The sequence below is a fragment of the Cibotium barometz genome, chromosome 2 (genome assembly GCF_041138505.1).
Source record: "Cibotium barometz isolate CiBa-2024 chromosome 2, ASM4113850v1, whole genome shotgun sequence".
In the NCBI taxonomy this organism is placed as follows: Eukaryota; Viridiplantae; Streptophyta; class Polypodiopsida; order Cyatheales; family Cibotiaceae; genus Cibotium; species Cibotium barometz.
The window spans coordinates 12,695,469-12,760,271 of record NC_141047.1 but is presented as its reverse complement, the minus strand read 5'-3'; the positions used below and the strand labels follow the sequence as shown (position 1 = coordinate 12,760,271).

Here is a 64,803-nt window from a genome sequence, read left to right as displayed (position 1 = left end):
GATAATTGATTTCCTTTGCTCGCACAAGAAAACACGCATTTGAGGTTAGTTGCTTATCCAAGAAAGAGGGATGCTACATAATGTCCATCCTTTAGTTGTATGGGGATGCCCGGACGCTAGTGTGCCAAATACTTATCCCTAGTGGTATTAGCATAGCTTGAGACCATGCTTGACGGGTGTATGTTGTTGAGGTGTAACAAGTAGTGCCATGCTTGATAACTTTATTATGGTCGAAGTGAAATAAGTGGACTATGCTAAACAACTGCACACGGGCATAGTGAAACAAGTGGTTTATGCAACTGATGCATCGTGCTCTTGGGGTGTAACAAATGGTAACTCACACCATGCTAGATGATGTGTATATAATGATACTCTCATCATAGTGAAACAAGTGGTGAATATATGTTATGTTTGTGCCTATATCAATGTTTCATATTGGAATTAATTGTAGAGAAGGACAATTAATTGGAATATGTTTACAGAAATAGGTGATGAACAGTGCGTGTGTTGCACATAAGGGATCTTGTCTATATCATATTATTATTTGTGATTTAATGATGAGTGTGAGGATCACCAATTTAGGTGTCGCATGAGTTTTGTTATTGCAGTCCATGTTCACTTGAGCCTCTGAGCCATATCCTTGTGCCTCTAAGCCATGTTCGAACAATGAACCTTTGAATCTATTTGTGGTATTCCATGTCCATAAGAACCTTTGAGCTATGCCTAATCAGCCTCTAAGCCATGTTTGTACCTCTGAGTTCACATTGCAGGTTATGACATTGATAGCTACGAGCATGATGATGTTGTTGTAGCATTTTCTTCTACACAACTGAGGACAGTTATTATAATCATCTTTTACATTTTTAGGTTTTCAAATTCTCCTACATCATGCCTTAGTATTTTGTAATGTTCTTGAGAGAGAGAGAGAGAGAGAGAGAGAGAGAGAGAGAGAGAGAGAGAGAGTACAATCCCCTAAGATAAGAAGTGCAACCCTAGTACCTAATGCTACACCCCAACACACGATACTCTAATGGATCCCAACAAAGGTGTTGAAAGCTCAAGGCTTCTAAGGGAACCCTTACATTTGGGTTTTAAGATAAAAGAAAATTGTGCCCCAAGTCTCTACAAACACACCCTCAAATATCAAATCCACATGGATGCGGAGGTCCAAAGCCATGCCTCTGACACCAACCCCAAAAGTTTGAGGAGTAGAGAGCAGTGGTTGGGCCCTTGACTCATGTGCTGACACCACCAGCTAAGGAGTCGAAAGAAATTGTGGGCATTTCACTAAGCCCATGCATGGTGATCGCACCTTCGTCAATCCAAATCAAAGAGAAGCCTCCCTTGGTGCCAAGCCTCTGAGAGAGCCATGTACACACTTCCTTGGTACCCCACAACACCCTTGTGTGCTACACCACAATATTAACTTATCTCGCTAGCTAGAAAGCAAAAATTTAAATAACCACACCAGCAAAGCTAATGCATCCAAGCTGCGTTCGTGGATGGGCAAGCCATTCTCTGCCTTTGCTCATTGAGCCCACCTGTTAAGCCCCGTAAGCCTTAAACCCCTGTGGTAGATATGTAATGTAATACCCCCACTCAAGTGTATAGTCACTTCTGCAGAGAATGATTAGCAACCTAAAAACTCAAAACAAAACTAAAAATGATTTAAAAAAACACCCACGACATGTATTCACAATTACATGCATGCAAACACACTTACTTATGAAACCACCCCCCCAATATTGCATACGCATCCAAACATGTACCCACACTAGCACTCGTATTATGCACACATGTAAACACTTGCACTTGCACACACATGGATAAACATGCACGCCACAAACCCAGCACGTACACACATTCACAAGAACACTCACATGTGCACCAAACACAATTCTAGTTTTCGTGCAGCAAATTTATTTTCCATTTTTTTAGATAGTTGCGTGGCCATATGGCCATATAGCCACATGGCCATAGGGGGAGAACCTTGCGGCTCACACCCTGGCAGCATGGCCGCCTCACTGCTCCCCGCTTTGCCGATCCGCCCTTGTGCGCTATCTGCTGCTGGCGGGCCGTTGTCGTGGCATTCTTGCCGCCCGCCATAGCCCTCACGTGCCACACTGAGCGGCCGACCTCCCAACACCGAGACTACTACCCATGCCACAACCCCCCTTCTTAGGCACACTTAGTGCCATTTGAAGCTCACATATGGCTCACATACGGCCTACACTAACCCGGCACTAACATGCTTTGAGTTGCCGTCGCAACCAGAAGACACCAAGGCAGCTTTGATAGTCGCGGCATCACGAGTATCCAGTCATCAAGATGCAGGATCCAAGAATAAGCAAGTTCTCAACATGACAGTCAAGCAACTTAGTAATGCCATCTTGGAGAAGTTAAAGGTCAGGGATGGGAGAAAAGCATCAAGGAATGCCCATCTCTACCCCTGGAGAGAGTTGATTTGGTTCTCTATTTGTAAAAAAAATCACACGAGCACTGAATGCCCTCACCTAAGACCAAGGTAATTACTTTATACAAAAGGTTAAAGATTTTCTTCAAGATCTCCAGGAGATGACGAAAATCGTCAAAGATAATGTTGAGAGCACATAACTGTGCTAAACATTATGTAGACAAAGATCATAGACAAATCATCTTTGAGGAAGGTTGTAAAGTGTTTTGAAAGGTTCTCGCATGCTCCGAATCTTTGAAAATGAAGAGAAGCCCAAGGTATTGTGGTCCATTTACAATACTTTAAAAAGTAGGTAGTGTTGCTTATAAGTTAGCTTTACCAGAAAGCTCTAAAGTTCATCTAGTTTTTCATGTCAATAGACTGAAAAAGAAGTTGGGTGATGAGACGATAATCTCGTTAGTCAAGAAATCCTAGTAGAACTTATTGAACCCCCATCCTTACCATATGAACCAGAAAAAGTCTTGGATTTCCAAGAGAAAAGAACTCGACACTCTGTACGATAGGAGTGTTTAGTTAAGTGGAAGAATAGACTAGAAGAAGGCTCTACCTGGGAAAAGGTAAGCACACTCAGAAAGAGGTTCCCGAATTTTATTTTCGAGGATGAAAACTCCTCTTAAGGGGAGAGTAATGTCATGACAATGGAATTAGTGGGAGCCTAGAGAGCTCGACCGTCCGGGCGAGGCACGGGTGGGGTTTAGGGGAGCCAGAAGGACCAAGTACGAACCCAAGAGTGTCTGGTCACGTGTGAAGAGAACTTTTGCTATTAAAAGAGTTTGGGTCTCGATATAGGAACTGGGGTGAGCTTTTGGCTATGGTTGGGTGGAGAAGAAGGAGCTTTCAGCACTCTAGTCTTGGAGAAGAAGTTGTGCAGCTGAGGTGGCCTCAATAGCACCCCTCTTACCTTGTTTTTATATTGTAATTCCTCTTGCTCTCTCTCACTGTATGACTATTCCATTTTTCTTCTTCGTGCGATTCAATGAGTGCACCCCTCTTTCCTCTTTTTAATATTATAATCGCTCTCACTCTCTATCTTTTTTCTCTTTTCTTCTTCATGTTGTCACCTCTTCTATCTCTCTTTCTTTTCATGTTCTCTCTCTCTTGTCCTTTGGATCATTTGAGCCTACAAACTTAGCATTAATTTATTTACACAGTACACACAATGTTATAACTTCATTTATCCTACAATTCAATTATCCCCTATAGATCCTTTGAGTCTATAAACTTAACACTACTTTATTCATCCACACAATACACACAATGTCATTACTTTATTTGTTTATTTGGCATGTTGAGCACAAACATAAAAGAAATTCTCATTCTCATTTTATTTTAAAACCCAACACACCTCTCTCTCTCTCTCTCTCTCTCTCTCTCTCTCTCTCTCTCTCTCTCTATTCATATGTAAAATAAGATCATGACATAATCATAAACAATTGTTAAACCCAATCACTTAAATATTTGTAAACACATATGTTCATTGAACTACAATGACATGTTCATCAAGATAGCCTTTACAACCTCTTCTCTCTCTCTATTCATATGTAAAATAAGTTCATGACATAATCATAAACATTTAAACCCACTCACTTGAATATTTGTAAACGCATATGTTCATTGAACTACAATGACATGCTCATGAAGACAGCCTTCATTGAACTACAATGACATGCTCATGATAGCCTTCACAACCTCCTCCTTGGGATCAATACAAACTATGTTCATGCCTAATTTGTGGGCTACCATAGTTCACAACCTCCTCTTCGGGATCATTACAAACTATGTTCATGTCTAATTTGTGGGCTACCATAGTATAATATCCACATCCTTCGTAAAGCTCCACATCACTTTCCCTTCTTTTGTATGGTGTTGCTTCAAGAGACTATCTCAAAACTCCTTTTGTCTGCACACAAGAGTGTTAAAAGATTTTTATAATAGAAAGTGTTGTTCAATGACAATCTTTATGAGAATCGTACCTGTATGCTTAGTGTTACTCACCTCTTGTCCAAATGCTTTTATAATCTTTGTTATATACACTACACATTCAATAGTATGTCCAATACAAAGCCATATTGCTTGGCCTTGCCTATCATGGTTGTCACTTGATACATTGTACCAATGACAATAAGGGAGCCATTGTCGTCAAGAATGGTCTCATAAATCTTGAGCAATAAAGTCTTGTCTCCATCTACATGACATTGATGTGAAAACATGAGAATTTGTGTCTTAGCTTACACTGTAACACGTAAGGTTTTATTGTTAAACAATTCCTCTTAATCACTCACATATACACAGATTGCATGGTAGGATTATGTCATCGGGGAAGCCATAAATGGAACCTCTTATGGGCAACCTCATTACAATACAATCATATCCTGTAGTGGGAAACCTCACTATAATACAATCACATCCTATGCTTGTATTTAATACCTTTAATATTGAAGGTCCGATTTACTACGCAAACACTTTGTAACATTTCTGGAAGACATGCTAGCTCCTATGGACTCTTCTCATTTTGAATTGCACATCCTATCTTGATAAGATCTCCTACAAATGCTCTCACCTTTGTAAAAGTATCTAATGTTGCACCATGTTGAGAAGAGAACGATACAAAAGACACACATAGGTACCATGTTATTATACATGTGATGCACAAATGGTTAGTATACCTGTAAGCATAGAGGTACCTACAATGGCAGATGAACTTGCACTTTGATGTTGCAACATGCTTAGAACATCGAGGACTAATATGTAACACATATTTTTATTAGTTAAAAAAAACCATCTTACGGATTAGAAAGTAATGCGATAAACCAGTAGTTATAGGTGCATTTTTTTAAGAGACTATAGATGATGAGTTTACCCAAAAACACCCCACTCTAGATTGTTAGATCAATGCTGTCTAACTCGCCCTTTATATTAAGGGGGTTGGATAATGACCTAAGTTGCATTATATGTTATTTGAGAAAACATTTATATGTGCATAATACACCCATATAATATGTTTGCTTGTATTATATAAGGGTCGAACGTATTATACACTGACATATCATGTATAATGGATAACGAGGATTGCTCTTGGTTGTGTAGACTTTGAGGAGGAGACCTAAAAGAAAAACATAACGTTTTTCGTAAAAATGAGTAAGAAAGTAAATTAAAAAGGATTATCAGTTAAAAATACTTATATTGCTAAATTTGAGATTAAGTCTCAATTATCAATTTTATGATTTTAGAGATAGAGTAAGTTGGCGTGTGTTGAACCCTCTTCACACTTGTCTAATTACTTACAATAGGTTACTTTATGATAGGTTACTTATGATAGGTTACTTTACGATAGGTTACTTATGATAGGTTACTTATGATAGGTTAGTAGTAAGTTTGCCTGCATTGAAACTCACTTCACACTTGCCAAATTACATAGGATAGATTAGTAGTAAGTTAAACCTGTGTTGAAGCTCGTGTTGCACTTATCAAATTACTTAGATAGGTTAGTAATAAGTTGGCATGTGTTGTTATTAAGGATGGGTTAGTAGTAAATTGTTTTTGAGGATGGGTTAGTAGTAAACTGGCCTGTGTTGAAGCAAATTCTTAGGATGAGTTTAGTGAATTGGTATGTGTTGAAGTCTTGCTTTGAACTTGACGGACTATTGCGAAAACTCGATAGTTGTGAGTTGGTGATGGACTATGTAAATTATGTCAAAAGTCATGAGCCTTTGGGACACTTGTTTTTTCATGCCCTAGATACCTTCAATTCATAAGAATCAAATCATACCTCTTACTTCTATCCACCACGTTAGATAGGTTGTGTGCTATAAGCTTCATGGGCAACTATTTGTTTACTTGTTTCTCTTTCTTCATGGTGGTTTTACGAGAAAAGATTTTATTCAGAACACATCAAGAGCTAGATGTGTAATAACCTTCCAAGATAAGAAATCATATATGCTTCAACCTTTGAGACATTTATCTCATCCACTTCGCTGATTAACCATGTTTTTCTTTATTAAAATTTATATTCTTTGAATTAGAGAAGTCTGCTCTTGTTTGTTTTAATAAGTGTGGGACTTATTGGACTATATTAAGATTCCTCCCCCCTTCCAAAAAACCCCTTTCAACACAGGTTGTATGCTATGATGCTCTTGTGTCTCATCCATATTGAACCCTCCATCCCACATCACACCATTTTAATTGAGTTTTACACAGGGATGCCCCGTTTTAGCCCGGTCCTTATCACAACATTGTGCTACACACAAATGCCTAATTTTAGCTATTGGTCATAAATAGAGTGTACACAATCTTGAAGACCTATGCCTCATTTTACTCTTGGCTTATATATAGAGAGGGTACAACACCTTGGAGACACAAGAGAGTGCACATAACAATTCCCATGGCTGGCCTTATCTTCATCAACACAATGAGCATAAAAAAACAATAGTGTTTTTTGGAGTGAATTTTATACTAATTTCAATATCCCTAACCAAGTAGTATGAGTATCTCTTTACAACCATAAGTGTATTTCAATCTCCCTAACCAATTAGTGTGAGTATCTCTTTACAACCATATGTGTATTTCTGTATCTCTAATTGACCATTATGAGTATCTTCTCGAAGGTAAAAAACATTGGGGGAAGTTGTTTACTTTTTGTGTTCATTATGGAAAGATTGCATAATTAGGCTTTATTTTTATACAAGTGGTTTGAGAAAAAAAGAGGAATAAAATGCCAAAGGGAGGATATGGATGACGATGTGATTTGAAAAAAAAAGAGGAATAAAATGCCAAAGGGAGGAGATGGATGACGGTGTGTGACTAACCCCGTGAACTATCGAGTTAGGAACTTAATAGAGCCACTTTGCATTTAACACATGCATTCATAGGACATAGATACATCTGAAGACCCTCTTCCTAAACAAGTTGGCATTATGAACGATACTTCCTCATAGTGATGGCATATGGGTTTATCTAGATGTAAAGATACTCGGGAATTCATGTGTCACATGCACTCAATATATCCATGGGCTAGATTAGAGTGTGGTCACACTCTAACTGAATCAATTAACGAGCATGAGAGAAAGAGCATCAAGAGCTATGGTTATGCATGTAGGAGATTGAGAGAGAGGAGTAGACTATCCTTCAATACCTAGTATACTATGAGATTGGGTGTAGCTTCATTATGGCCTTTCTCATAGTGATGGCATATGGGTTCATCTAGATGTAAAGATACTTGGGAATTCATGTGTCACATGCACTCAATATTTCCATGGGCTAGATTAGAGTGTGGTCACACTCTAACTGCCTTTGTAACTCTAGCTTGAGTTGGCCCTAAAAGAGTGTTGGCAACTGAATTATCTCCTCCTCCTAAAATACTTGTGTTGAAACACATAATCATGAAGGTCCACAACCCACCTCTACAATCTATGGGATGATGTAATTTATTGATCATTGCTAAAAATGGTGTGGGAAGCTTTGTAACGCTATTATCTTTACAAGAAAGATCCCCCTTCTTGGAGAGATCATGAAGCCCAAGAACTTGACTTTGTGTGAGTTGAAATTTCAAAGTTTGTAAGATCTCCTCCAAAACTTACAAGTGTTCCTATCAAAACCTTATGGTGAATTAAATTTGCAAACATGAAATTCACCAATATCATAGGTTTCATGAAGTGGCATTGTGAAGGCTTTTTTTGGAGAACTTGCAATCTTGTCAGTATCGTGAAGCTAAATCAAGTGAAGTGAGATACATAGAATTACCCAAGTGATCCAATAAAGCTTGTAAGCTTGTGAGTATCAACACATGAAGCTAAATTAAGTGAAGTGAAATACATAGAATTACCCGAGTGATCCGGAAACACATCTTGTGTGGTCACCTTGTTATTATGAGGGGTATAATTCACTCCCAAGTGCTAGAATTATGGGTCCACCAGATATTCAGAAATCAGGATAATAAATAAATTATTACATTCAACCTTGTTTGAAAGTCTCTTTTGTAGACATTAATATATTATTGTTCAAAAAAAGAGAGGTGTATAATATTATTCACATGGGATCTTGACCAATTATATAGTATAAATTTCATACCTCTCTCTTTGAAAGTGTGTGCTTCGTAAATCGAATTAAAATAAAGAAAAATGCACCTTTATATATCGAATCAAATCGGAATAAAGAAATTACGGCACCAAAATGTGTTTTTTTTAATGGGCTTGCATTTCCATTAAATATATTCTCAAAGTGAGGGAGAGGGGCAGGGACAATGGTCGGGCTATGCGTGCACACGACAGAATTCCGGCCATGATGATGCCCTCGAGGGAGCCTTACAGGTGCAGGCATGAAGAGCTATGGCGACGCCAGATTGGAGATATCTCGCCCAGCGCGTTCGCTCACAGAATCGGAGGTTGCCAGGTTGCTCATTTTTGGCGGTTTTTCCTTTGCTTTTCTTTCTCACTCTGCATAGACTAGGGAGGCTAATCGCGGTGTTTTGAGTAGGATTTGATACAGCGTTTAGAGCTGTATGCGAAGCTTGATGGACATGCTGGATGTGTTAACACTGTCCACTTCAACCCTAGCGGTGACCTGCTGGTGTCCGGTTCCGATGACCGGCGGATCGTTTTTTGGGACTGGGCTGCCACAACACACAGGCTGAGTTACAGCTCGGGCCACGAGAGTAACGTGTTTCAAGCCAAAGTGATGCCATTCTCTGAGGATCGGAGTGTGGTGAGCTGTGCTGCAGATGGGCAGGTGAGTGATCTTTTTTGACTGGTGAGTGGAGTTTTGCTTTGTATCCTGTGATTTTTAACTAGTGGATGGAGTTTTGCTTGTGTCCTGTGGCGGTGAACAATGAAAAAATGTTGCTGATGGTGGTCTCGACTCTCATCTATTGTTGTTACCAGGTCCATCACGCTCTAATCAGGGAGGATGGAAGAGCAGAAACTAAGAAACTAGCAAAGCACCAAGGGCGTGCACACAAGCTCGCAATAGAGCCAGGCAGTCCCCGTCTGTTTTATAGCTGTGGAGAAGATGGTGTAGTTCGGCACGTAAGACTCTCTCTCCCTCTCTCTGCTGATCTTTTCTTGACACAAAGGGAATAGTAACAAAAAAAGTGTTGTAAATCTGCTAATTGAACCCTAGCTAGCTTTAAGGATGTTCGAAACAGTTAGCGCTGTAAAGCTTTCACTTGACAACCGGAGTTCCCCACAATCTGACTCATTAGCAATGAAACAAATACTCTTGCTTGCATGAGGGGGCCCTTAAGTGGGTAGATTGGGACCCAATCTGGTGTTGACTTTACATATTCTCTTTTTATAGCTCTGATCTACTGTAATAAAGATCAAAGTGAATTGCTTCATGCTCACTAACATAAAGGTAAAAAGAAGGCCTTGCTCTGTAAGTTGCACGATTAAGTTGGTTGCATGTTACACTTATGGTGCCTGTTCTCCTTCCTTTGTTCCTTGCACATCCACGTGGAGAAAGTACTTGGCTTTCTTGCCAAAATTACCAGTAAAGGTACTATCTTGTGTACTTCCTGCACCAGCCCATCGCTCTCCACATCGTCCTTGCATTTGGCATTCCTCCAACTGTCATTAGTAAGTTTTCTGCATTGTAAAGAAGTCCTTCAAAGCAATAAAACAAATACTCTTGCTTGCACGAGGGGACCCTTAAGTGGGTAAATCCGGTGTCGACTCTACATATTCTCGCTCTATAGCTCTATCTCCTGTAATAAAGAGTGCATCATGCTCACTAACATAAAGGTATAAAGAAGCCCTTGGTTTGTGAGCTGCACAATTAAGTCGGTTGCATGTTACACTTGTGGTGCTTTTTCTCCTTCCTTTGTTCCTTTCACATCCATACATGGAATCTTTCTCTTCCTTGCCTCCCTCCCATGCACATTCATGTAGAGAAAGTACTTGGCTTTCTTGCCAAAATCAACCAGTAAAGGTACTATCTTGTGCACTTCCTTCGTCAGCCCATCACTCCCCAAATCCATGGGTTCTATCCTTGTGAGATCCAACTTGATACCAGTGTGAGGTCTCCCTAGACCTAACCAAGGATTAGTTGACATAGAACCACAGAGGGCTAGGGTTAGACCCACTATAGCTAGCGCCTTGCTATTATTTATTGACCCACGGCCAATCCAAACCTCATCTTGCTAGCCCAGGTGACCACACCTTGCAAATGTTAACCCTAATCTTGGGTTAGCACACATCCCTAGCCTTGGATTAACCTAACCCTAGGCCGGTCGGGACATAACAAATTCTCCTTTCTTGTGCTCCCCTCCAGCTCCTCTATGTAATCAAAGAATTGTCACATATCGTGACTCAAATTTAGCTCAAGTTTTGAGCTTCTCATACCAATGAAAAGTTTGACTTTCTCTTGATAAAGTTTAGCCACACTTTTCTAGATAAATCAGTAACAAATAAGAGCTTCCTGCCCCCCTTGTGGAGTATTTACTTCACTCAATAATCAGTGTGAAAGTACAAAGGAGATGAATGTTTGGTCATTGTGCGAAAGGGCTGGAAGCATCATAAGTTTCTTTGATCTTTTTTGATTGGATTTTCCATTGCACAATGGGCATTTTTACCGAGACAAAAAACTTAAAAGCGATCTCTCAGCCAAAGCCAGTAGAAAGTGGGGTTGCTTTCAAAAGGAAATGATGGGAGGTTGAGATGTGCTCTCTCTTTGCAACATCTTGCATTTGCAAAATCAGTACTTACTATGAAATTTTGCATTAGGACTTCTTAACATTGCAGTGCCTCTATCTTCTTCAAAGCTAAAACATAGGCTCCTTGGAAGTCTCAGGTCAGTTTTGAGGTGATGGAAAAAAAACCAATAACAAGTAGCTTTTCGACAGTGTTTCCTTTTTGCCCTGCTAAGGATCATGCTTTAGCAAGTGGTTTGGGTATGTAAAACTTATTATTCCTACTGCAGAAAAGTGGAGAGACATGGCATTTGCATTTTCGAGCATGACTAAGGCTGGGCTAGCTACTGCCACAGGAAGTATGACTGATGTTCTGGGCAGCTGTGCCTTCTCTGATAAGCATATGTCATATGCTAACCTAGTATAGTGCAACTTCTTCCCATCTCTCAGGATGCGCAACATCCTAATGTCTTATATAGTTCGATTATGCTCCTGCATGCAGTTGTTACGTTTGTGGTGCTGTATTTTAATTTCAAGCTTTTGACGTCTTTCTTTTTTCTTTGTGAAGTTTGACTTGAGGAGCAACAAAAGCACCAAGCTGTTTACGTGCCTCACTTTTCTTTCTGGGTTAAGGCCTCGGCGTCGACCTTCAGTTGTCCGATTGAATGCCATTGTTATAAACCCAAGGAACCCCCATTATTTTGCTGTAGGGGGTTCTGATGAATATGCAAGGGTCTATGACATTAGAAAGTCTTGTGTGGATGCATCAGGCGTGGGGGATCACCCAATTGACACTTTTACACCTCGACATTTGATTGGTTCAGATCAAGTCCATATTACTTGTGTGTCTTACTCTCTGCAAGAAGAGCTTTTGGCTTCTTACAATGATGAGCATATCTATCTATTTGAAAAGGGTATGGGTTTTGGACCCAATCCTAAAGCAGTATCTTTAGACAAGAGTGTCTCTCAGGAAGCACTGCAAGTATATAAGGGTCACAGAAATGCACGGACAGTGAAAGGTGTCAATTTTTTTGGTCCCAATACAGAGTATGTTGTGAGTGGTTCAGATTGTGGCCGGATTTTCATATGGAAAAAGAAAGGAGGACAATTGGTGGCACTGATGTTGGGAGATGAGCAGGTGGTGAATTGCTTGGAACCTCATCCCTATGCTACAGTTCTTGCAACCAGTGGAATGGACAAGGATGTAAAAATTTGGGCGCCCACAGCAAAGAACGTTCTTCCACTTCCTCCTGATGCGGACAAGGTTAGTGGAGATTTTATTGAAAGTTGTCTCTGTTGTGTTCTCTCTGTTTTGTGTAGGAATAGGCGTGTGTGTGTGTGTGTGTGCACGTTTGTGTGCGTTTGTTCTCTCTGTTTTGTGTAGGAATAGGCATGTGTGTGTGTGTGTGTGCACGTTTGTGTGCGTTCGTGTGTGTGTGTGTGTGTGAAGTACCAGCGGATTGATGCTTACTTGAAGAGTATCCCATCTGATTCAAACTTATGTGTTGCATGAGGATGGGAAGTGCATGATTATCGTTGTTTATGTGGATGACCTGATCATTACAGGTAATCATCATGTCTCTCAACAAAGGTTATACTCCACAGATTTTGGTGGCATTTGGGATGACTGACTGTAAACCGGCGGCAACGCCAATGGAGGTTGGGTTAAAGCTATCCACTGAGGATAGTTCACCATTGATTGACGAGACCATGTACAGGCACTTGGTGGGGAGCTTGATTTTTATGTGCAATACTAGGCCAGACATCACCGAGTCAGTTGGCATTGTAAGCAGGTTTAACAAGAAGCCATGAGAAAGTCATTGGAAGGCGGGGATGCGAGTGTTACGGTATGTGAAGGGGACACTTCCATATGGCATCACCTGTACTTCAGACCACTCTTTAGGCAAAACACTCAGTGGGTTTTGTGATTCAAACTGAGTTGGTGATGTTGATACCAGACGCTTAGTTACAGGTTGGTGCTTTATGCTTGCAATAGGACCCATTTCTTGGATTAGCAAGAAGCAACCAACGGTGGCCCTCTCTTCAACATAGGTTGAGTATAAGGCTGCTTGTTTAGCTACTTGTGAAGCTTTATGGCTTAGATGGATTTTGGAGGACATGGTTGCATTTTAGGAGCAACCTACAGTGTTACATTGTGACAATCAGAGTCGCATGGCAATTGCAAAGAACCTAGTTTTTCATGCTCGTACCAAACACATTGAGGTCACTACCACTTTGTGCGGGAGCTTATCTTATAGCAAGAGGTGCAGCTTGTCTACTGCCATATGTTGGAGAATTGCACGGATATGTTCACCAAAGCTCTGACAAAGGACCAGCTTGATTGACATCGGCGGACGCTCGGCATTGGGCCGGATACCTAGTCATATGGGCTGTCCATTGAGGGGAGTGCTGGATATCAAATCCCCATCGGATCTCCACGTGATCGTTCTTGGTACGAGGCTCGAATCCTGCAAACAAACGAATAAACAACAAGGGGGTGCAGGCTTGACTCACCTCCCAACCATGACAGCCGTGGGCAAGCCCACAGTCTTGGCTGTCCCCACCGAGCCACGAGTTGAGCTAACTAGGTTGACGTACCGACCAATCTCCTCCTCGCGACGTCCCATACTGCCACGAAGCTACCCTCGCGGGCCTCGAGATTGCTGCCGGTCTCGGTTGCATAAAGCAGGTGCATGTCTGCACTAGATCCAGGCTCCAAGACCATAGAGCTCTCACAAACTTGCCAGACTCTCTATATCTCAATAACTAACCTTGGCCACCCTTTTATAGGCTCTTGGCCGGTCATCGGGCGTCCACACTTGGACGCCCGCCCGCCCGCCCGCCCGTCCATACTTGGGTGCCCGCCTGTTAGTCTATCCCTAACTCAGCTCGTCAATCAGCTTGCCTAGCTCCAAGCTTCCCCAAACCTCGAAGCTAGTCTTGCGTGCGTGTAGCACACGGTAGATACACACTGTGCACATGACAAGAAGCAAGAGAACGGCGGGCTGATTTGCTGGACAGCCACTTGCAGGTGTAAGTTCTTCTTTGTTCCCACCAAACCCTTTTTTCAGAGTACATCCCCGCAATGGCAGATTTGTTAGAGATGGCCGAGAGGCATGTGAAGATCCCTACACTCCCCATGTTCCCAGTGGACCGTCAGTTGGACGGGAACAACTACGGTATATGGAAGGTTATGATGGGAATCTGTTCTGGAGTCTTACGACCTTGCTGATTTCATCGTTGTTGGGGTTCCACGGTCGGAAGTAGAGGAAGGTGAGTTACCGTCGATCCATAAGGACCGGGAGGCACAGGCACAGTTGTGGGATCATGTCAACGCCAGGGTCCGTTCATTTATCTTCCTCAACTGCACACCGCAGGTAATCAATCATGTAAAGTATATGACGCTGGCTAGAGGTATATGGCAGCATTTGGCTTCTCTTCACAACAGGGTATCGCCCATGAAGAGGATTTCCTTGGAAGTACAGATGCGGGTTATGAGCCCTGCAAAGTCGTCGACGATGCGGGAGCATATTAATAAGCTGCAGGCTCTTCAGCAGGAAGTTCTCCAGGCTGGGAAGTAGATATTGTCAGAGGACATGGCCATAACGTTGCTGTCGCATTTGCCCTCTCAGTACTCAGCATTTTACTCGTCTTTGATTACCAGCAGGGCTCAGCACCATCACATGGGAGGAGCTTGTGCCCATGGTCTTGGACCAGGAGGAATGATTCACGAACCCTCCTCAGGGTGGAGGTTCGGAGGCCTTAACTGGCGAACGGTCAAAAGGCTATAACACAGGCAAAGGGAAGGCTTCATCGGAGAAGTCTTCTGAGAAGAAGTCCGACGCTGATCGCGAGAAACTAAAGGCAGAGAGGACCTACAATGATTGTGGCGAGAAAGGCCACTATTGGAGGGAGTGTCCCAAGCGGAAGACTGAGAAGGGTGAAGATTCCTCAGCAGCAATCATGAAGACTCCGGCTTTTGTGCACTTGGAGGTGATGGACACCGATGTTTCATTTTCTTCAGGCAGGGAGGAGGTTGGAGGACTCTCTGCAATGGATACTTGAGAGTGGATTCTAGACAGTGGTGCTTCCAGGCACATGACTCCTTCCCGTTGAGATGGATCTCTGCAGGTATTCTGGTCACATTTTTACTGGGGATACATCCACTATCCCAGTTCACAGTGAGGGCAGGTTGGAATGTTTTTTTTCATAACATAGCAATTTGTGTGATACGACACTCATAGTAAAATTGTATTAAAAAATAATTCTACAAAATTTAAGTGTTATAAATGGCTGATTTTGGTGATGTATAACATGTCGCTTACAACGTTTTTTAAATATAAATTGCATAGTGATGTGTTTGATGTGACACCCATAGTAACACTGTGTACAAAAAGAAATATTTATAATTTAAGTTATAGTAGTGAAGAAAACCTCTTTAATCTCTCTCTCCCTCTTACACACACACACACACACACACACACACACACACACACACACAAACTCTCTCTCTCTCTCTCTCTCTCTCTCTCTCATACACACAAACATATGCTTTTTGAAGGAATCCCTACCACGTAAGTTCTTTTATTTGCCACAAAATACCCAAATCTATGGTCCCTCAAGGGAAATGGGAGCAGCATTCCTCCCAGGTGTTGTATGTTCCGTCACTTGGTTTTCATCTGTTGTCAGTGGATTAGGTTTGCAAGACTGGCGTACGGGTGGAGTTTGATGAGAATTTTGTTGCTCTCCGGGACAAGGCAATAGGCCAAGTAGTTTGGGAAGGCGGAGTGGAGAATGGAGTTTACAAGCTTTCAGCACTCTCTCTTCTAGGTCCTCAGGTTTGTGATGAGTGGCAGTCTGGTAATGGCCACTTAAGTGTGGATACGGTGCAGGTGTAGGCTTTCCGGGACCAGATGGAGGATAGCTTGCCGGTTGATGGCAGCAGTTGGCAGGAACTTTCCAGTACTGATGGTGGTGGTTCTTGTGTTCGTCAGTCAGCGGAAACTGAACAGGTAACTTATGCTCTGATGTCTCGTAGTATTCGGGACAAAGAAACTCCTGTAGATGAGGATGTTCCTTCTACGGGGACCTCTCGGCAGGTAGGTGGCAGTTGATTACTTGCAGAAGGAGGTGGATTCTCCTGGTTTTGTGGTTCCGGATTCAGAGGGGGTGGTTGACAGGTTTCAGAAGGCCTTGCGTGGTCTTCAGCAGGTTTCCAGGACTTGGCTTTGCACCCTAGGTGTTGATCCTTGTGAGCAGTGTGATGCCTCTTTGACTCGGAAGCAGAATGGTTCATTGATTTGGTTGATGGACACCAGATTGGACGTGAGCTTCCTGATGAGGCTATTGAGCTCATGGTTGCAGATGACTCTTTGGGAGGCAGGATTGCGTATCTTGTGGTTTCTGCAGCATGCGAAGGATCATGGACTCTTTTACACAAGAGGGGGGTTGATGGATGGAATCCGACTCCACGGTTGGAGTGATGCAGATTGGGGAGGAGATCCAGACACGAGGAGATCTACTTCAGGCCCAGGAGCAGTTTTATGGAGCAGTAAGAGGCAATCATCTTTTGCCTTGTCGTTGACAGAGGCAGAGTATCGGGCTGCTTGTGATGCTACTTGCGAGGTGGTGAGGTTGCAGAGGTTGCATGGCAGGATTGGGCTTCCACTGGAGGAACCCACGGTCATCCAGAGGCACTTTGTTCGTGAACAGATCGTTGCTGATGACATCTTGCTAGAGTTCTGTTCGACGGAGGACAGTTCGGTGGACCTCTTCACGAAGTCGCTACCTCAGGCTTTGCTCAGGCGGCACTCCAACTCCCTGTGGTTGGTTTCACAGCCAGGGGCTGAGAGGGGGTGTTAGAAGTCATCTCCTGTCTTTACCAGACACTAGGGCCTTTGTTGTGGGTGTGCCCGCCCTTGTAGGTGTTCTTCTCATTTTTCCTCACTCCCCATATTTTTCCCCCATATTTTTTCCCATTTTTCTGTGGCTTGGGGGGCAACACTGTGGTGGCAGGAGGACCTATTTGTTAGCCGACTGCATCAGTCTACTTGCTGGAGGTGGCCGACTGTATTTGACAGGTCGTGGACTTCACAGTTGCTGGCCGACAGTACACAGCTGGTCGACTAGTGTTTTGTTGCTGGTCGTGGAGTTCTACAGGTCCTGTCGGTTGCCTATGAGCAGGCCGACTGCAGTATTGGGGCCATATAAAATGGCCCCATAGCCCCCTTGTCATTTTGTATTGTATTCGGGATCTTCTTGTGTATACATAGTAGAGTTATACACCTCTCTCTCCATTGCTGTCTATTTTCTGCACTTGCTCTTGTGTTTCCAGATTTAGTCATCATCTCTGCTGTGTATTCTGATAGTTGGTTATAGCCGGTTCTTGTAAAATACCATCCATGATGGTTGGTTATTTTACAAGAACCAGCTGTGCATACTAAGAGAAAAGCAACAAGCACTTTGTCATGATGCCCATGACGCTCTCGTTGGAGGTCATCGAGGTATCAACAATACACTGGAGAAGCTAGAGCGATCATTCTATTGGCCTAAAATGAGACGGGATATTTATCAACATGTCTAAACATGCCAGATATCAGGTTTCTCATACGAAACAGGAGGGTTGCTTCAACCTTTGCCGGTTTCCAAAGGCCATTTTCAAGACAATAGTGTGGACTTTGTTGGACCTCTTTGGATCTCGGAACACACAGTGCATGACCATTGTGGACCGATCCAAATGTGCAAGCAAACAACCACAGCCGAAGACATCGCTTGCTTGTTTATTTGCCATTGGTACCCCATAGGTAGATTACTAAGGAAAATAACATCAGACAGGGATCCCAAGTTTACTTCAAATTTTTGAAGAGCATTGTTCGACAACTTTGGAATCAAGCTGCATTTGTCTAGTGCATTCTATCCGGATAGTGAAGTAGAGATTGAAGCAAGTGGGCAAACATTGTCCCAAACTCTCCTTTCGCAGCTTTGGACCCTTTCCTATCATCAAAAAGATCAATGATGTCTCCATGAAGCTTAAGCGTCCAGATAGTTGGACTATGCACGATGTATTTCATGTTTCTTGGTTAAAGCCCTACATTGGTCCAGCTTTGCAGGATATTTGTAACTGCTCCCTACAGGAGGCCTACAAATCGGAAGATAAAATACACATTTTTAGATCACTTAACTAATACAAATAATGGACAATACTTGCACCATTAAAACTGGAAATGACAAAGAACACTTGACACCATCATTGCATCATTGGGGTTGAAAAGGGCCGCTTCCCCCCCCCCCCCCCCCCCCTCTCAATACAGTTTTTATTTCTTGGAGTATTTATATGTACAAGTGTTCACGGGCCCCAAGGTCAGATTTCTCCGTAACATGGAGTGAATACAACTGAAAAACAATAAGATTTTGTCGATGAAGAATCGGTTGTCGGAATAGACCAAATCACAGGCAGTCTCCTTCACTGGGTGAACACCCGTCCCTCACTGGTCTTCCAGGACCGTGCACCAACAGGCACGCCCGTACTAACGCCTGGCAGGGTGAAGCACCGCAGAGGTAGTGATACGTGGTGCTCCCAAGTAAGCTTTGCTTCTAGTTTTCTTCATACCCCAATGACCTTCACTGGCTCCTCTGAATGTGAGGGCACGGTCAGGGTACTCACGGAAAAGATCACCATCCCGGTGGCTTTCCATGGTGAAGGCAACTGGTGGTGATGCTTGCCTACACAAGACTTGTAAAAACAACATTTAAATTTAATATTATCTGAATTTGAAATACAGAAGCAAGCACTTGATTTAGATTTAAATGCAGATCTTAGGAGAGAAGACTGTCCCCTTTTAATGTACTCCAGATTGGTGCAAATAGCAAGTACAGGCGTGGCAGCTAAAACCGGTCTATGGACACATAAAGCGGTAATTCATTCACAAATAACCTGGACTTACTCAGACACACAATCACAGAATCCTCGCTCCCTCGCTCAACACCACATTGGCCCCGAAGTCCGGCGCCCCTTGCGGTATTTCTTTATTGTTAAAAGGTTGGAAATTACAAAGCACAAGTGCAACAAAGCACTCTACTTGCATCAGCTGAGTTTTACAAATTCTGGGAGAAATTTGCCAGCATAACTGCACTAAAACTGTTCCATAACATCTCAGAATGAGTCCCAACTGACAGGCTCACTTCCATAGGCATCAGACTACTCAATGGAGTCCAAAACATCACAATTCAGCTTGCTGCAATTTTCTGCACAGACCTGTTTTCAGCTCTGTTTTCAGCCCAAAATAACCCTTGTACTGTCCTGGAGGACTTTAGCAAAGTCCTACTGCATTTTGGCATCAACCGGGCAACATAACAGCCCAAAAACAGCACTTAAACACTGCTGAAACAGCATTGTATTGAAGAGGTTATTACCCTCTTCCGTCCCTGCTTTGGTGTAGGAACTAACTACACCGGTTCCTGTTCAAGGAGGCAACTAGCCTTTGCATAAAAGCATGAAATTCACACAACTGTACCTGATTTTATCTGATGAGAGCATTTCCATAGTCTGCAAGAGAGAGAAAGAGAGAGAGAGGCTGTGGAGAGCAAGCTCAACCCTCAATTCATGAGTTGTAGGGCAAGGGAGTGCACCACAAATGCTGGTTTTCCTGCAACAAAACCACACGATGGCTGCAAATGAGTCTCCTTTTTCCAAATTCCCACGCTTCCCTCTTCTCTATGAGGAAAATGCACCAAAATTTGACACTTGGCACATTTTTAAGCCTTTTCCACATGCAATCTTCCAGGCTAAAAATCTCCTGACTGATTCACATTCTCACAACAGTCCTTTGTCAGCTTTTGGTCCCCTTGACATTCTGCACAAACTGACGCGAACACTTTTCAATTCCGACACTGCCAAAAATAGCAGTTTCCTAGATTTTAGGGATGATGTCATCTGCATTCCTTCTGGTCTCCTGACCATCTTTGACCACTATGGTCACTTCAGAATTTGCTTAGAATTCAAGATACATTCACATTTCGGTGGCGGCCACTTACTAGTGTAAACCGGCCTATATCCTCATTCTGTGGCCATGTCCTGGACACTGTCATTCATCTTTCAGTGCAGTTCTCAGGCTTAGCCAACCACTGGTCCAAAGTCCCACTGGCTGACCCATTCTGACATTGCAATGGCCCAAGCTCTTCCAAGAGATCCCGGGAGAAAGCAACAGCAACCAAAGAGAAAGAAAAGAAAAATATATATTTATAAAGAAATGTAAATAAGGAAAACAACTGCAAAAAGTTTCACCTCCTGGTGACAGCAGCCAGCAGTACAGATGTGGCAGGCAGCAGGTACAGTCCTGGCAGCCAGCAGGTACAGACGGGTACTGTTGCAGCAACAGCCGGTTGCTGGAGGCGGATACAGGGCAGCAGCGACCTACAAGTACTGCAAGTGGGTACACAGAACAAAAGCAACAGCCAGGTGCAAGGGCGTCAGCAGCAGGTGCTGTAGGCAGATACAGGGCAGCAACACACAGGCGGGTACAGAGCTGCCACACACAAGCGGGTATAGAGCGGTAGCAGGCGGGTATAGAGTTGCAGCGCATGTGCGGGTACATAACTGCAGCAGGCGGGTACAGGGCAGCAACCAATCGGGGGTACAAGTACAGCAGCCAATCGGTTGCCTTCTTTTCCATCAACCACCTCCACATACCATCCACGTGGAGAGGATTCTTCCCATGCAATATTATTGAACCTTAATTAATGATTAATCCTTGGGCACCCACATTAAAAGGTGTCCAGCCATTATTTTAAATATGTGTGAACACCCAACCTTATAAATACTAAGGTTTACACTACTTGATAGATTTGACATTTGAAAAGGGTCAAAAAGGTAATACTTAGCACTTGTTCACACATCAACTCATCAGCTGACAACACACCCACGGTACACTGGGGACGTCCCCGTCCAATGTACTGGCACATCATAGCAGGCAAACACACGAAAAGAAGTCATGCGAAAACAAGTTTGTGCATGCAAACATGAATGCATGTGCACATGTAATGGACGAAATCTCTCTTTCATGAAACTTGTACAAGAATTTCTTGTCGGGCACAAAACTGGTCCGATAGAAATGTGAAGTCTTGGTCTTCCTATGGAGTGACAGTCCCATAGGCAAAACATAAATCCTGGCACGGGCCTTCCTATGGAGTGACAATCCCATGGACAAAGCTCGGCACAAATATCAGTCCTACCATGGAGTGACAGTTCGATGGATAAGACGCAATCCTGGTCATACACGGGTGGCAACAAACAGGCTCCTGTCCATATGGCACAATACTGGTCACACGGGTGGCACAAAAATGGTTCCCGTCCATGTGACACAAGATGACTGACCCTTTCACATGGGGCACTGGCTTGGCCACATGTGAATATGGTACAAATCTGGCTGCTCTATGAAGTGACAGTCCCATAGAAGTGGCTCCAAAAATGGAGATGGACCGAATGGTGACATCCCCCCGCTTCTAAACAGTTGACCTCAACTGAAAAGCCTCAAGATATACTTGCAAAAGGTGCGGGTAATCAACGAAGTAATCCTCATCTACCCACTTTGCATCAATGGGTAAATAATTTTTAAACTTCACAAGGTATCTCCTGGAAAGCTTCCCATGTGGTAGCTTTCTCTCCTTGTGAAATACAATTTTTTATGGCTGGAGGATCTCCTCAAGCTCATTAATCTCGGGCGGATCTTTTGTGACAGGCTCTGCCAGATCTGGCCCCACATACTTCCGCAAAAGACTCATGTGAAAAGCATTGCGAATCTTCCAATGACTGGGTAAGGCAAGCTTGCAAGACACTTCATTGATCCTTTCAATCACTTTGAAGGGTCCATAATATCGAGTAGAAAGCTTTGGATATGATCCCTCTTGTCTTGGACTCTTCCGAAGCCTAGCTTTCTCAAATTTCTATAATACCCATAGTTGATTCCGTACGTCGTACGGCTGAAACCGTACGTACCTGTCGTACCGTACAGATTCGTACGATACCGTACGAAATTTGTTTGTTTGTTTGTTTGTTTGTTTTTTTTCCGCGTGGAGCAATTTCAGTCTTCTAGTCTCTAGAGAGCCATTCATCGCCCTTTGCAGCCTATAGGGAGCTGTTTGTCAGGAGCGTCACTGAAGAGGCCAAAGCCATGCAACACTTTTGCCTAGAGGATAGATTTTGGACTAGAGTCCGAGCAATTGTCATTGCTATGACTCCATTCTATAGGCTCTTGCGGATGACAGATTGCAAGGGGTCCACCATGGGCCTTCTTGTTCACTTCTTTAGAGCTGCCCTTGTGGAGTTGGAGGCTTGCACAGACATTACATTTGACGCGCGAGCACAAATCATGGAGATTGCACAGAAGAGATGGAGGTGGATGCACAAACCAATCCACGGGTTTGCAGCATTGGTACATCCAGCCTACAAGTCTCCAGTAGTTTGCACCGATAGGGAGCTTCGACAAGATCGGGATGCATATATGCTTCGAGCTGTGCCAGTTGATGAGCACAATGCCTTTCTAGAGGAGTTGGGTTGCTTTGTTGTCAGAGAGGTCAAACCTCCTTTTCGTCTCCCACTTGCTGGAGGAGGGAGTCACTTGTGAAGCCCCTTTTTCGGTGGGACAATTTTGGGTATGGACTAGAGCATCTCCAACCCATAGCCTTAAGGGTCCTAGCCCAGGATTGTTCTACGGGTGCATGTGAGAGGAACTGGAGTTTCTATTCTCTCATACACATGAGGATACGCAATCGACTGAGCACACGACAGTTGGAGCGTTGGTCTACTGCCGCACTAACTTGCGCATGATGCAGGGCATTCTTAGTATGGGTAGTCCCAAGCAGGTAAGTGACAAGTCTAGACTCTAACTTGTCATGACTCATAACTTTTAAGTTTTGTGTACACTGTACAGACTCTTACTTTTGTGCCTTAATGTGTAGGTCAATGTTGACACTTTCACATTGACGAGTGAAAACTTTGCAAGTGTCAATCAACAACGTGATGAGGAGGAGGAGGCAATCTTCATGGAGCTCTATAGTGAGCTTGTGGCAGCAGATACTAGCAGCACCAGGAGTCAGCATGGACGGGGCTGAGTAGTTGGAGTTCATAGGCCTCCGCCTTCGACATCGGCAAAGGGTGGCCTTCGCACATATGTGAGGCGGGGATCCTCGAGCTCCAATCCCCGCCTTCATGATGATATTCCATTGCCCCCTCATGATGATACCCCACTGCCTACAGAGCCCTTGTTTGATGATGATGGCAACCTACTTAGCGAGAATGATCCCTAGAGTGTCTCGTCCACCTTCGAAGAGTCCTCTTCAGAGAACTCTCTTGATGGACACTCTAGTAGTGATCATGTTGATGATCATGCAGATGTTGGTGATGATGTAGACTTTTGATATGTTATAGCTCTCTAGGCATTGGGCATCTATCTCCTTCTAGCCCATCGATGATGTATTGTAGTATGTAGTATCATGTATGTACGCATGTTGGCGGTCCCCCATGCCATGAGTTTTTGGCCTATCCTTTTGTAGCAATTTTGTACTCTAATGGCATGATGATATTATGTTCATGGTTCTACTATTTTGTAACTTCTTGTCTACAATTTTTATGTTTAGGAAGTATTTTTTTTAAAAAAACGTACTAATATCGTACCGTACCTCAAAAAATTTTAAGGTACCAATTAGTACCGTATTTTATCGTACCGCACCGCATCGTACCTTTCGTACTAACTAACCATGATAATACCCAATCACCTTCCTTGACTTGCATGTCTCTTCTATGCTTCTCGGCAGCCCTCTTATGCTTGTCTTGTGACCTTGCAATGGATGTCCGTACTTGAGCAAAGGTTACATCCAAGTCACGCACATACTCATCGACTGCAAAAATCTCATCCTTTGTATGAAGGATGGGTGGTAAGACCACTCTGCCATATATAATCTCGAACAGAGCCTTTCCCGTGAAGGCATGTACTGTGTTATCATAGGCAAACTCTAGAAGTGGAAGATACTTCTCCCAGGCACTCTTTTGATCTGCCACATAACACTTCAACAAATTCAACACAGCAGAATTTGCAGCCTCACTTTGACCATCTGTTTGGGGGTGATAAGTAGATAAGAACTCAAGCTTAGTGTCCATATTGTCAAATAGAGCCCTCCAAAAGAGGCTTGTAGTCTTGGGATCTCTATCCCCAACAATGGACTTAGGCATACCATGATGCTTGAATATGTGAGCAAGGAAAAGCTTCACCAAAAAAGTGAGCTTGCTTGCTAATCTTGTCAATTATGGTCCAAATAGCATCATTCCCTTGCGGGGATCTAGGTAAGTCCATAGTAATGTTTTCCCATGGCTGCGAGAGAATAGGCGAAGGCTGAAGCAAACATCAAATTTCACTTTTTGGCAAGTAATACATGTGCGTATATAATCCTCAATGTCTTTACGCATGCTTGGCCAAAGAAATATTTTTCTATCATGCATGTCGTAGGTAAAATACCTTTATGACCAGCATAAGGTGGAGTGTGACATTCCTCCATAACCTTTGGACGCATATCCTTCACCACACGTAGGCAATTATCCTTCATAAGATAACTCTCTTTGATCACATAAGAGGCATGCGAGTGACCAGCCATCAAATCAGTCCATATATGGGAAAAATCAGCATCCAAATGATACAAATCGTGCATGGTAGATAAGTCCCTATGAGAGGCCACTGAAACTCCAACCACATATGGTCTCGTGGACAAGGCATCTGCCACTACATTCTTCTTTCCTGGAGCATGTACAATTTGAAAATGGAACATGGAAAGAAAGTTAGCCATTCTCATTTGCTTCTCCAAGAGCTTTGTTTGAGATAGAAAGTACCTCAAGCTTTGATGATCTGTCTTGACTTGACTACAAATTCAGCCCCAAAAAGATATGCTTCCATATTTTTAAGGCATGAATTACAGCGAAGATTTCTTTTTCATAAATGTCCATATGGATCTTGGCATCATGCAATCGACGACTCTCATAAGCAACTGCATGACCCTCTTGATTTAGGACAGCCTCTATACAATTCCCACATGCATCACATTCCACTGTGAATGACTTTTGCAAGTCGGGAACAATCAACATGGGCCCACAAATGATAGCATTTTTGAGTTGCAAGAAGACATCTTGCTCATTTGAAGTCCATTTGAAGGTGGCTTTCTTCTTTGTAAGATCATGCAAGGGTGAGGCAATCTTAGCGAAATGCCTTATGAATCGTCTATAGTATGAACATAATCCAAGAAAGCTACGCACCTGATGTACATTTTGCAACTCTGGCCAATTCCAAATGGTTTCAATCTTAGCAAGATCCATTCTTACACCCTCTTTGGACAAAATTTCTTGACATATTGTGCAACAATATGTCACTTTTGTGTGAGAGTTTGCTCCGCATTTGGAGGCAAAAATTGAGCATAAAATCTGTCCTCCAACTCTTTCCAAGTACAAATGCGATCTTTGGTGGTCTTTTTAGTGATCCACCAATGGGCAGCTGTCTCCTTCAAGAACATGCTTACATGACGAATTTTAGACTTCTCAGTGAAGTCCTCAGCACTAAAAGCAATGTCAAACTAAGCCACGAAAGCAAGCACCTTGGAGGCATTATACACTCCATGAAAGGCATCAAACTTCACAGACTTGTCTCCTACCTTAAACCCCTTGAGCTTTTTGGGGTGTGATTCATGTTCTTCCCTCTTTCTTTTTCCCCTATCCAACGGGGCAGCCCTCTCTACATGGGCTTCATGAGCAACCAAAGATGTTTTACGAGGTACTGTGGCATGTGCTCTATGAATCTGTAGCCCAGAAGCATGTGACTTCCCTGAATGATGCAATGTCTCACCACGAGACAACTCAATAGGCAAAGTCTTTCGGCTTGCATGCCGACCACTCTCTCCATGATAAACATGCCTTGAATCCACAAGGCCATCATGTCGCCCACTGGCTCCAACATGCACATATTTGTTTTCTCCTGTCCCATGAGGAGTAGGTGCATGGCGAGAAGCGATGGATACCTCTTCCTTATGTATAAAAGACCTCAACTGTTGAGATGCTGGGTCTCCATGCTTCAAACGAGGCAGATTCTTGAACACTAACTTCCCATCCTCTCCTTCTTTGAGATCACCCTTTCGGATGAGATAGGAGAGTGCCAACTTTGTTAGCTTCTTGCCCACTTTACGCCATAGACTCAAAGATTATATCCACCATAGCATCAGCTTTCCTTGCTTCGATGATACGTTGTACATGGGATCTTCGTGCAAAAATTTCAGCTCTTGCTCCTTTGCTTGCAAAAGCTTCTTCATGTGCTCCGGTTTAGCCCTCATTGCATTGGGCTCATCCTCATGCATAGGCTCTTTTCCACGGGATGGTTGTCCCATCAAAGCACTGTCATAAACTCTCTCAAGAGGCTTGTGCCTTCCATGCAATGCATTGGAAGCACGAGAGGCACTTGATTGACCTCTCAAATTTGGCACTTCCAAAGGGTTGCCTTGGCTGTCCATTGAGTCAAGTGTTTGTGTTTGCTTCCGATCTCAAAACACCCTATCTCCTCTTGAGAAAGAGAGACGACCGGGCTTTGATACCAATGTAACCGTCGCCTACAGGAGGCCTACAAATCGAAAGATAAAATACACATTTTTAGATCACTTAACTAATACAAACAATGGATAATCCTTGCAATATTAAAACTGGAAATGACAAAGAACACTTGACACCATCACTGGGGCCGGAAAGGACCGGCTCCCCCCCTCAATACAGTTTGTATTTCTTGAAGTATTTATATGTACAAGTGTTCACGGGTCCCAAGGCTAGATTTCTCCATAACATGGAGTGAATACAACTGAAAAATAATAAGATTTTGTCGATGAAGAATCGGTTGTCGGAGTAGATCAAATCACAGGCAGTCTCCTACCTTCACTGGGTGAACACCCGCCTCTCACTGGTCTTCCGAGACCGTGTACCAACAAGCATGCCCGTACTAATGCCTAGCAGGGTGAAGCACCGCGGAGGGAGTGATACCTGGTGCTCCCAAGTAAGCTTTGCTCCCAGTTTTCCTCATACCCCAATGACCTTCACTGGCTCCTCTGAATGTGAGGGCGTGGTCAGGGTACTCACAGGAAAGATCACCAACTCGATGGCTTTCCATGGTGAAGGCAACTGGTGGTGATGCTTGCCTACACAAGACTTGTAAAAACAACATTTAAATTTAATATTATCCAAATTTGAAATACAGAAGTAATCACCTGATTTAGATTTAAATTCAGAACTCAAGAGAGAAGACTGTCCCCTTTTAATGTACTCCCGATTGGTGCAAACAAGTACAGGCGTGGCAGCTAGTAGGTACAGAAGGATACTATTGCAGCAGAGCAGCTGGGTGCTGGAGGCGGGTACAGGGCAGCAACAACCTACAAGTACTGTAGGCGGGTAGAGAACAACAGCAGTAGTCGGGTGCAAGGGCATCAGCAGCAGGTGCTGTAGGCAGATACAAGGCAGTAGCACACAGGCGCGTACAACACTACAGTAGGCGGGCAGTCCAATTGGAGGTGGGTACAGGGCAGCAGCTGGTACAGCAGCCAATCAGTCGCCTTCTTTTCCATCAACCACCTCCACATACCATCCACGTGGAGAGGATTCTTCCCATACAATATTATTGAATCTTAATTAATGATTAATCCTTGGGCACTCACATTAAAAGGTGTCCAGTCATTATTTTAAATATGTGTGAACACCCAACCTTATAAATACTAAGGTTTACACTACTTTATAGATTTGACATTTAAAAAGGGTCAAAAAGGCAATACTTACCACATGTTCACACGCCACATCAACTTGTCAGCAGACAGCACACCCACGGTACACTAGGGGCGTCCCCATCGAGTGTACTAGCACGCCATAGCATGCAAACACACGAAAACAAGTCATGCAAGAACAAGTTTGTGCATGCAAACATGAATGCATGTGCACATGTAATGGACATGAAACGTGTACAAGAATTTCTTGTCGGGCACAAAATTGGCGCGACAGAAATGTGAAGTCCTGGTTTTCCTATGGAGTGACAGTCCCATAGGCAAAACACAAATCTTGGCACGGGCCTTCATATGGAGTGACAATCCTATAGACAAAGCTCGGCACAAATATCAGTCCCACCATGGAGTGATAGTCCCATGGATAAGACCATAGTAACTTGGACCGGCAGAAACGGTCGGTTCGGACCGGGTTGGAAACGGTGTTTCCGAGTTTCCGCGAGGTCGGAAACGGCAAGAAACAGAGTTTCTTTTGAATTTATTTTAGACATGTAAAAAACATGCATAGGTCATCCTATTAAATAAACTTATGGCAAGAGATGCAAAAAACATGCATAGAGACCTCAAACAAGACACATCAAGTGGACATTAGAATCATAACACTTAACAGAATGTAGATAATGGACATGTATGATGTCGCGGCAAATTCATGTGAACCATAAAAAACTGAAGGCTGAAGGCTGAAGCATACATAGCGAGCTGCAAATTGTGATCATAATACATCATACATATCAGCAATGATCATCAAACTTGGGAGTCAGAGGTGCCCACTGTGGCACTGCCAATTTTCAAAATTAAATGGTTCAAAAACTACGAAATAACCGACATGCCGGCTGTCCATAATCCGGGATCCCTAAGGATAAGAAAAACTAAACAAAAAACATGGAACATCAGTGAATCAGTGATCACTGTTGAGCCTCATCTGAAGCTCGAGGAGTCTGAATCCTCCTGAGAGTCCTCATGGCTCTCGCGTGTGTCCTCACTCTGCAAGAAGATGAGTCCTCTCCAGTAGCCTCCTCTCTCTAGTAGCAACACTAGTACTAGCTGCAGCCGGCCTCCCTCTCCTACGACGACCACCACGTGTGTCGTGAACTGGTGTTGTGGCCTCCTCGTAAAGCAAAGTGTAAAGATCTCGGTCCTCTTGTAGAATTGTGGGAATATCCCGCACCTTCTCAATGTCAATCTTGTCGACATTCACTTGCATTGGCTCAGGACCCATAGCTGCCCGCTCAAGAAGCTTCAAGTTACAATTGCAGAAAACAAGACGCTCAAGTTGGGTTGTAGTCAACTTGTTCCTCCTCTTCGTATGGTAGAGTGCCCATGTGCTCCAATTCCTCTCACAAGATCCAGAGCTGCAATCTTGTGAGAGGACTCGAATGGCAAAACGTCTCTGTTCAAAGAGCAGATTTAGGATTAGTACATTATACAAATAAGGTGTCGCCGTTAAAGCTTAAGTGGAGGGGCTTCTTACTCACCAACGTAGGCACACCATGTCCATATTTCTCCCACCATGGGACCGGCTGAAGCTGCGTTTCTCGAAGTTTTGTAGTAGGTCTTGTGAAGTAGCCAGTGTTGTTGTGGAAAGCAAGGAGATCATCCTCTAAGCATCGCAACATCTCCAAATTGCCACCACACCATTTCTCCACATAGGTTTGGAAGCCATCGTTTAGCTCCTCACACTCAAGCTGATCCTCGCTACGCCATAGAGGATGCAACACATGAGCCACGGCATGGATTGGTCTATGAAACCAAACCCAACGGTTTTGCCAAATCTGCTTGATCTCTGTGATTCTACAAGTAACAAACAAAACCAAAGAAAGACTTTAAAGTTAGAACTTAGAAAAGAGCCAAGACAAAAAGGCAATTTGGCAAAGGCTCATGAGACATGAGTCATGAGCGAAGAAGTACGTACCTCTCTACAAATAGGTAGGCATTGTTGTCTAGTGCCTTCCCGATCCTATCCATGTACTCATAAATGAGGCCTAGTGTACTCCCCTCCATGTCCGTCATGCGCAAGACCGTGTAGATGAGATTTAAGGTCTTCACTAATGCCTCTGCCTCTTCCCACCATGCTTCATTGAGGATCTTGCGTCTAAAATCCACAAACTTTGGATCCATGCATCACAACTAATAGTGCCAATCAGACTGGGCCGCACACGAAGAAGCCGCTCAAGCACTACGAACATGTATGCAAACCTCGTAGTGGATGGCTTGAGAAGCTCCAAGGTACTATTAGCCCTGTACATGCTCAAAACCTTTGGTCTTTGTGTCACAAATTTGACAATGCTCCTCGCGGTGGCAAAGATTTGGCTGACCCAAAAAATTCTCCCCAAATCCTCAATCAATAAATCAAGACTATGGGAGGCACAAGGGGTCCACACAATTGTTGGGAATGCATCCTCCAACATACTCCCCATGGAGACACAATTGCTTCCATTGTCCGTAATAACCTGCACAACATTTTGTGGGCCAATCTCCTCAATCACCTTCTTGATGTGTGTCCAAATAAAGAGACCTGTAATGGTGAGACCCGCAACCGATGCATCAATGGCCTTGTAAAACATGGTGTCTTTGCAAGAGGAGATAAGCACATTATACACATTCCTCTTGCGTACATCTGACCATCCATCACATAAGATAGTGCAACCATATTTCTTCCATGTCTCTTTCAAAAACTCAAGCTGGCCTTCTACGTTGAGTTTCTCCTTCTTTAATTCTCGTGTGCGGATTGTCTCAGCCGAGGGACCCTCCCACTCACAGCCAATGCGGCTAACGGCCCGCATGGTCTTCTTCCATTGTATGGTGCGAGCCACATTGAAAGAGATAGCACACCGTATAAACAAGCGCGTGACCTCCCTTGTTGCCTCCTTCATGGCTTGCTTTTGCAAGCCTGCTGTAATGCTTGCTCTCTGCAATGAACCCTTTGTAGGCACTTCCACACTAGGTAAAGGCGTCCTCTTTGCACTAGGGCCCTCACCCACACTCGAAGATACATGTGCACTGTCAACATCTGTCTGGCTCTCAACTCTAGTCCTCTTTGAAGAGGCCACTTGGCTTGAGGATGCTTCACATGTTGCATGTGCTGCCATATGTTGCTCACCAACATCCAAACCAAGGCGTTGCTTTCTCCAACCCTCAAGTGATGCCAATACATCGGGCGGCACATTTTGACAGACATCTCTGCCCGGGACATGCTCCAAATGGTCTTTTACCCGGGTCACTGAACTTGTTTTTTCATATCCACAAAAATTACATTTCCACTTGCGGGAACCCCCACCTCCGACATATCCATCCCCTTTTGTTGCATACTGCCAATAGGGATCTGTAGGCATAGTGAGACTTGAAAGCACTTGCCCTTGAGAACACTTGCCCTTGGAGGCTTGGGCTTGAGCCTTGAAGCCTTGAAGAATGGGCTGCCCGGCAGCCACCTGTGAGGCTGGAGAGCAGGCTGCTGCAAAGTACAGGCCTTGGGGCCTTGTGGGGGCAAAGGCTTGAGCCTTAGGGCCTTGGCCTTGAGCCTTGGGCCCTTGTGTGGCAATGGGTGATAGGCGCAACGTTCGCAGAATCGCAGGAAAGGAGGAGCGAAATGAAAAAATTGCACGCCCCCCCCCGGTTTAACCTGCCAAAAAAAAAAAGTACGGAAACGGCGTTTCCGCCGGTCTGCCGTTTCCGGAAACGGCCGAATCGTTTCCAGAGGGCGGAAACGCCATTTCTGGTTACTATGGATAAGACGCAATCCTAGTCATACACGGGTGGCAGTAAACAGGCTTCTATCCATATGGCACAATATTGGTCACACATGGGTGGCACAAAACTGGTTCCCACCCATGTGACACAAGATGACTGACTCTTTCACATGGGGCACTGGCCTGGCCACATGTGAACATGGTACAAATTTTGGCCTCTCTATGGAGTGACAGTCCCATAGAAGTGGCTCCAGAAATGGAGATGGACCAAATGGTGACAATATACAGAATGTGGTAGACGAAGCCGAAGTTATTGAGCTTGAACAAATTCTACTCCACATATGGAAGCACAAGCCTACACAAAGTTAAGGACCGTGGTACCCATAAAGCCGTATGACTCAACGAAGAGGTCTTTCTAGAGTACCCTAACTCTTGGTGGACTACTTGGAAGCCATGAACCTCCCACCAAGCTAGGCAGGAGGGAATGTCACATGCACCCTGTACTAGAGTGCTATGTGACACACTGGCTCTATATCAAAGCAACATTGATGCAGTAGGAATATTGTCGTGTGTCGTGGCCCCATTGTGAGCCCCAATCCGGGACATGTTAGGCACGAGCTACATAGGTGAGTCTCCACAGCCATAGAGAGTCTACATGTGTCAATCCTCATACCCACTTGGAGAATTCATCGGATAGGTTCATGTAGATGTCAACCTCAGCATTAGTCATTGCATTAGCAAGCATGTAGAAAGCTCAGACATGTAGATGAATCAGAAGCATGCCTATGAGCCAGCCAAAGGTCAGCCCTTGCCCATGGGGCACAATAGGCAGCATGACCAGCCCACAGAAGGGGCAAGATCCAGTCGGCAGCACCTAGCAGCAGGCCGACATGAAGAGGACATGGAAAGTGTGCAGCATTTAATGCTGAAAATTGCATTTTCTTGTCCACAAAATAGGCTGAAACAAGCCAACCAGCAGCTAAACTCCATATAAAAGCAAACACATCATTCACATCAAAAGTCATCCATCTAAAATCAGTCTACAAGCAGTCAAGAGCAGTAATATGTGCCTAGAGCCCTCTGGCCTTGTGCATACATTTAGCAAAGCAGCACTCTATTTTGCTGGTTTCTTAGGCTTGCTTACATTGAGGTAAGTTTTGGAATTGCTTCTTTCTAAATTAATATTGAGCATCTACAAGCATCATTCTACTGATGCGTGTCTTTAAATGTGAGTGTACTTGCTTGTGCTGTTATTTTCACTTCATTTGAGATTTAATTTGAACATCTAAGACAAGCTTTTATACCTTGGAGTTGTTAAGGTGGCAAGCCTTATCATTGTGCATCTTGTCTTCAGGTAATGGAGATGAATAAGAGCAGCAGGGAGGACCAACCACCTTTTGCTGTAACTCCTGATGTAATAATACATTTGCTGCAGCTGCAGAGGCATCATGCCCAGAGGCATGGAAACTCTAATGAAGATGGAATGTTCGCAGGTAGAGAACAAGTGGACAACAATGATGAGATCGATAGTGGGGATGGTGATAAGACAGGTGAAGGCGATTCTTCTTCTGAAGAGAGCCACGATAGTTCCCAGGAATGTATCATCAGTTAAATGGTTTTGACACATTCTGTTCAAGGTGTGACAAAAGAGTTGGTGCATGTAAAGTTCTTGTGAGATGTCCTTGTATATGCCGAACCTTTAATGCAATCGTTTTTCATCCTTATCTTGCATTAGTTGAGCCCTAAGAATGCAAATTACATTACTGGGAGAAGACAGTCATGTTTTTTTCTCCCTTATTGTGCATTGTCCTAATATAAAGAAATCTGAATGTTGTGCTCCTTGAGTGCCATTTCTTTTTTCTGAACTTTACTTTTTTAATCTCCTTTCATAAGAATCTCCCATGGGACCAATAATTTTAAAAATGCTCAACGTTGTAGTGAGTATAGAAGACAGGAGTTACATCAGTAAATGCCTGACACTTCATTGATTTGTGAATGTAGTTAAAAGAAATGTTTTGTTTGATTCATGGTTGAGTTTCTATGACAGATTTCAACTCGGAGCATGGAACTCGGAAGGTTTTGAGTTGCACCCGTGAAGCACTAGTGTAGAAAATCTAGGAGCTTAGATACTAGAATGTTACTAATGATATGCCTGTAGGTCACAAGTAACCGACTTAAATGTGTCCTGCAATTTATAGAGAGCAAGCTGCAAGCTCAAGCTTGGGAAAAGTTAAGTTGGTATCGATTACAAGAATTCCACAAAGATTCAAAGCAAAACACCATTGATTAGTTTGTCCTCCCCCCTCTCTGTGCATTTCAGCACCGCCCCCCTCTCTTCCTTCGTTTCTGCCCCCCCTCCCGCGCTTCTCTTCCATCCGCCCTGCCAACCCCGCCCCCCTTCTCCCCCTCTTTGCCGCTTTCCTCTGCTCCCTAGCCTGCCCTTTTAAGAGCTGCCCCACCCCCTTTTTTCCGCTGTCCTTTTTGTTCTCCGCCTCTCTCCTCCCCCCCCCCCCCCCCCCCCCCCCCCCCCCCCCCCCCCCCCCGTGCAGGCAGGTGCTTTCAGGCTCTTTGGATTTTTTTCTCTATTCAGCAAGCTTTGGCCTATTCTGGTCTTTGCCCTTAGGAGATCCATGGCAGCCGCCCCATCATCCCCGACTGACGCTGCCGTTGCTTGCATTTCCTTCTTCGAAGAGATCTTCAGATTCTTGCCACGACTATTACCTCACTTGCAGCCTCCAAATTTTTTTTTTTCTTCTCTGATGTTCTTGTACAAAGGTTGGGAGTTCCAAAAATATCAATGCATCGTCTAGAACACCTCCAGATTTGTTGAAGTAGTATGCATGTCTGTGCGACAGTGAGTTCGCAAGAAAAAATAGCTTGCTTACTTTATAAGCTAAGCCTACCCTTATTTTTGAGAACTCCCCCTCAAGCTTAGGTTGATCAAGTCTAGATCAAAAGCCTTTAATATTTCTCCATGGACAATGTCTTTGTAGAAAAAGTAACATGTTGATCTTCCATCTTTGCAATCTTCCATCTTTCAAGCCAATGATACTATCCAATACTTTCTTCCTACTGAAATGATAATGCATTTTCACATGCTTTCTTCTAGCATGAAAAGGCCAACATAATAGGACTTATACTATCACTATAAAGGTTTGTGAAAGGGGAGAAAATCATCACAAAATTTTGCAGCCACGTATCCACATGTGTCCATAGTTGCAGCTCCATGGTCTACTTTCTTTCTTGATAAAGCAATTGTGGGCTGGTTTTTAAAAAGCCAAGACAAGAAGCTCATGCATTAGAAGATCTAAAGAGAACATAAACCCAAAGTAGATCTTCTATCATTTGGATTACTAGCCTAATCTACATCTTGCAATCAAACATCTCTTTTATAATATAAACTATGATTTGAAGTACCCTTCACATGCCTCAAAATCCTTCTCCCTACATCCATATATTGTTTCTTGGTAAAACAAATTCAGCCTTTGTAAGAGTGAGCTACATAAGACTCTGTCACTATTTTTCTAGAAGTGGCATTGCTTGCAAACTCTTTATAATTGTCAGCTAATTTTAGCTTTACATTAAAGTTACTAATGTTTTAAGCATGCAAGTACTTACATTTATTTGTCAGAGTTTTATACCAAAGAAATATGTGAGCTCTCCAAGATTAGTCATAACCTGAAATGAGATGTTTTTTCCCCTGGCCCCTCTTGTTCTTTAATCATCCTTGCTCTTCCCCTTCCTTAATATACACCATTTTCTCTATGCCCACCCTTCTTTTGCCTTCCTTATCCTTGGTGTCAATCTATGCTTAACAAACCCAAAATATCCTTTCAACTTTCTAAGAACCATCATTCTGCATCAAAGTAGAGACACCATATATAATTGTATGCTCTTTCTAAAGCGTCCCAAGATTTTATGGGGATGCCTAATGTGGTTGGTAGCTTCTTGAAAAGCCCCAGTGCTTGATGCAATACCAAGGTGCCTTGTTTGTAGGCCGTTTTCAATAGTGCGATTCCAGCTTAATCAACACTGCATGTCTGGTCGCCTGCAAATGCCCAACAACTCACTCCAATCACGCTTGGTGCGCGCTCCTACTGGCGTTCACTACTCTAAAAAAGATGTTTTTTAAAAACCAGAAATCGTACAAATTCTGGATTTATAACTAAAATGTACACATCTTAATCTTTAAAATTAAAGGCAACATCGAATTCCTAACTAGGATTTTTTATCCGGAAAGATTCTTCTATTAGTTAATAAAAAAACAACCACGAAGGGCTAGATACAACCACGAAGGTCTAAAACCGAACTCGCCTCTTTTAAGGGCAAAAAGCAAATGATCAAAAGGGGGAGACACTTCTCTTTCAGTTGGCCGCTTTGTGAGGAGAAGGCTATCTCATATAGTGGGAGGGGGGAAAAGGGCTAGGCCTCCAAAGCCTCAACAAAGCTTTCCACCACTTTTGTATGTGGTCAGAAACTTCCTCCACTAACCGTGGAGGGTGTGAATGATATCAAGCCATATGCTCTTGATGGTCTCAACTGGCGGAGTGTGGGTACCCTTGAACGCCTCACTGCATCTAGCACACCAAATGTGTTAGGCTGCTATGCTAGTGCAAATCTCCCATCTGTGGCATGAGCCTCGCCGCCAGTCACCTATATAGGTGGGGCTGTGAAGACTGGTATTGCTGCAATATGATGGTGAGAGACCTGAAGAGCTTGCCCTCCCCCATCCTCCTCATAAGCCCTGACCACTCCAACCTTTGTGGCCCAAGCAACAGTGCCCCATGTAATGATCTAGGGTCGATGCCTTGTCCATAGCGAGGATGCAGAGAATCCGTTGCCAAATCTGTTGAGCCTTCGGGCAATCTCAAAGGCAATGTTTCTAAGACCCCTAGGGGTGGCTTCACCGTGTGGGCAAGTTGCTGGCCGACCTCCAACTGCCAGCCAAGTATTGACCGCCATCAAATAAAAGAAAGAGGATGATCTTTCTAAGCCGAAAGCTATCCCAAAGCCTCTTCTAGAAATTTGAAAGGAAGAGCTATGAGAGACTCTAAGACTACTAATGTGCTGTTGCTCCTCTGATGTGCCATCTATCTCAGGCATCTAGATCCTGCGGCCTAGCCATGTTGTATATGCACAGAAGGGGGCATCTAGAGTCTCCTCCTGATCTACGGGATCATGCTAGGTCCACTCTCCCGGGTCCCACTGAAGGCGTGTAAGAGGTTGGCACTCCCATATCCATAGCCGCCATAATCTCTCCCTGGCCATCTTGGGCGGTGTTGGATCTATGTGCCGTTCCCATGCCTGAAAACTAATCACCCTCACCCTCTGCAAGGTGCAACCATTGAAATCCTCCAATGGAAGCTCGGATCTCTCTAGTTTGCCATGGGATCCAACAGAAAACGTGAGCAGACCACTGTCCTCATGTGCTTCGTGGACCACCACGAGGATATCGTGTCTGGTAAACACGCCTAGCCACATTGGGGGGTCGGGTCTAGGATAGGAGTCAGCCACTCTTGAGGGATAGCTGAGTCAATGTTGATGCTGAGCCTGTCTCTACCCTGGATCCTTGTCAAGCCTCTCTCCTGCACCTTTGGGGGTAATTGCCTGTGTGCGATCTAATCTCCAAGAGACTTGGCTGGTCCCATGCTCAAGGCACCCCAAGATACATGTGGTCAGGCCCCTAACATGTGGCCACTAGGTAAACGGATCAAGGGGTTCCAGACCAAAGGCTACCGAAGCCGCTCCTTTGAGGCAACTGAAGCTATCTGTCGAGGGCTGGCTTGAGATGATCCCAAGTACAATGTACACTGGCTGCAAATCTATCCTCAAAAGCTGGGTTAAAACCATGGGCTCCCATCTCTATGAAGATCCATCTGGTACTCTGCGACCAAAGGCCCCCAAGACTCAGTGTGGACTGGCAAATAGGAAATCCTTCCATGGCTCACCACCGAGAAGGACTCCTCTAACAATCCGCTTGCCCAACAAGGCACGGCTCTAGATAGCAGGGTCGATGAGGCCTAGCCTCCCTCTGCGACCTTGGCCCTAGCTGGCCTCCCATCGCTATCGGCCCATAAGAAGTTCTGGATCAATTGTTGTACCTACCCAATACATGCTCGAGAAAAGGCCCAGCACGAAGTGATGTACCACATGGTGGCTAGAAGTACCTGGTTTGAGTCATCCAATCCTCAGATGGGCACTTGCATATTGATAAGTAATCTTAGTTTTCTTAACTACTTCATAGGATCCAAACAAATGTGCAAACAAACCAAATGGTACAAACCAACTTAGATGCACATCTCTAGAGCCTGTGGATGGTTTCATGGCAACATGAACATCAATTTTCATCTTTACCCTACATGCTTTTTCTGACATGTCTAAGCTAGGATTATACCATTCCTAGCTAGACAACGGTGGTAGTGGAATATACTCTAAACTATGTCTCTCCACATCATACATTGAATCATAAAAGTAAACATTCTGAGATGCCAATTCTCTTGCACTCTTGTTGTCATAGATCAAGGCACCTATCTCTGCGTGTAAAACATTTAGCTTTCCACTAAAACATTCTACATTTTGCCATTCATGCAGAGTTGATGGATATAAAGCTGCAACAAGCAACAAGCATGCTTGTATTAAAACATGCAGAGTGGATGGACTCAAAGCACAAGAACACAAAGCACAGAGATATAAACTTACTGTTAGGCTTATGTCTTTCACTGCAGTTATCATGATGCACTCGAATCTCTTTATGCATATAAACATGTTGAATAAAAGCCTCTGTTATTGTACTCATACTATTTGTGCATCTCCTGAACTGTATGATTCTACCTTTCCATTGCTTGTTGGGGTCTGTGACATCTTTGAGCTTGACCCCACGAGTACTTGGTCATATTAAAATCCAATTTAACTTACTGTACTGATAGAGGATCCAGTTACCTTCATCATCTCTCTTGTTAAACACCTTCACTGTGTGAATATTATTGATATTCCTCCTTCTTGAAGACATCTAAATTAATAAAACTAGACTTCATGATCAATAAATATATATGTTATATTGTAAGCAACAAATAAATATTAAAATAACAAGAAATAAATAACAACTTACTGCTTTGATTTACACAACCTTCTTTCTCCTATGAAAATAAACATAAACACATCAAGACAAAACATAGACAAGCCCTAAACCTATGATCATTATTGTTGTATTTTATGCCACTTGAAATCATTACTGTGCAGAGAAGATTGTAATAAACAAATAAAGATAAAAATTAAGAAATAAACAGTAACTTACTGCTCACAACCTTGTTGCTCCTGTGAAAATAAACAGCAACATATCAAGAGAAAATATAAACAAATCCTAAACCTATGATCATTACTGTGGTATTTTATGCCACTTCAAATCAATACTGTGCAAAGAAGATTGAAAGCAACAAATAGAGATTAAAACAATAAGAAATAAACAGCAACTTACTGCTTTGATTTACACAACCTTGTTACTCACAATCTTGCTCTTGAGAAAATAAACAACAACACATCAAGACAAAACATAAACAAATCCTAGACCTATGATCATTACTCACATCAAGACAAAACATAGACAAACCCTAAACATATGATAATTACTCACAAGAATTTGATGCCACTTCACATCAAGATAGCTATCTGTGGTGGGTGGTGCAGAGAAGAGAAAGTTCATATACGAGAAAACGGGCATAACTCACAGATGTTTTGTCCAAATGAGATGAAATTTTAGGAGGAGAGAGTTATGGTGGAGAACAACATGACTGTAAATTTTCGTGAAGAAAGAATCAGAGATGCAAGATATGGAGAGATTGAATTCCGCCAAAAAAGGGGGAAAATAAAAAGGTAGTGAAATGCAAAAGGAGGGAAAGTAAAAAGTTAAACATAAAAAATGGAGAGAGCTATGGTGGAGAACATGACTGTAAATTTTCGGTGAGAAGAAAGAATCGGAGTTGCAAGATATGGAGAAATTGAAGGCAACTCGAAGGCTGCCTTCCATGATGCCCCAATGACGAAGAAAGAAAGAGACTGGAAGCCCGTCCGCCCCCAGCCATTTTCCCTTGGGAAGTGTCGTTAATGCCTCCGCCAACTCCTCATCAGTGAATGGTGTCAATAAGAAAGACCGAAGAGAAGGGGGAACCACCTCCCTCGTGTGCCGCCAGACCCTCTCGCGCGCGTCCACCACCTGTGGAGATACTGGGGTACCTGTGAGGAGAGATCGAAAAAAGTCCGTGGTGATGGCTCTCACATGGGGAGGATTTGAAACAAAAGCTCCATCCCGGCCATGCAACTTACGAATGTCGTCTCTCCTCCTGTGTGGGCCAGCTATCTCAAAGAAATCCATTGTGACTGTCATCAGCTTGAGTCTAGAAAGAGGTCCTGACTTGATACCTGTACTCCACCCTTCTCTGCTCAATGGATCTAATCTTCATGTGAGCGGTAGCAAGCTAACTCTCGATCCACTAGCTATCAGGGAACCTCTCTTGAAGCTGCTGTAAAGAGGCTAGACTCCTCTCCTGCTCTCTTGAAGTCGCTGTAAAGAGGCTAGACTCCTCTCCTATTGTCGGAAGCCCTCCAATCGACTCTGGGATGCCTCCTGCAAGAAACTATTGATCTCCCCTTATCATCCAATGTGCATGCATCAGAGCCTCAAATATAAGTCCAATGTTGCATATCTCGGGGTCTTGAACGAGTTTGTCTGGAATCCTCGAGCTCACATGCATGTCGTGCCTCCAGGGGTCCTCTAATGATAGAATATTCGGGGTGTGATAAGAAAAGGAAGTGCCTACCAAGATACCAATCATATCCCCTCGGCTGCTGCAAGTCCACTCATCAACATAAAACCTGTCTAGTCTAGAGAGGTTAGGACCGGTGCTCCTCCTATCCGATCTCAAGAAGCAAAGGCTCCCAGAGCTACACCACCCAAACTTTGGAAGATGCCAAGGGTCATGTCCCCTAAGTTCGAGAATCATCTCCTCCCAAGCTGAATACTCTACTGAGACTGTGGCCGTGCCACCTCCAAGTCTGTCCTCTAGTGCCTCTATCATGTTAAAGGCACTGCCCAAGCACCAAAAGACAGTCTGAGGGAGGGCCTGCCGCAATGTGCTCCAAAACAAGGCTCTACTAGTCAAATCCCTACCGGATCTCCTCGTGGAATGCTCCTGGCACGAGACTCGCAACGTGCAAACAAACCAACAACAAGGGGTTGCAGGCCTGACTCACCTCCCAATCATTGACAGCCGTGGGCAAGCCCACAGTCTTGGCTATCCCCACCGAGCCACGAGCTGAGCTAACTAGGTTGACGTACTGACCAATCTCATCCTCGCAACGTCCCATACCGCCCACGAAGCTACCCTCGCGGGCCTCGAGATTGCTACCGGCCTCGGCTGCGTAAAGCAGGTGCACGTCTACACTAGATCCAGGCTCTAGACCATAGAGCTCTCACAAATCTCACGAGACTCTATATGACTAACCTTGGCCACCCTTCTATATGACTAATGACTAACCTTGGCCACCCTTTTATATGTATCTTTATTTTCTTACATATTAATGGGTTTGAAACACAGTAGACTTAAAAAAACCACTACAATTTATGAAAATGAAATAAAATTAAATTGACAACACTTTTAGAGAAATAGGTTTTAGTATTCACTTGAAAGAATATGAATTACATGGACTTTACAATTTCAAGGATGTGTGGAGCAACACACTGCTTGCATGTTTTGCAATGTTCACTTCAACTCACAACCTTCCTACCATCCAACTTAAAATAAAAATTATAAGGGGGATCATTAGACATGAGTTGGATTTCCTGCCTCCCTTTGAAAACTAAGGGGCCAATGACTTTCTACATTAATGCTAAAAGGGTCATGACCCTCCCAAAGAATATTCACATCAATGAGTGCTGAATGCGTGCCATCTCGTATGTCTTGGTCCAAGATGAGCCACTCCCCTCGTAGAAGTCGCCACCTTCTATACTTGAAGTGAATGCACAAAGTTTGTCTTTCTACATTAACGCTAAAAGGGTCATGACCTTCCCAAAGAATATTCACATCAGTGAGTGCTAAATGCGTGCCATCTCGTATGTCTTGGTCCAAGATGAGTCACTCCCCTTGTAGAAGTCGCCACCTCCTATACTTGAAGTGAATGCACAAAGTTTGTCTTGCAATGAAGTATCTATCATAAAAAACAAACAACTAACATAAAAACATAAAATCAACAATCAACAATCAACAATCAACAATCAACAATCAACAATCAACAATCAGTGTCTCGCAATGAAGTACTTATGAATAAAAACCATCAACAATCAACAATCAGTGTCTTGCAATGAAGTACTTATGAATAAAAACCATCAACAATCAACAGACACAGTAATTTTACACTCAATAATATCATCGTGGTGAGTTCTCTTGAGATGCCATGACTCACCCTGTAAACTGAGTCATCCAATCCTCAGATGGGCACTTGCATATTGATAAGTAATATTAGTTTTCTTAACTACTTCATAGGATCCAAACAAATGTGCAAACAAACCAAATGGTACAAACCAACTTAGATGCACATCTCTAGAGCCTGCGGATGGTTTCACCCTACATGCTTTCTGACATGTCTAAGCTAGGATTATACCATTCCTAGCTAGACAACGGTGGTAGTGGAATATACTCTAAACTATGTCTCTCCACATCATACATTGAATCATAAAAGTAAATTTGATGCCACTTCACATCAATATAGCTATCTGTGTGGTGCAGAGAAGAGAAAGTTCATATACGAGAAAACGGGCATCACTCACAAACGTTTTGTCCAAATGAGATGAAATTTTAGGAGGAGAGAGCTATGGTGGAGAACAACATGAATGTAAATTTTCGTGAAGAAAGAATCAAAGTTGCAAGATATGGAGAGATTGAATTCCGCCAAAAAAGGGGGAAAATGAGAAGGTAGTGAAATGCAAAAGGAGGGAAAGTAAAAAGTTAAACATAAAAAATGGAGAGAGCTATGGTGGAGAACAACATGACTGTAAATTTTCGTGAAGAAAGAATCAGAGTTGCAGGATATGGAGAATTGATTCCATAAATACCTAGAGAAGGAGATTCTTGTATCACTTATAGCCATGTCTATGTGTGCAAAGCATTCATTCTCAAATTGATTCTTGAGAAAACGATTCCATAAATACCTAGATGGAGATTCTTGTGTCACTTATAGCCATGTTTATGTTTTAAAGCATTTATTCTCACCTCTAATTTTGTTTAACTTGGAGGTAATTGAATTGGAATATAGAATGGATTATATATTTGTGGCATAGACTTATATCCATGCCTATGTGTAAAGCATGCATTCTCACCTTTGATTTTGTGTAGCTTGGAGGTAATTGAATTGCAATATAGTATGGATTTCTCTTTCCAACTCATGTGTTTTTTTAGTATTTCTCTAATTTGATATTTATATGTTTCTGTGGACCTTGAAGGTGTTTGGAGTTGGAGTGGAGCTAGGTTATATGTAGAGTACTAACATCTACATCAAGTTTTGAAATGATCATTAGACACTCACTATATTGTCCCTATTTCATGCCATGGCTGTAATTTTTTCTTAGTTTTTGGTTTGTGATAGGATTTTTTTACACATGTAGAGATTCTTTGCTTCTTGTCAAATGGATTGTGAAGAACTAAATCCATTATCTAGTAGATGCGCTATGCATCTCTTTAGTGGTACCTAGTTACTATGAGATCTTATAGTCTTGAATGTGTACATTCATTCATAAATATTTTAATAGTTATGGAAAGCATAATTATTCAAGACTATTAAATTTCTTCATGTCTATAAACATTTAGATTTAGGTGGTCTATGTTTTCTACTGAACTTATTGCATGTAGATTTAAATGATCTATATATATTTTTACTAATGATGCCAAATGCATAACTTTTTTTCTTTGTTCTCTTTTGCATTATCATAGTAGAGAAGCAATTCCAATGAGGGGCTAATTGATTTTTGAAATATGACATGCGTGGTATTCCATATATTTGTGTGTTTGATGCTTTGTGATAAGTGTCCAGAAGGGTGCGAAAATTCACTGTGCAATTTGGTCGGAAAGGCTAATTTCGCACCCTTCTGGACCAATAAAATATTTTCTCGATGTTATCAAATGTCTCTAGTGAACGCTTATTCAAATGATGCCCCATGCATTTAGCATGCATACGATTTGTTTGCACGCATGAGTGACCTCTTAAAATTAGGATTTTTAAAGGGTTATTGCAATGATGGCATTTTCTTATATAAATAAAGGTCGACCTCTATTTTTTTTCCATTCTTACCCTCATCCTTACCCTCATCTCCCCTCACCACACTCCCCTCACCACACGGCGGCGCGCGGACAAAGCAAACAGTGAAGAAGATTGGCGATGTAAGATTCCTACCTCCAGCTTTTGAAGTGTGCAAGTGTAAGAACCTCCCCTTTTGATCTTATAATTATTTCCCTCTCTGAAATAAAAGAAAGATCCTGTTTTACCCTGTTTTAGCCTGGAGAGAGAAAATGTCTAGAGGGAGGTAATTCAAAATTGAGATATTTTTGGATTTAAAAAACCTCCTAGTGTCTAAAATGGTTTTCCCTGAAACAAAAATTCAAAAAGAACCTTGAATCCTAGTAGACGCCCCTTCCAATGGTGCTCAACCACATCTTGATGCTGAACTTGATGCAGTCCAGTGGCACTAGGCTGCAAATACACCCAATCTCCCTTTTGAAATTATTTCTCAACCCAAGCACATTGTTCATCCTTGGTATTGTGCATGAGGAGCCCCAACCTTGTCACTTAGCCTTCTTCTCGACAAAGATGCACTACCCTCCATAGTGTGTTCTATTAGAAAGGTTCTAGGGGGGGGGGAGAGAAAGAAGGAAGGTTGCACAGTACATGTTGTTGGGGAGAGGGAGGTAGATGTGGGTGTGAGGAGATTAGAATGTGTGCACGCGTGCATGATAGAGATAGAGAACGTTGCAAATCTGAGCACAAGAGAGAGAGAGAGAGAGAGAGAGAGAGAGAGAGAGAGAGAGAGAAGGTTGCACAATAGAGAGAGAATGAGCTATGGAGATTTGAGGTTTGGGGTGAAGAGGATGATGTTGGAGAGAAGAATAATGTGTACGTGGAGAGAAATTTGAGGTGAAAAAATAAGTTTTTTGATATAATATGGTTTGGGTTGGGTTTTGAGAGGAAAAAATGCACTTTTGAAATTTAAAAAAAAAAAATCTAAAATTTTAGGTTTTTTTGACCCACGAGAATGATGGGATTGAAATTGGTGGAGCCCTCTACTTTTTAGAAGCTACCCCCTTGCTTTATGGCACCCTCCTACTTTTTGCACTCCACCTTCCTAATTTATGAAGGCAACTCCCTACCTTTTGAACCCCACAAATGTAGTAATGAGGGTGTAATATTCCTCCTTCCATTTTTTGATGATGTAAAGATGTAAGAACCTCACCTTCAATCTCTTGTAATCATCCCCCCCTTCAGAATGGAAAAAGATCTTGTTTGACCCTGTTTTGGCCTAGAGAGAGAAAATATTCTAGAGAGAGATAACAAAAATTTGAAATATTTTTGGATAAGTATTTTCTTCCAGTCAATAGGAAGTGATCCCCTAAAATAGAATTTTAATCAAAAATTTCTAAGTTGCATTAGATTTGGACAGTGGGTGAACCAAGGAAACCCCCTAGTTTAAAGTTCTAAGCCTTATTAAATTATTTTGAATTTAAAAATATGATATCCTTATCCAAAAAGGTTGGAAAATAAAATTAAAAGAAAAATGGAAAAATTTGGAATTATCCACAAGAAAATAGCAAAGAAAGGCTCACATAAGGTGAAGATTCAATAATTATGAGTTTCATATATTTAAAGGAGACTTTTGGGAGGCCTTATGACACCTCAGGGAGGTGGGAGGAGGCCATAAAGGAGGCGCCTAGAAATAACATCAAGGAGGTCATTTTTTAATTCAAAAAAATCATAAAGTGACTAGATATTTCATCTCTCATCTCTCCTCTTCCAAACTAGATCGAAAAGTGGGCATAACTAGTCTAAAACTTGTCCAAATTGGATCAAACTACAGCCAGAAGCCTCTAGATCCCAGTTGGGCTTGGTTGGTGGCCTCCCTCACCTATAAATAGAACCCCATTCCTTTGTATTTTCATCTTAGAGTAATTCCATGGTAGTGTATTTTCATTTTAGTGTATTTTCTTCTTCCCTCTTCCTTGCCTCTCCATTGTGAAGCTTTGGTGCTTCACTAAGCCTCTTCTTCTCTTGAAGATTACCCTCTTCTCCTGGTGGCCAAGCCTCTTCCTTTGAGAGCTACACATCTTTTTGCAAGGTAAAGAATCAAGCACACCAAGGGTAAGCCTAAACAATGACGTTTACTCTCTTTTTAGATGTTAATCTTCTTCCCAACCTCTCTCATGCTTGGGAAGCATTTTATCTCATGGTTTCCTCTTAAAACCATGCCTTTCTTGATATATGTTGTTGTTTAATGTTTATGTTTATGCTTAGATTTATGCATAAACTAATTTTTATATTAAAAATAGAATTTTGAGCATTCTCATTTCATAGAAAATGCGGGGAAGCTATGGTAAAATTTTATCATTAGAAAAATAAATTTATGCATAATAAGCTAAAAGTAGAATTTTGAGCATTCTCATTTCATAGAAAATACAGGGAAGCTATGGAAAAATTTTATCATTAGAAAATAAATTTATGCATAATAAATTTTATGCTAAAAGTAGAATTTTGAGCATTCTCATTTCATAGAAAATGTGGAGAAGCTATGGAAAACTTTTTATCATTAGAAAATGAATTTATACATAATAAATTTTATGCTAAAAGTGGAGTTTTGAGAATTATTCATTTGCCAGAAAAATAAAGGAGGTTATGCACAAATGTTTCTACATTCATTCAATTTATGAGAATTATGGAAAATTCATTTAAATAAAAAATAAATTAGTATGTGTGCATAAATATTTTATGCTGAAAGAGGAATCATGGGTATAATCGATTTTGTAAATCCCATAAGGATGTATGCATAAATCATTTATTCAAAAAGAGGAATATTGAGTATATTTTATTTTAGAAAAATAGAGAAAAGAATGTGAAAATATTCATAGGGGTGCATCGAGAAAACATAGATTAATTTTTAATTAGAAAGAGGAATCACGAACATATTTAACTTTTGAAATTATGAAGTACACGTCCAAATTCTCGAAAAATAGAATCTTATGTACACTCTGAACAGGAAAAGGATTTCCTAGAAAAAGACCAGAAACATAATTAGTTGGATGAATGTAAATACTTGTGATTGACTTATTCCTAGATTCCCTAGAAAAGGATTCTGGAATTTTTGAAAGGATCGAGGTTCCAAAAAAGTGAACGAAAATTTAGACTTAATTGAGTTGAGTCAATAAAAAGTTGCCTTTAATTAAGCCAAGTAATTGGCCGAGACTTAGAAAGTTCTGTCAGTATGAAAAGTAGAGTAATTGTAACCTGGTTGAATGTGGAATGATGTGAATAAATGTGGAAATGATGTGGGATGATGTGGAATGATGTGAATGAGATGATGTGAATGAATGTGGAATGATGTGAGATGATGTGAATGAATGTAGAAATGATGTGAATGAATGTGGAATGTGTGGAATGATGTGGAGTGATGTGTGGATTGACGTGGATTGATGTGGATTGATGTGGAATGATGTGGATTGGTGTGGAACATGTGGAATGATGTGTGGGATGATGTGAATTAATGTGGAATGATGTGGAGTGATGTGGAATGATGTGAAATCAAAATATGGGATGACTCACCTTGGGGCAGATCATTAAGAGAGAATCTAAAGAGAAATGATGAGGAGTGATGTGGAATGATGTGAAATCAGAATATGGGATGACTCACCCTGGCAGCCGATTGTTAAGATAGCATCCAAAGAGAAATGATGAGGAATGATAGGAATTGGGTTGGAGACTGTAATTGCATGTGAAACCTATTTTTTAACGATTGTTTTACGTCAAGAATGCTAGGGAAGCATTTTGACTATCTTATGGAATGAGGTCGTGGGGGGGACCTAAGTGGAAAATGTTACAACAGCTGATGGAGAGTCAAAGAAGGACGTCTCGCGTGGCAAGGTTGGCCGAGGTCTTGACCAGCCTTGGTTTGGTTAAAATGGTGAGCTTCTGGTACTGTGGGTGAGGGGCCAAGGAAGCGACCTATGAGTGAAGCACTGGGTCACCGCCCGCGAAGGAGCCTAGAGGGTGCTGACCATACGGTGCTTGGGCTCTGGGTTTCCTAGGATACCCTCGCGTGCATCGAGGAAGAAATGGAACATTGAGCTGGAGTTGTTTTCTGAACACGAATAATGGATTTGGTTGGTTGACCTTGCTGGTCTTTAATGGATGAGTCCATGGCTCCTTTTGGTAACTAGATCTCGTTGATTGATCTAGATAATCTTCAACGGAGAGTCCATATAGATTTTATGAGATTATACTCTTGGGTACTATGAGCTAGGAACTATTGAAAAGGCCCCTAAGTGAAGTACTAGGTGAGCCTAGAGGGACTGACCAGGTGGTGAGTGTCCTGGTTGTTGCCGACGATGCCATAGGTACGCTGCGGAAGGAATAATTGGAATTTGGATTTTATGGTTGGAAAGTGAAAAAGTTAGAAATTGGACCTTGGAACTGGAATACCGAGGATTATGATGCAAACACTGTGGTTTTATTGCAATTTTGTTTGGAAATAGTTGAATCATTTGAGAAAAAGGAAATTTGGTATTGGGTGTGTAAGTGGTGTGTCTCTTTAATTTTTGCATGAGAGCCGGCTAGGGGGCCTGGGAACTCTTTTCCCTACTAGTACCCGCGGGATTAAAAAATAATCAAATTTTTATAATGGATCCAATCAATACAGTGGTTGGGCGGTTGGCTAATCCATGGGATTGGATGGGGTTAGGCTGGATCGATGGATTCCTGCAATAAAATTCAATTCTGTTCGATAGTTGAAGTAAGTCATGGGATAATTCTTGTTCTATGGAAAAGAATTAATGGCTGTGCCTCTTTGATGGAAAAAAAAGCATTGGTCTCTATGAATCAAGTGTAAAGATTTTTCCTCCTTTAAGTCGGTCATCCGAGTAAAGGATAGCTTAGACTCTTGACCCCGTGAGATAAATTTTTGTTAGAAGATTTTCCTGGAGGAATCGTCCATGTTTTCTCGGTGAGGAAAGTCTTCTCGGGTTTGGTTTTGGAAGAACCGCCATATTAGTCCCTTGCCCGAACATTCGTGGGCGAGGCCCCGAGTGGGAAGCTCTGTCCTATGTGTGAGGTTGCTACTTCCGCTGCCAGCCCTCCAGAGTTCGATTTGCAGAGAGGGCAGCGGTCTCATAGAGGGAGACAAGCCTAGTTGCCCCCTACTTTTGGAGGAGACCAAATGTGCGCACTCCTCTCTTCCTATTGGTCCATTTTGCTAATGAAGGTCATTAGCAAAGGACCCACCAAAAGATGTCCAAAGGTTTCCTAATGACAGAGAAGGATTAGGAGGCTTGAGTTGGAGGGAATTTTTAGGAGAGGGGTTTGATTAAGAGGGAGGGAAGAGAGGGGAATAGTGTGGAAGGAAGAGGTGGATTAGGAGAGATAAAGATTTGGGGAGAGAGGGAGGGAAGGAGGGGTGGGATGGAAGGAAGGGAGAGAGAGATGGGGTGGGGTGGTGGGATAGAAGGAAGGGAGGGAAGGGTGAGATGGAAGGATGGGAGAGAGGTATGGGGTGAGGTGGTTTGGGATGGAAGGAATGGAGAGAGGGAGGTAGTGTGAAGGGGTGCATTGGGATGGATGGAGTAAAAGGGAGGAAAATGCTAAAGTAGTAGGGATGGGGTGGGATGCAAGGAAGGGAGAGAGGGACATAGGGAAGGGGTGATTGTGAGGGATAGAGTGAAAGGGAGGGAGAGATCGGGGTTGGGAGGGAGGAGATTAAAGGAATTTAACTTATATAAGAGTAATATAAAGAGAAAGGGATATAATATTCAAATACTAATTTGTGCTTTATAAATTATAGGATAATGATTCAGATTCTTCTATCCATACACCTCCTTTATCTACTTTGGCTAGAGCATCAGGGAAACTGTGGACTCATTTTTGGGCCCTCTAAGAAATGCCAAGTCATCCTTCTATTATGAAAAGGGGGATCGTGGAAAACTCTATCCATAGTACCTCAAAACTATATCATGTAACATATCATTGGAAAGATCTTGATGAGAGGATTCTAATGCACCAACTTCCGACAAATTTGGAGTTTTTATGCTCATGTTATGGCCTCCTCACCAAAAAGTAACCTCAAAAGTTCCGTAAAACGAAAGCCTCACCCTCATTGGTCCTTATGGAATATTCCCTAGAATCTCAAAGAGCTTAAAAGGCCCAAAAGTGAGTCCAAATTTTTCTTAATAATGGAACCACTTGATCTACCCCCTTACCATGGAGAGTCATCACATACTAACTCTTCACTAGATTTTGATCCACAACATAGGTTTCAATACCAAAGGACAATTGGTGTTGTGGTTGTCGTGGATAATTTTAACATAGAAGAGATGTTTGTACCTTGCATGAATCTCAAAGAGGCTTGTATGCACAACCTATGGTATACTCGACTAGCTTTGCCCCCACCATCGATAGTGGTTCCTTATCCTTTCCACTTGCACCAGATTATCATGGGACCATTGCCTTATATTTTGCATGCCTCATTTCCGTTCGATCTAGGCGCTTGCATAGATAGCTTCATCATCAAGATGGGGGCCCTTTATCCTTTCCATTTGACCCTGGCGGTCATATGATTCATGTATGGGCCTTCCGCTACATCGACATTCAGTCTCATGGATGTAATTTTTGGCTCTTGTACATAGCCACTTGTATATATGTCTTTTCTTTGGGCATGACCACCCTTTGATTTTGAGGATGAAATCATTGTAGGAGGGGATGATTTCTAATGAAGTAGATTTGATTTCACATGCACATGGGGAATGGGGCCTAGGCACCTGGGCATAGGGGTATTTACATGTGTACTTTGGGGGGAACTTGGGATATATTAGGAATAGGGCTCATTGACATTGTACCTTTTTTATCATATTCGCTTTATAGACATCTATGTCTTCTTGGTGCTCATGCCCAAGCTTTCATGGCCTTTTTGGCTATTGCCCTAGGATGGTGACCCACACCCATGTTGTCACTCCATGCTTTGAGTAGCCAACCCTAGTCTCTTGCACTTTCTTATGTGATTGCTTTGGAAAAATTCTCTTAGGCTTTGTTGATGTCATCTTGAGTGCACCGGTCATGCTCTTGTATACCACAAAGAAGATCTGTGACATACTGCTTTCTATGAAGAGTATTGTTGTATTCATCTTCATCATTTTGGTACGTGAGAAACAATAACATGTTATTGTTTATCTTCATAACATTTTGGGTCTAGCCATTGAAAATGAACCTATACAAATTCATTACATTAATTAAGCATTGATGGATGCATAGGCTTAAAAGCATTACTACATTACTAGATATGGCTTATCTCTTAAGCCTTAAGCATATGGATTATGCCTTAAGGTTAATGCCCTTATGTATAAATCCCTTATCCGTAAGCCTCTATGCATAAGGCTTAAACAACATGCTTAAGCCTTGAGCATATAGGCTTAATGCTAAAGCCTCTATACATAATTCTTAGACATTATACTTACGCATAGAGGCTTTATGCATTAAGCCTCTATGCACAAGAAGGCTTAAACATCATGCTTTAGCCTTGAGCATAGAGGCTTACTACTAAAGCCTCTATGCACAAGGGCTTTATGTATAAGGCTTAAGCCATATGCATAAAGCCTTAATCCATGAAGCCTTATGCATAAAGCCATGAAGACTTTATACATAAAGTCTTTATGCAGAAGGCATCATGTAATAATGCTTAAGACTTATGCATAGATGCTTAATGCTTAAGCCTCAAAGCTTTATGCATAGAGACTTTATGCATTAGGCCTTAATCCATGAAGCCTCTATACATAGGATTATGCATGAGGCATCATGAAATAAGCCCTTATGCATAAATGCTTCATGCATGAAGCCATAATTCATGTTGCATAAGGCTTCATGCATCAAGCCCTTATTCATAAGTCTTGATGCACTTTGAGAGTGCACCATAAACAAGTAAAGAAATGAACTATGAAAGACAAATACTCTTACCTTGAGAAGAAGATAAGTAGGCAATGCATTGTGAAGTTGAGATTATGTTGAAAGGACAAGATACAAGCATACGAAAGTATATATGTTAATAAGCTTTATGCATATGGCTTATGTATTCAGCTTTAAGCATATGACTTATGTAGTAAGCTTAATGCCCTTATGCTTAAGCCTCTATGCATAAGGCTTAAACATTATACATAAGTCTTAAGACCTTATGCATAAGGGCTTTATGCCCTTATGTTTAAGCCTCTATGCATAAGGCTTAAACATTATACATAAGTCTTAAGACCTTATGCATAAGGGCTTTATGCATAAGGCATCATGCAATAAGCCCTTATGTTTAAAGGCTTCATGCATCAAGTCCTTCTTCATAAGATGTATAAAGCCCTTATGCTTAAGTCTCTATGTAAAAGGATTAAACATTATGCATAGAGGCTTATGCTCCAGTCTCAAAGCTTTATGCATAAGGACTTTATGCATAAGGCATCATGTAATAAGCCCTTATGCATAAAGGCTTCATGCATCAAGCCCTTATTCATAAGGCTTGAGCCTTATGATGAATAAAGCCCTTATGCTTAAGTCTCTATGTGTAAGGCTTAAACATTATGATTAAGCCTCTATGCATAAGGCTTAAACATTATTCTTAAGCCTTGTGTAATGAAAAAACATACTTCCAAGCACTCGAGGGTGCATCATAAACAAATAAAGAAATTAACTATGAAAGATAAGTACTCTTACTTGAGACGAAGATAAGTAGGCAATGCATTGCAAAGTTGACCTTATGTTGAAAGGAAAATCTACAAGCATAAGAAAATATATATGTTAATAAGCTTTATGCATATGGCTTATGTATTAAGCTTTAATCATATGGCTTATGTGTTAGGCTAATGCCCTTATGCTTTAGCCTCATGCATTAAGCCCTTATTCATAAGGCATAAGCCTTATGCATAAAGCCCTTATGCTTAAGTCTCTATGCATAAGTCTTAAACATTATTCTTCATAATGCATAAAGGCTTCATACATGAAGCCATAATGCATAAAACCTTCATACATGAGGCCATAATGCATAAAGCCTTCATTATAAAGGCTTCATGAGCTTTACGCAAAGAGGATTTATGTAGAATCATTAAAAAATGATTACATGCATGATAAAAAAAGGCTCCCCCAAGTACCCGGGGGTGCACCATAAACAAGTAAAGAAAGGGTTTATGAAAGACAAGTGCTCTTACTAATTTACAGGAGTTGAGTTTTTGTTGAGAAGTAGAGTTTTTGTTCAAAGACAAGTTCTAATCTACAAGTAGAAGCACAAAAATAAACAAATTAGAGCTATGCATAAAAGAACATGTGAAGATAAGCGATAAGAATAAGAAAACAAGAATCAAGACCTAAGTATACACATATAGATTGAAACAAGGGGAAAAAAATAGAGAATATAAACCCTAACCTTCACAATGAAACTATGAAAGCACATAAAGGAAGGAGGAGAGTTTGCATTTCATGCTTGAGTTCCTTGAGGTGTTTGAGGTACAGAAGATGAAGGGAGGAGAGGAAACACATTTAACCAAGGTCTTTGGGAGAACAAAGAAAGGACGCACACTGGGTGGGAGAATTGATTTTGTAATAGTACGCACTATGTGTACGGCTATATATGCATACATAGCCGCATGTGTCTATAGCCGTGCATATAGCCGTGTACCAGGAAAAAAATCCTTTTGCATGCAGCCACCACGACTATCTCACTACTTTCTCTCACTATGTCGTGCGGCTACATCGTGTTAGAAAATATGTGATCTAGCATCCATTCTTAGTGTGAAATCCTTAGTGGTACCTTAGAGTGTCTTGTTCTAAGGTTAGAAGACTCATTTACTAGAGTAACTAAGTGTAGGTCTAGTAGATACTTTCCCTTAATTGAGGCATCACCTTTTAGGTGAGTCTGGTGAGACATCTAAGGGAGGTGGAGAGATTCATGGGCTATAAGCGCCCCCCTCTCTTGAGCCCATATAAATAGGGTATACTACTCACTCTTTAGAGAGCTAAGTGGAGAGTGTAATGCCCATGCTTTGTGTACTTGCTTAATGACTAATATACTAAATGGTTTTGTGGAAATACTCTTCTCTTTAAAATTTTATTAGTATGTGTTTATGTGATGCTTTGTGGTGATCTTCAGTACATTATATTGCTCATTGGTTACATCTCATTCTTATCTAAGTGGTTGCATGTGTTGCTCTAGTGGTGAGAGTCTTCTTATGTGATAACCATCTCCATTGTGTGCTTCATTAAACTATTATCAAGCTTAAGCTTAGACCATATCTTTAACATGGTATCATAGCTACCCTTCTTGGGAGCTCCCTTTATGTGAGGAGTGTGTGGGTGTTTGAGTGATTAGTTTACTAGCATCATACTTGTGTGGAGTTCATTTTATCCTTTTGTTGATTGAGTAGCCTTGCTTCAGTAAATAGCATTTGGAGCTAGGATAAAATTCATTAATATTAGTTTTTTGGTGTGCATTTCTTTGTGCATTGACACCTTGTGTGCACTCTCCTCATTGCATTAGTGTGGGTGGCACACACTAGTTTGAGGGAGGGGAATAGTCCCATAACTTCACTTGATTAATTGAGTGGCACAATGGAGTGAATAAGAGTATCAAAACAATGGCATTACATCTATCAACTTAAGTGATGGGAATCATTCTTCTTAGTGATCATTAGAAGGGTGGATACTTTGGGAGTCCTCTTTTGAGTTTACATACTATGGGAGGTGTAATAACCAGTCCATCCTCTATGTGATTATCTGAGTTCATCTTCTCAACAATAAGAGAGAGAAAGAGCGAGTTTTTCCTCTGAGAGAGAGAGAGAGAGAGAGAGAGAGAGAGAGAGAGAGAGAGAGAGAGAGAGAGAGAGAGAGAGAGAGAGAGAGATTATTTTTTCTTGTGGCATTCCTAGAGAGGTAGAGAAAAAGTTATGTGTATAACTCTAAGTGAGCTAGAAAGAGTGCTCTGTGTGAAGCTCTGAACTGAGCTCCGGCTAGCTCAAAGTGGTCATTTACAGTTGTAAGGTGGCTTGCAAAATAGTGGAAAAATGGAATATGTGAGCTCCTCCTCCAATAAGTGAGTTCCTCTACGTGTAAAAAAGACCGTCTCCTGTGAGCTGAGTAAAGAAGGCCGAGTTGCTGGACAACAACTCCTTTCCATCTTTGAAGAATTGTGCATCTTTGTGGTGGGGTGTGCGCAACAACCTCACCTATATGAGTCCTCCTCAGTGGTTGAGATCCAAGACCACAAAGTTGAGCTCCAAGCTCATAAAGAGCTTCTCTACAATAGGCAAAGAGGAGAATAGTGTGCCAAATTTTGTAGTAATTAAGGGGGTGGCTTTCTTTCCTTCTCACACAAAGAAGACAACTTGTCCTTTCTTTTGGTGCATGTTCTAAGGAGCTGGCGCGCTGATTTTGAGAAAATTTCAACTGCCTTTCTTTTTAAAAAGAGGAGAGTTTTTCTAAAGTTTCAAAACCTTTGAACATTTTACTACTATGCCTAAGGCTATAAAGGGGCACCCTCATTGCTTTGTGGGAAAGGGTGAGTTGGACAAATATAAACCTATGTGAGATGATCCTTAGTGATACTTTGTGTTTGATATTATTTGTGATCATATCCCTTTAAAGTCCTCATTTATAAAGGACCCTCCCATATTAAGTGTGAACACATATGATGTGTGATAATGCCTAGATTCATTCAAACCAAAACTAAATGCCAAGTGTGAAAATTAAAGCAAAGCATTCACTGCAGAAAATCTCCAAGGTTAAATCAAAGCCAAATTACCTAGAGTGGTAAGAGATTCACAAACAAGCACACATCTTCATCTGTTTGGTGAAGGGATTCTTGAGTGAAGCTCCTTGTTGTGACAACCAGCTCCATTGTAAAGTCCTAGAACTATAAATGACTTCCTTATTTGTGTAATTTGGGACACTGTGTGTGTCAGGTTGAGTACCATGGAAAATATGGTGGGAACGATGTCTGATAAAATAAATAAATTTGATGGATCCAAGTACCATACTTGGTGTATCAAAATGAAAATGTGTCTCATAGAAAAAGACGTGGGGAGTAGTCAATGACATTGAGAAGAGGAAAAACACAGATCTAGATCTCATTACTAAGTGGACCAATTTAGACTCCAAAGCATTATCTCTCATCATTTGCAGGCTAGGTGATAGCCAAATCCATCAAGTGAGTCTGCAAAGACTTCCAATGAAGCATAGCTTAGGCTCAAGTCCATCTTGCGAAAACCAATGCTCTAGGTTCTTCTCTTAAGGAAGAAACTTTAAATGATGGAAAAGGGTGACAAAGCTAGTGTTGCTTCTCATGTCAATGACATTCGATGTATGATTGATCAACTTAGTGGTGTAGGGTTTACCATTGATGAAGAGGAGGCCATCTATGTGTTGCTCTCTACCATGCCTCCTTGTTATGAGCAGTGATATCCTTGGTATAATAGGGACGTTTTTTAGAACTTTCGCATAAATTTTTTCCCCCTCAACATCTTGCATGTATCTGAGTGCCCCATAACTTGAAAATTCTTAACATTTGAATTAGATCTTCCAAATATTGATTGCAAGTTCAACATAGATAGGCATGTGCATAATTTGTATATTCCATCTCAAGGATAAAGTGGTATATGTGTGAGGTTACACAATTCCTCTTCTTCATGTGTTATATCTTGATGTCATACTGTGCTATCATTCTTGTCACCATGATCCTTTGGTCCATGGCCTGTTAATTCAGTAAATTCCTCCAGCATCTTGTCCATCATAGCCTCTTCTAACATGTCCTCTCGTTGTTGAGGTGGTTGGATGGTTGGATGGGTTCGGTGTCCTATGTTAAAAATAGTATCTGGCAGTGTCTTGCCGGGTTGGATTTCCATGTAGTCAACATGATCATCAACATTACTTGGGCCTTCATGTGATCAAAAACATAGATTTTGTAGAAATTCCACCGGATATATATTGTACACACGTACATAGTTGTTACAAATTCTTCGTTTTTGAGTGACCTGATACTTACAACGTATGCGCAGGCACATGCATCTCGCCTCAAGATTGATAGACACCTTAATGTGGCAGTGTCAAGTTGTGTAGTGGTTCCATGTCCGAAACATCTCCAACTGTTAGCACATCAATGTTTTTTGGCTCCACGTCACCATTGTTTTTGAGTGCCATACTATCATTGTTTCGTGCTACCATGTCCTGCACACATTCATTAGTATGTTTTCATTTGGGCTAATGGAGTATCTTTTATAACATACTAATTCAAATTGAAATTTGTTATGTTGGGCACAACAAAAAAAAAGAAAAATGACGAGCACCGGTAATATTTTTTTTAAAAATTTATCGGTGTCTATATTGGCACCCTGTAAAAATTATGAAACATAGCTGTGGATTGTTATTTCTTCATTTGCATGTATTTACATGCCTGCAAGGTTAGGTAAGCCTTTTATTTCCCCTTTACATTTCCCTCATTTCTTTTAGGTTTACCTCCCTTTTCACCTTCTCTCTCTGTGTGTGTGTGTCTGTTTTTTTTTGTAGGCTAGATCTAATTTCCTTTCTCTCTCAACTGAAGGTAATATGGTCCATGCCTTCTGCCCATGTTTTCTTTTCCATGTTTTTCTTTCTAACCACCACTGATTTAGCTTTATTTTTTTGTTTCTTTTGTATGTATTTTTAGGAGGGAAACTTCTTTATTGTATCGGCTCCTTTGCTTTTCCTTTTTCTCTCAAAACTGAAGGTAATATGGTCCATACCTTTTGCCCATGTTTTATTTGCCATGTTCTTCTTTCTAACCAATGATTTAGCTTTGTTTTTCACTTTCTTTTGTATGTATTTGTAGGAGGGAAACTTCCTATACTGACTTCTTTGCTTTGAGGTATGGATCCTATCTCTAAACTGTTTGTTATTATTATTTAATTATTGCATACAAAGTGCCCCAAGATGGGGAGGTGAGTAGTAAATGTAGGTACAAATGAAGACATAGCCAATCCAAGCCAAGATTTTTGTCTATGCTTTGCTTTGGTGTAGGCTTGGCTAAGCATATAGCTATGGCCACGTGGGCTTGTTTATGCATAGGCATGCCATGGCAATTGCCCTTGTAACTGCCATGGCATGTCTATGCATAGCCAAGCATTTACATGGACATGGCTATGCATAGCCAAGCCTATGATTATGCATAGCCCCATAGCCATAGCTTTGCTTTGGCATTGGCTATGCATAGCCATGGTCATGTGTAGTCTTGACTATGCATAACCATGGCCCTTGCAACTACCATTGCATTCCTATGCATAGCCAAGCATTTACATGGTCATGGCTATGCATAGCCATAGCCATAGCTTTGGTTTGGCATAGGCTTGTCTATGCATAGCCATGGCCTTGTGTGTAGGCCATGGCTATGCATATGGCCAAGCATTTACATGGCCATGGCTATGCATATGGCCAAGCATTCACATGGCCATGGCTATGCATAGTCATGGCCTTGTGTAGGCCATGGCTATGCATATGGCCAAGCATTTACATGGCCATGGCTATGCATAACGATAGCCATAGATTTGCTTTGGCATAGGCTTGGCTATGCATTTGGCTCGAATCGGCATTCCATGGTGATTTTCCTTATAATGGCCATGGCATGCCTATGCATAGCCAAGCATTTACATGGCCATGGCTATGCATAATGATAGCCATAGCTTTGCTTTGGCATAGGCTTGGCTATCCCTCAACCGCCAAGGCATGCCTATGCATAGCCAAGCATTTACATGGCCATGGCTATGCATAGGCTATATATAGGCTATATATAGGCATGCCATGGTGGTTTCCCTCAACCGCCAAGGCATGTCTATGCATAGCCAAGCATTTACATGGCCATGGCTATGCATAGGTTTTGTCATGCAAATGTGTACGCCAAGATTAACTTCTAGTTTATGTGTGTATCAAGATGGCCGACACTACGGAGGTTCACAACCCCTTAGACATGCTAAGATATAGCTTCGCTAGGGGTTTTTCAGATTTTTCATTCATGCTCAAACAACAAGCTATGAGCCTTGAAGAATTATACCGATTCGTAATCGAGGCATCTCTTAAATAGAGAGTCATCTCACCAAATAGTATTTTGCTGGTCCTATGCCCTTAGGTCCCTCCATCACTGTAGCCACATTGGTCCCCATTCCCTTGTTTGTAGACACCGGTGCACACCCCTTCTCGTTGCTCGTCTATGTGTAGACATACCAGCGGTGGTGGGAGTGGTTGTGGCATGAATGGATCGAGACCACATGTGCACCTACCCATCTCCTCCATATCTAGTACACCACACACACCTCAAAGTCCTTACAGTCCTCGCACACCAGCAAGCGAGAAAGCTTATCATGTGCACAATGGCACCATGGTTATGGAAGATATAGGCATTAGGACATGTTGGAGGTCATTTGTAGGGCCTTGTAAGAAAATCATCGATTCTTATTTTCTCTCTCTAGAAAAAATCTTGAAATGTTAAAACAAAGAGAACATAAGAGAAATAAAAGTGTACTCTGTGAGCCGGAGAGGTAATTCTTCTCCTAGGCGGCCGTCATAAAGTTCATTAGAATCTTCTTTGAATTGATACATTCAAAACTGCAAGAATAAAGTTAGTTCAGGAGGATGTTATTGCACAGAAGATAGTTTGGAGGGAATGAGAACCTTCATCTCCAATTTCAAAAGACAAATGCAAGCTTTCTCTCACCATAGCAATACATATTCTTTCACTCTACCTCATATCCAACTTACTCATTTCTAAAACACTTAAATGGAGAACAACCATGTACACACTCATTCTATTGTGAAGAGTCTATTCATGAAAGCATTAAGAGAAAGTACCATTTGCATATTGATCTATATAGTGAGTATGTGCCCATTCAAAAACACAGAAGTGGTCAACTATTGCTCTTATAAGATGTCAAAGATTATATGAGGTTGTCGGGGGAAGGAGCGGGATGCAACACATAGATTTTTGGTGTGATGGCTCCATCTATCTTATTGACCCCCGTACTGCTTCACATCCTCCCTTTTCAAATCCCACAACTCTCTTGCATTTTGCAGGTGATGGTGCCAAAGGCTTACTAGGATATTGCAAGTCAATTTCTTACATGCAAGAAAGAGAGAGGCATTATCCACAACATTTAGCAAAACTGAGCTTCTTGGCTTGTCTGTTGAATGCAAGACACAGAAAGTTAGATTGGAAGAACAAGAGTGTCAAATCAACAAACTAAGAAGTGACCTCCACAAATATAGAGAAAAAGACACAAGCATTGGACCATGCATATACTACGGAGAAGAAAGCTAAAAAACGTTGAGAACTTGAGGCCCAGTTTTGGAGGCTTGAAGAAGAGAATCCAAGCCATAAGGTAAGATTGCACTCAATGCATTCCCATTAACATGTCTTTTATGTTAGCAGTTAATATTATTTTATTTGCAGGGTTGCTTTGTGATTTACATGTTCTCTATGTTAGTAATGAGTAGTGTTGTATTTGTAGGGTTGTCATACATCTTGATAAAGAGAATATCAATCCCAATCTTAATTCAACAGAGCAACTGAATCAGTAACATCAAGAATGGCAAGAGAAATGATAAAGGATAAGAAGTTCAAGGTGGTTCAACGAGATATAGTGGATGAATTTGTAACCAACAATATAGTTTCGGCTCTAGATATTCAATCTACCATGGATTCAAGTGGAGTCAGTTGTAAGAGTTATAGTGTCATCCAGAAGTCAGTGTCATTAGTCCTTGAGGCCAAAGGCAATAAATTAAAGCTACTTCCAACACCTACAAAATTTTGGAGACATAGGGAGGAATTAAACACAGAACAACTTCACTATGTTGGTCACTCATACCACATTGTAGGAGAGTTTAAGGGAGAAGGTGGCAGCATATTCTACAATGAACACAACAATATATTCATGGACTTGGAGCTCTTGCAAAATAGAATAGTAGAGTTATATGATATTACATTTGAGGATACAAGAGGTGTACTTCAATTTGTCACATCAAGCTTGATGAGTACGAGATTATCAAGGAGAAAAAGATGGAAAGGGTCACAATAACACTTATGAATAGGCTCTTTCTAATTGCAGTAAGGATGATCCAAAGTATTTTAGCGTGCAGTCTGAGACAAACATCTAGTGGCAAGGTTCATTGGATGTCAAGAAAGAGGACCATGAATCCTTGTTTTGGGTATTTCATCATACACATATCCCCAATCTCATCAAAGAACATATGAATGCAACCATGATGCTCCATGTAGAGAAAAGGGGGGACTTTCAAGTTTAATGGCATCTTACGGGTGACTTGAAGACTCTCAAGTGCTTATTTAATTGCAGCAAAGGGGCCAATGCAAAGTCTCCATGCCTTTACTGCATGGATTCTCAAGTGGTGATGGACTCTCTAAGTGCTTATTTAATTGCAGCAAAGGGGCCAATGCAAAGTCTCCATGCCTTTACTGCATGGATTCCACAAGGGTGATGGACTCTAAGTGGTGGAGACAACCACCGAAAAAGATAAATTTTGGATGAGAACTTTAAGTTAGTGTTTGAGATTCCTCTTTCCAATGTGCATATATGCACGCTTCATGCTTTGCATCGTATCATAGAGAAACTGATATACCTCTACATTGGCTTTGCTTGGAAGATCAAGAATGTAGTAGAGAGGAAAGAAGCCATCTGTGCATTGGAGAAGGTGCTATCTGAAATTAGACTACATGGAGGTAATGTCCAGATTTTGAAGGACACTAAAAAGTCATCTAATGAAAAGGAAGTTCCAATGAAGCCCTCTATTGGAGGTGTTAAGGCAAGAAGATTTCTTTCCAAGCCAATGAATAATCAGCAACACAAACACAAAGTTAGGAAAGCAATATACAACAACCTATACAAGCAGAATCAAATACTAATAGTGGAAAAAGCTACATAATGCAGTGAAAGGCCATGCAGGTGCTTCAAGTAATGTCAAAGCAGATGTTTGGGATTCAATTGATTCTCTGTTTCAAATGTGTGAGAAAGTCAACTACTCCCAGCAAGATAAAAAGAGCTTTTAAGACAACTTACAAGCATTCAAAAAAGCATTCAGAGCTTCTTGGACTGACACCAACATTACACACTACATGGTATGTTTCTAGCTTACTTTTGTTTCCTAGCCCTCGATACAACTTACATTGTATGTTTTCTTATGCAACATATTCTCTACAACCACATACCTTACTTTATTAACAAGTATGGAGATCCTAGCATTTGGAACACACAAGGGCTTGAGAAATCACACTATATGGCGCGAAAAACATATTTCAGGCACACACAACATGGTGGTGGAAAAGGTAAGGTAAACAACCTACAAGAAGTGTTCCAATGGTTCTATAGAACGATATTGCAACAACTACACAAAAAAGAAACCTTGAGGTCATCCAAACTGATGTAGACACTCAGAGATATGGAAAGGAAGAGATTGAAGCATTCCGAAGCATTTAAAGACTCAGATGCCATACAAGCACAAAACAAATGGAGAGAACAGAAGATTTTTGTTAATCATCGTTGGACAGATAGATGTAACACATGTCTTTTACAATGTATCTTTCCATTCTAATGACTTTTGTAATTCTTGTGGTTCTGGCTTTTGTTTATACCTTAGCAAATGGTGTTTGCTATACTCTTCTAGTTCCTGTGGGTTCTCTATGCCTAGGGACAATGCTACTGCAACATAGGTATGAAAGTAACCCCTTCGGGTGCTGGCATAACCAGGGTAGCATCCAAAAATTTCTAAGGAAGTGGACTTTCTCTTTCAAAATAATCTTCTCATAACTTTTAGGAATAATTGTTCCACCTAGAAATAGGGACAATGTCTTGAATAAAAAATTTACAACTCTCCCTTCCTGGCTCATGGCATTGTGGTAGATTATCATCTTTGCCTTAGACGATTTGGGTAGGTAGTGAGAGAGAGCTACGTCTCAGCCACAGTACTCCCTTATATGCTACTGCAAGAATTTGTCAATTACTTCAAACATACTCTGCAAAATAAAATAATTAAGGAAACATAAATCTACATATCACTTCTTCACACACACACACACACACACACACACACACACACACACACACACACACACACACACACACACACACACACACACACATATAGAGAGAACCTGAGTTTCATCTATCACAAATAATTGGTCTTGCCAAAGGTTAATAGAACTTTTGCTATCTTCTCCTACTCTGTACATCAACTCCTTTGTGGAGTCATTCAACTTATCATAGCCATATTTGGCCTGAAGCTCCATGAAGGTCCTATCATCTGGGGCACAAAGCCATCATCTTTGAACTTCTGTACTTTGCTTAAACATATACTGAGACACTCTTTATTATTGTAATTTTCCTCCAATGCTAAGTCATCACTGTCATCTTCTGAGACAAAACCACTGCTCTCTTCTTGAAATTGGCAATAGCACATAGAGCAAAATCTTCCCTAAGACTAAAAATATTCTGAATATCAGAGAAGAGTACATAATGTTTGTTATCCACAATGAATTCTGGTAGTACTGGCAATATTAGACCACACTGGTCCACTTTATAGAGATCTACATCTAGAGGTCTCTGTATATGATGCACATCTTAAGAGCAACAATATCCATAGACTTGGTCTCCTCTTCCTCCTGTACTAACTGTATCTCTTCCTCAACTTTTATCTCTTGAGAAGGTAGCTCATCTTCTTGGGGAATCTCATCTTCAATAGTACCTTCATAGAGCAGTTCTTCACCCCTTTCAGGAAGCTCTTTATAGAGGCAGTGCAAGTAGCAGAGGAATCCCAATGGCTCATACAATAGCCTGCATCAACTCATGTGCATGGTACACCAAGTAGGCTTATAGGAAGATGGGAGTTGCTGGTACTTCTTGTATAAAAAATTGTTTGCCTTCTTGCTTGGTGCATAATCCAGCAAGTGCACATAAGCGTGATCCCTTAGCAGCAACCTTCCTTTGGCTACTGCTTTTTCAAAACTATCCCTCTATTTTGACAGGTACTTTGCATGGTGGTCCAAAATTGACTTTACTGGCAAAGGCTTGTTAAACATCTCAACAATTATGTGAAAGTCATTAGTAGCTCCAGCAGCGTTACAAACAAAATCGAAAAGTCTCTCATCAATTAAGGCAAGATCATTACTCTCAACAATTTCCTCCTTCTTGTCCTTCATATCTGTGCTAAGAACTTGCTTCTTCTTCTTCTTCTTCTTCTTCTTCTGCATCTTTGTGTCACCAGAGTTGGCCCTTTCTCCTCCTTAGCCTCTGTTGAGAAATTAGGGAGTATGTGTGTGCGGTTTGGTGCGATAATGCAAATGCAAGCTAAATGGAATAGCTATTGCATGCCAAGATGCACACATTGAGCGAGAGAGAGAGAGAGAGAGAGAGAGAGAGAGAGAGAGAGAGAGAGAGAGAGAGAGAGAGAGAGAGAGAGAGAGAGAGAGAGAGAGAGAGAGAGAGAGAGAGAGAGAGAGAGCTATAGAATATTACATCAAAGAAACAGAAGAGTCGGAAGCAGCCAACTGGAAGATGCTAAGGAGCTTTAAGAGGGGTGTGTTTGTCTTTGTGGCAATGGAAGATGGTGAGAGACAACTCTCCCTTGACCTGGTGGATCTCAGGACTCTCATGGATAGGACAACACAGATCTCAGACACTATACTATATGTGTGCCTAAAGTAAGTATGCGAATTGCCTTTACTGATGATATGGTCCTTTGCTCTTTAGGTTTTTATCTTTTTCCTCAATGAGTTACCCTTATTTTTGCAGTTTAATAAAGTGCCAGCTTCCTCAAGAGAGCCATTTTGAGGTGTTTATTATGAACTCACAACTGGCACCATTTCTAAGAAAAAAGAGAACTTTCCAACACAACAGATACAAAAG

The 64,803-nt window shown here is 41.8% G+C and overlaps 1 protein-coding gene across 3 annotated transcripts; it reads left to right on the top strand.

Annotated features, from left to right (window-relative positions):
• The first annotated feature begins 8,641 nt into the window (after positions 1-8,641).
• On the top strand, positions 8,642-33,468 carry LOC147640656 (Transducin/WD40 repeat-like superfamily protein). 3 transcript variants are annotated; one of them, XM_086813850.1, is made up of 6 exons: positions 8,643-8,860; positions 8,945-9,196; positions 9,349-9,492; positions 11,662-12,357; positions 32,973-33,032; positions 33,112-33,468. In XM_086813850.1, the coding sequence occupies exons 1-6, from the start codon at positions 8,723-8,725 to the stop codon at positions 33,238-33,240; spliced, it is 1,419 nt and encodes a 472-aa protein (XP_086669976.1). In that variant the 5' UTR covers positions 8,643-8,722; the 3' UTR covers positions 33,241-33,468. The 3 variants fall into 3 exon arrangements, with proteins under 3 accessions (XP_086669958.1, XP_086669976.1, XP_086669966.1); XM_086813840.1 differs by lacking the exon at positions 33,112-33,468 and adding an exon at positions 12,660-12,940 and having other exon boundaries at positions 32,973-33,111; XM_086813832.1 differs by having other exon boundaries at positions 8,642-8,860; positions 32,973-33,468.
• The last annotated feature ends 31,335 nt before the right edge of the window (positions 33,469-64,803 follow it).

Bases quoted from the DNA above. Each gene is read 5' to 3' on its own strand.
- LOC147640656 (XM_086813832.1), top strand. From the start codon at position 8,723: ATGCGTGCACACGACAGAATTCCGGCCATGATGATGCCCTCGAGGGAG. The intron at 8,861-8,944 runs GTTGCTCATTTT...TGTTTTGAGTAG, and splicing joins ACAGAATCGGAGGTTGCCAG to GATTTGATACAGCGTTTAGA. The intron at 9,197-9,348 runs GTGAGTGATCTT...TGTTGTTACCAG, and splicing joins GCTGTGCTGCAGATGGGCAG to GTCCATCACGCTCTAATCAG.